General features: G+C 41.5%; 3 protein-coding genes and 1 long non-coding RNA gene across 5 annotated transcripts in view; 3 read left to right on the top strand and 1 right to left on the bottom strand.

Moving 5' to 3' along the window:
- The window catches only part of mtfr2 (mitochondrial fission regulator 2), a 3,622-nt gene extending 282 nt beyond the window's left edge, over positions 1-3,340 (top strand). The window contains exons 2-8 of one of the 2 annotated variants that reach the window (XM_079290506.1): positions 362-555; positions 794-898; positions 1,217-1,341; positions 1,796-1,992; positions 2,099-2,396; positions 2,576-2,759; positions 2,844-3,340. In XM_079290506.1, coding sequence (XP_079146632.1) covers positions 484-555; positions 794-898; positions 1,217-1,341; positions 1,796-1,992; positions 2,099-2,396; positions 2,576-2,759; positions 2,844-2,888 — 1,026 coding nt within the window. In that variant the 5' untranslated portion in view covers positions 362-483 and the 3' untranslated portion in view covers positions 2,889-3,340. Of the gene's footprint in view, positions 1-361; positions 556-793; positions 899-1,216; positions 1,342-1,795; positions 1,993-2,098; positions 2,397-2,575; positions 2,760-2,843 lie in introns of those variants that run through there. The other variant, XM_079290507.1, reaches the window with a different exon arrangement.
- Positions 3,341-4,092: 752 nt separating this feature from the next.
- On the bottom strand, positions 4,093-6,809 carry LOC306793614. Its single transcript, XR_013772890.1, has 5 exons — positions 6,714-6,809; positions 6,076-6,156; positions 5,529-5,563; positions 5,263-5,373; positions 4,093-4,900 (listed from the first exon to the last, which is right to left on the bottom strand). It is a non-coding gene; the product is annotated as an uncharacterized lncRNA (long non-coding RNA).
- A 14,153-nt stretch (positions 6,810-20,962) lies between these two features.
- Positions 20,963-21,650, top strand: LOC306793555 (E3 ubiquitin-protein ligase pellino homolog 1-like; the record flags this gene model as incomplete). The annotated part of the gene is made up of 1 exon (XM_079291208.1): positions 20,963-21,650. The coding sequence occupies one exon, from the start codon at positions 20,963-20,965 to the stop codon at positions 21,437-21,439; it is 477 nt and encodes a 158-aa protein (XP_079147334.1). The 3' UTR covers positions 21,440-21,650.
- A 28,458-nt stretch (positions 21,651-50,108) lies between these two features.
- Positions 50,109-58,181, top strand: LOC306793177 (3',5'-cyclic-AMP phosphodiesterase 7B-like; the record flags this gene model as incomplete). The annotated part of the gene is made up of 12 exons (XM_079290662.1): positions 50,109-50,427; positions 53,433-53,522; positions 53,707-53,867; positions 53,974-54,037; positions 54,205-54,300; positions 54,820-54,920; positions 55,790-55,921; positions 56,012-56,103; positions 56,438-56,582; positions 56,723-56,819; positions 57,747-57,827; positions 57,946-58,181. The coding sequence occupies 12 exons, from the start codon at positions 50,109-50,111 to the stop codon at positions 58,179-58,181; spliced, it is 1,614 nt and encodes a 537-aa protein (XP_079146788.1).
- Between the last annotated feature and the right edge of the window lie 13,908 nt (positions 58,182-72,089).

The following is a 72,089-nucleotide window of genomic DNA, read 5'->3' as shown; positions in this document are numbered from 1 at the left end:
GTGCTGATCCAATACGATTTTTTTCCGCCAAGTCGGCATGCAACGGTAGACTCGTTGATTTAAAGTTTGTAGTATGACATCCTAAAAAAGGGTTCATTTGAATTCTCTCAGCCATTCTGTTTTATAATCTGTCCATCATAAACGTGCACATTTGTTTTTGGTAGGTTTTTCTTTACTGGCTTTTCAAGATTAACCTATTTCAGTCTAGATCAGGCAACTTTAATGTGCAGGTAACAGTTAAGTTAATTTGTATAGCACCTAAGGGTTTAAATAGGAGCCAAATATACATTTAGATATTAAATGTTGTTTTCAGGGATTCACGTACTGACTTTGCTGCGTTGTCTGTTTTGTCTCCTTTCAGGTGTAAAGTATGTGACTTGGTGCCGTCCACTCTGCATTGGCCTCTTACCAAGTTAGTCAGCAGGAAGAGGATCTTTGCAGTCATCAGCTGGTGCATTTAAAAACAAAAACAAAGTCCTTCCAATGTCTTTCGTAGAGGATGTTCTGGATGTGCTGCGCGTCGTCCTGGAGTACTTTGGAATGGCTCCAGACATGGTGAGTCCAACGACACTCTGTTAAAGTGATGTCATCTCGGGATATCGTGGGGCTTATTATTTGTTTTTAATCAGTGCCAAGTATCAGCAGCAGTGTCACCTTGCTCCCTAAAAGTTAACTGACTGAGCGAAGGTGGAAGAGTAGCAATTTTCAACCAAGATTGTTTTTGTGCGTGTGCGTGTGCGTGTGCGTGTGCGTGCGTGTGTGTGTGTGTGTGTGTGTGTCGTCTTGCGTGTAGCTGGTTCCAGTGTGGGATAGTCAGCTGTGCGGCCAGTATCGCAGCATTGTGCGGATGATTGGGACCAACCTCCTTCTGACGCCTACACCACGCGTCCACTTTCAGGTACCGTCCTACTTTCTAACAGACTGAAGATGATCTGGAATCATACATTTGTCTTCACCTCTTCAACTTCAACACATCCACACAGTGGAACTATGGGCTTTTTGTTAAGACTTGCTAATAAAGAAATGTTTGTGACCTGATTTTAAATCTAAAGTGCTTGTTTGTTTTCACATGACAAACACACACCAAAGACATTCACTCATTTTACAGTGGTGCACCTTCCTTCCAAGTTTTAAACCAACTAACTTCTTTGATTTGTTTTGTCATGTAGTCGGGGTCAAAGTGTGTAAACCTTCGTTATCCACGTTTGGTCCTTAGGTCCCTCTGCTCGGCTATGGGCCCAACGGTTACGTCGACATCCCTGTGGAGACACCGGCCATCCCCTCGTTCGCTGACGTCATGTGGGTGTTTGAGGACGAGGGGGAGAGCTTTGCCAAGACCCGGTAAGGACACAAATGGACACAATACAAACACACGGTCAGGTTGATTTTGGCCACTGCAAGTTTACAGAAAACAAAACCATGTTGGCTGTTCATCAGGCAAAATATTTTGTCCTTTTTTATATTGGCAAAATGGTGGATTTCATAAACTGTAATGAGTACACTGTAGCGCTAGAACGAAGAGAGATGCTTTTCTCAATGAGTACACTGTTCTTCGTGGAGTACAGAGAAAAACCGTCTTACACACAATATAATTTGATGGTTTACTAAAATGGGGCGAAATGTCGCTTATAGTGTTCCAAAGTATCTAAACTATCTCCTTCACTTGCATGCAATTCACCTTCGAATTGCATTACCTGCATGGATTTATGGATGTAGGAGCTTTGAAAACGCACTCTTTTAGTTTGTTTCGGGTGTGAAAATATTTAACATTGAAACTGCTATATGGTCTCAATAGGAACCGTTTACCTCCGAAGAAGGGAGATACTGTAAATCGGGACATGATGAGATTCCCAGGACCGGCCAAGAATAGAGCCCAGAGGGGAGGCAGATCAGCTGATTCAGACGCTCTGCAGAAGATCACAGCGCTGGAGTGCGAGCTGCTCAAACTACGAGCTCAGATAGCCATGATCGTTACGGCCGCTCCAGCCTCAGGTGCACACGCTTTGTGTCTTGTCTCGACATCTTTTCGCGAAATACACAAATATGTCAAGTCAAGCGAGTTTAACAACCATTCCGTGCTCTTTCAATGTTTCGTTAGGTCGGTCGAATACCCCGGGCTCGCCTTTGATGTCTTCTATCCTTCCCCGAGCTCTCACCTCCACACCTCGCTGTGCTGCTCCACGACCACCACCACCTCCTCCTCCTCCTCCTCCTTCCTGCCTTGGCTCCCTCGCTGAGACTCCGTCTGTGTTAGAGCTGATCCGCCAGCGCAGGACGAACGACGGCAACCTTGACAAGGCTCAGCGCAAGCCCCAGGACTCGCAAGCAAAAGGGTTCCCATCCATGCTGGACGTTCTCAAGGACTTAAATCAAGTGAAATTGCGCTCAGTGGAGAGGTAGGCATTGGGAATGAAAGGAGAGTGGTGTGTCAGAATTTCTTTTTTGTTTTGTTTTTTTGAGTTTTGCGCTCGGCATGCTCACGTTCTCACAGTCTTGGAAAGGGAGGAGTGAGCGGAGGGGTGTTGGTTGGCAGTTAGATGCCACCAAGTCACATTTTTCATTCTTTCTTCTGTAGGTCACCGGGGGGAAGACCGGTCGGAAGGAGGCGCAGGAAGGGAGGCGCACCGTCGCTTAACGACCCAGCGGCTCTCATCGCTGAAGCGCTAAAGAGAAAGTTCGCCCAGCATCGCCACAACAGCTCCTCTGACAAAGAGAACTCACGAGAACTCTCACCGTTCGGCAGTCCAGAAACACCCATGGTTTGTTTTCCCCAGAGACACACACACACACACACACCTCAGACTCGCACACCTCTGTCAGCTAATCTGATGCCTCCGTTTCAGGTTCCTCTCCATAGCAGACGCAGTCAGGGGCGCCTCCACCTCTGAGTCCGCTGATCTGACCACAAAATGTCAAAAGTCAGACACCCCGTCAGCCAATGACCGCTCCCACAGATGTGCCTCTCAAGACGAACTACCACTGCAGCTGCTGACTTGCGTTTCATTTTTACTTTTGTTTGTCTTTTCTTTTGTTCTTGTAAGAGTGTTTGTCTCACGATGAACAAAGTGCTTGTGTCTGTGACGCGTCTCATTGTTGGGAGGCTTGAATGTGTGTTTGTGTTTTCAGCGATTACTGTGAACAAGGAATTTGGTCCAGTTTTATTTTTGTACAGCGGAGTCTTATGTTTCCAGTGTTATTCATACATTGATGAGATCTTTTTAAATGTAATAATGTATTAAAAGCAGGTGTGCACTGTAGCTTGTAGCCATCCTGCTTAAAGTCACTTTGTGAGGCCTTATAGTTCTTCCCTCAACCAAGTGAAATGAGCATTGAGATTCATGCAGCTCTCTTTTATGCAACTGCTGTTTCAGGTTTTATTGTATATTAAAGTGTTAATGTGCACTGATCCATTTTGTTGCCGTTCTTCTTTTCGTGTTTGCCACCAATTCACTATATTTCCAAATCCAGTTTGTATTTGTAGCTATTTTGAATATTGCTGTGATTAGATCACCGTGACCTCACAAAACATGTTTTTGGCCATAACCTCAAGACAGTGCCACACAAATGTCTAATGTGAGGACATTTTGGACAGACGTGGATGTGAACTTGACCGTTTGGTGACGGCTCACAACGAATGGTAAATGTAGTTTAACCGTGACGGCTGCCTTTGCGTCTCGCTTCAAATGAGCTGCTGCCGTTCACTGCGTGCAACAAGGTAAGTCAATGTCTTCTGACTCGGAGAGAAGATGACCGTAAATAACTTTTATTATATAGAAACATAGTTTATATTTATTTAATAACTCAAGTTTATATTACTAGCAGTTATGTATCATTCTCTACTCGACTGTGGATGACATAGTGAGCAAGAATAGGTGTTAACATAATCCGGAGAAAGTCATTTATGTCATTGTGTAAACATGTATATCTATAAAAATAAGTATCCCATCTTGCGAACCATTATTTCTCTTACTCTCAAGTTACTCGAACACCGGAGCTGCCGCTGAACACTTTGAATGAAAAGGTGAGTACTGCATAACTTAATAATCTGCACTGGTACATCATTTTTATCCTTTATTATTTCACAAAGCACAACCAATTATTTGAAAAGACTACGGTAGGTTTATCAAAGAGTTTGCTGTTGTGTCCTGAAACTAATGCTATGGCAAGGCAGGTTTATTTGTACAGCACATTTCAACAATTCAAAGTGCTTCACTTAAAAGCATCAAAACATAAGGCAAAAGAAAATCCGATTTAATCAAGTCATTAAAACATGAATAAAAGTTGCAGTGCAGTTTAAGAAATGGAATACACTAGTAAAATGCAGGGAATTGATTAATATTCTTAAATTTGGTTCAATTAAAGACGGCAGCAAACAAGTCTTCAATCTTTATTTAAAGGCGCTGAGTGTCTCAGCAGACCTGCAGCTTTCAACGAACATCATTTTACACAAATGCCTGATACAATAAGGTGATGACGTTTTAGACATGGTTTTAAACTGCAACTGGTTGGCAGAGCATATAACTTAACATCTCTGTTGATCCAAATAAATAATAATAATGTTATGTCACAGACTACTTATAATATATATAAATAATGAAACATACGTATATAGTATACATGTTCACATTTTGGTTCGCCGAAGAAGAAAAGCTGCCTCAAATTGGGATCTTAGAATATTCACATTCTCACATCAGTCACACTGTGTGTAAAAAGAAGTTCATATTTTAAATGGCCAAATGCAGCCTTTCCAGAGCTGCTAGCATGGCTATAAACCCTGAATGTTGGTATATTACAAAGAACCTGATCGTCATCAAGGCATTGAATATACTTTTCAGCTTCATCTCTGAATTGTAGGTGTCTGTGTCGTCCTCCTCCTCTTCCTCCTCCGGTGAGAATGAGACTGTGAGAAAAAGAAAAGTGGAGTGGACTTTAGACCATTAAATGTTATAATGCTATTCGGTTATATTTAGCTTTATTAAGATGTAAACACACCTGCGAGCTTGAGTCATAAAATATATTTAAACATACAAGCAATTAGATCTGCCCTTATTGCCAATGAAATAATAAAAGATTATCTGATTAAATAAAGCTTAATGTAATTAAATTAATGAATATACGGTACTCATTGAAGGGCCGAGTCTTACAAAACATTTGAACCACAATTCAGAACACACAAACACACTCTGAGCTGCAGCTTAACGTCCTTTGCTCTCCTTTTGAAGATGACAATATTTTGGGGAAAGGTCTGTCAAGGAAATTTACTTTGATTGAGAGGAGATCCACGATCCTTTGAATCAGTTTGAGTCCGGACGATCCCACTCCATGGGAGTTTCCTCATCCTCATGATGGGGGAATTGGAAAGGTCTCACAGAACTACAACACAACAGTTGCACAGAGAGACGGAAATAAATGAGATAGATTAGTGGCATATTAGTGGATTGTTCCCCCACAAACATAAATTCAGGATGACATTAAAGTGAGACATCGCTGTGTAAAGTATAGTGGATATGTCTTTAAACTACATTAACCTGTTTGGTCCATGTCCAGCACCAAAAGCAGCCCCCTAGACATGCAAGGAGAAAAAAATAATACATAAATCTAACTCCAGCAAAAATATATTTATCGGTTAAGAAAAATGTCCCTTTAAAGGTAAGTAAGTAAAATGTATTCATAAAGTGCTTTTCACAGACATTAGTCACAAAGTGCTTAACAGGAGTGGAATTATAAGCATAACACAAAGTGTCCTCCCGATTGCCATACACCTTTTGTCCTCTGGGGTCAAAAATGACCCTGCCTGGTTTGACTGTTATTTAAAGCATAAAGTATAAATTGTCAATCAATTCTGTTTTGCACATTTAGTCTTACTTCAGTCCAACCCATTACCACAAATTTCCCTTCGTTTTGGAATTTAGGACCAATAGACCTTGTTTTGCCGAATCTACGCTAGCTGCTAATGTTGCTACCACACACAACTCTGATTCATTCAGTTCACGACTCCTTCTGCTACTTTTTGCGCAACACTAGTCCTCCCAAATCCAAAACATGTCACTTCAAACTAAATAGTATGAACCTTACCTGTTGATAAGAATATGTTTCATCATCGTAGACAATTTCACCTGGAAATCCCTCTGCGTTATCTACACATTCGATAGATATCTGCAATGTCATCAAAAAAAGTATCGTAAGATTCCCATAGAGACCATTTCCACTTTAACAGCAAATTGCATGATTTAATGCTGGATTCCTAGCAGCATAATGCTAGCATCACCAATGTTTTAAACTTACTGAGAGTCCATTTACAATCGCCATCGTAACGCTGCGGGTTTGTCACTGATCAGTATTTCTATGTTGCATGCTGTTACATGCTGGCGCCAGACCACGTCAGTGTTCAACAGTGTATGAATTCATGTACAACAATGGGGAGGATCCTTTTTTATTACAGAAGGAAAATCTGTTATTCCAAACTAAAATATGATTCATTTAGAAAATACCACTCGCAGTGAAAAACATCGGTACCTCTCTCCCTCCTATAAAGAAATATCAAAATTACTTTTTACACAGCCCTAGTCCTCCAAAATCCCAAATTAAGACTATTTGGACTTCTCTTTCGAACAATTTGTTCACAAGAGTTCTAACAGGGAGTTAGACCTCTGTCGGACTACATACTATATATTTCTTTGTCTGTAAATATTTTTTGCCAAAACAGAACATACCTTTTATTTGAGATCCTTACAAAATCTTGATCAGAAATTTCTTCCGTTCATGCTTTGGTCCTCTGTGTGAGATAAGTACCGTCTCGTGGTCATGATTCAAACCATAGGAACATCCCTTCCAAAATAAAGGACATGGAATTGTAACGTCATTACAATTCCTTTCACTTCTGCAAATACTTCTGTTTTTCAAAATCAAAATAAATTCAAGGTCAGCAAATCTCTGTTTCAGTTGCCAAGAATCCTTCTACAGTGGCCATGAGAGCTTCACTGCTAAAATCTAAATTCATAGCAATTCTATCGATTCCTCGCGGCTCTCAACATAGCAACGGCTAAACGGTGTTTAACGGCGGGCGCTACGCTTCTTAGATGACTGCTTATCAGCCGTAACGACGTCAACAGCTGTATGAGCGCAGTGTGGAGGCCAGGAGCTAACCAGTGGGGCACGCTCACCTGCACTAACATGCACTAAAGGCAAGCACAGCCAGCCCGGCTTGGTAAACAAAGCAAAGAGAAGCTCCGATTACAACACACACACACACAGAGGGAGAGCAACCTCATCATCTGCTCAGGAAGACATTACTCCTCGATATCTTTATAAATGCTCCCAAGTATTGTAGAGAACCTCCAAGAAAACAGAGTCACGTGACGAGAACATCTTCACCAATTTGACAACACGTGTGCTGCATTTAGAAAAAAAAGCTGCAAAGTGAGAAAGCACAACCAGATACAGAGATGCTGCGTCGCGTTCAGGCACCTAAAACTACTTGGTCAAGGCAAAAAAAAAAGATTGCCTTTCATGGAAATCACACATGTTGACTGTTAGTAGGAGACGTGATTTGATTTAGGGTCCTTTGTTAAAGTCACACTCTTTGTCCACAGTGAACTTCAGCAGGGTACAACCTTGAGAACTGGAGGCAAAAGCTTTGTATCTAAACTAGTACAAGTTACTGTGACTCAACACTTTGTGTTCAAATGTAGTTCAAATTTACCAAATGCCTTTATGTTCATAGGATAATTATCAATCACGCTTTTTCTCCAAGATATGAGTCAGACAAATATGGTGATCAGCTGACTGTGTTAGTGTCTAAAAGCTCAGCTGGTTGCAGATTCCTCCTTTTGTGTTACAGAAAGTCTAAAAATGGGAAGGCGGCCATTTTGTGGGATGGACTATTTCAAGTTTCAAGAAATGTGTTGTAATTTGACCCGCCATATTGCCTGTAACTGAGTGCAAACATGTTTCACATCAAGTGTTGTGAAATATATGTGCTGCATAAGTTACTGAGGAAGTTTCACAATTGTGGTGGCTCTTGTTGCTGAAAGTGGGAGTGTTTCTGAGCAGCAGAGTCCCTTTTTTACTGACAAATTCAGAAAATTAGACAAGCAGTCAGTGCCTCCACACCAACCACAGGATATGTGTTGTCCCGATCTCTGAATAACATCCATTCAAATATCATGACACAATTTCATTCAATCGACCGTAGAAGCCTAGAAGACATTATTCAACATCTGAAGTCATCCTCCTGCTGCTTGGATATTCTACAAACACACTTTTTCAAAAATATTTCAAACTGCATGAGCACTGATCTCTTACATATTGTAAACACATCCCTTCTCTCAGGTTCTCTCAGGACCGGTCTACTTTCTGTTCCCAGAGTCAGAACTAAACATGGAGAAGCAGCGTTCAGTTTTTCTGCTCCACATATCTGGAACAAAGTCCCAGAAAGCTGCAGGTCTGCTGAGACCCTCAGCTCATTTAAATCAAGATTGAAGACTTTTCTGTTTGCTGCTGCCTTTAATTGAACCACATTCAATTCATATATTAATCAATTTCCTGCATTTCTGCATTTTACTACTGTATTTTATTTCTTACACTGTTCTTAATTGCTGTTAAATCTCCTTTTCTTTTGCCTTATGTTTTGATGCTTTTAATGGTTTTAAAAGGACTGCACAATATATCGCCATTTCCTCCGGGACCGAGTTCGTGCAAGGCGTACACTATAAAACGCAGATCGGCAGAGATCTTTTCCAGACGTGGTTTGTGTGCGAGTAATTGCAGAATTGCGGCAGTGTATGGTTGATTGCGTGCAGCGTAATGTCTCAGGGAGACATCGATTATTGTTTCAATGTATGTTTTAAATCTCCTTTACTTTTTACTGCTGAATTTAATTTCTTACACTGTTTCTTTAATTGTTTTTAAATCTCCTTTTCTTTTGCCTTATGTTTTGATGCTTTTAATGGTTTTATGTGAAGCACTTTGAATTACCTTGTTGTTGAAATGTGCTATACAAATAAACTTGCCTTGCCTTTAGAAAACCTCTAACTTTACAGCAGCAGGGGTCTGACAGTCTGCTCCACTCAGTCCTGGTTCTGGTTCTCCTGTGCCTCTTGGTAAAAAGGAAGAAACCCTTGCTTGCTCGGTTAATGTGGGTAATTTATGATTTATAGTTATCTCTATTTAAAAAACAACACTTGTGAAAACAATAAAAGTACCTCTCTCCCTCCATAAAAAACATCACATCAGAACTTTTTGTGCAGCACTACTCCCGAATTTCCCTTATTGAAGTTCCAACAGAAAGTTACACCTCTTGAGGACTACTCAAACATACGAAACATCACCATGTCGGACAACATACTATATATCTCTTTCTTGAAATCATAACATACCTCTTTTCATGAGATCCGTCAACAAAATGTTGATGAGATGTTCCCTCTTTGCATGTTGGTCCACTTAGGTCCTCTATTTCAACTGAGCGAGAACACAGATAAGTAACATCCCATGGTTATGATTCATACCATCTAAACTCCAAACCCTAAATAGAGGATAAGTCATTGTGTGGGATGGAAATAATGGAATGTTCTTCCGCCCAATGTTTTTACACAAGCAGTTTCAGGTCAGCCAAAGCTGGTGTCATTGTTAACTCTACCACCTTCATTTTGACAAACCAGGATATAATTAAAGACTGTTCGCTCTGTCGTTACTTTCGTTTGTTTGCACCGTTAGCGCTATTAGCACCGTTAGCTGCTAGGATTCATTCATTCAAAGGTTACATTGTACCGGATTCAGCATGATCAAAATAAGGGAGGTAAACGTGATTACACTGTGCATAATTAGAGGATTTTCCATTACACTAACCAAGCTACACTTTAACCAAAAAGATATTGCTTACAATTAACGACAAAGCGAGAGACAAGTTGCCATAATAGGCTACAAATCAACAAAAAGCTATTAACAAATTGTTGTGTCAACTTACCACAGATCATTGATGTAGTTTGTCCACTTTGGATGGAGATAAAAGGCCCGAAGACTGGGCGAAAGCAACGACAGGACCGACAGGAGGAAGTGACAGGACCCTGTCTGCTCTCTTGGTTTCATTCGACAGAATCGTGGTTTTTATTTTTCCGTTTGTTCATTTGTTGACGTTGCTGTTTTATTTTTATTTATTTATTTTTTTTGTCTCACCTTTCTTGAGTTTTTTCACCAATTCAATGAAAAACTTTGTTGCCAGTGATGACCTCTGGATCTTTCAACAGACACCAGGATAGGCTGGGAGGTGGATCATTGTCATAAAACTGTCGGAGAGCATGGTTTCGCTCCATTTTGGTGATTGTTTCATAGCCAGGGGTCTCATTTATAACCGTTGCATTATGTGTTTGAGTAAAATCGCTGCAGTGAACACAACTTTATTTATTAATTTATGGTTTATTCCATAGTGACAGATCCAGCATGTACACAGACAAACTAACAGCTATCTGCTTTATATTGAACATTTATGGTTGAATGTGGGCGTGTAGAGGGCGGGATGTGAGGCTGAACCAGCTGCGCACATTTACAGGTAGATTTGGGATTTATAAAAGGAAATCGCTGGCAGGTGTACGCAAGGTTTTAACAAAATCCGACATTGAAACAACAGGTGGCACAGCGTTCACAGCTGTGTGTCTATAGAGTATTTTACAACAGCTTTGAATGTGACTCAGCCAATCTTAATCAAGGACTGGAACTATCTGTTTTATGACTATAATTTGAGTGGTTTGCCCTACGTTAAAAAAAAAAAGGATCTCGATAGGTATGTCAAGTATCGCAGACAAAATGTATTATTGAGCTTTAACAGAAGCATCTTTACATGGAGTATTATTGGTTTAACAGACAGGCACTTTAACTTACATTCATCGTGCAGAGCTTTGTACACTACATTCAAAGGTAAGGTACTGTACATTGTCCGTTACAATGAAGAGGCTTTGTAATTGGCCTTTAACCCTTTTACATGTGTTAACCAGCCATGATTCAAAAAGACCGTTTGAGTCACCTGAATAAATGCATACAAACCTCGACATCAGTCCATGTTCCAGTTTAGGGATTGTGCTGGGTTTAATTATCCAGATCACACAGTAAACCCGTTGCTTCGGAGAGGCGTCTAAGTCATACTGTATTTGGAATCTAGATTGTGCCTTTAAATGATAGTGTGGCATTGCTACCAAATGTCACGTTCGATGTTCTATAATAAGAATAATCGTATTATTAGTGTCAGTCAGTAGGTGCAGAGGTGCTTTTTCTAAGTAGCCTCATATTATATAAAGATATAGATTGTCTTAATAATGAAATATTTATAATAAATGCTGTCTTGTGGCCACCAGGTGGCACTATCTGTACCAACACCCAATAATTCTAGCCTGACGTTATTTCCAACATTCTGATTAATTATTTATTTTGCTTATGATTTTCAATACAATACCTACATTTTAGTACTCGTACCAAAGAAATTAATATTTTCAGTACCCCTGATCATATGTATATAGTGGTTTTCATCTAAAACTATTCATTTTATTTATGAAATGAGTTGCCAATGCATGCAGCCAAATATCTTAATATCTTAACAATGCAGGTCTGATAATAGCCTCTGATGTTAGTCAAGAAACTGCATTTAACTATGGGAATACATTTTGTATTTAGTATGTTAAGGGGAACATACAACTGTAACTGTAACAACTATAACTGACTTTGCAACCACGTTGTAAGAGCCATTTTGTATTCTTAACAGTTTTTGTATTTTATGTTTATTGCAAAAGTATGCGTGTTATGCTCTTTAGAATGTTTACCATATAACAGAGTTAAGATAATTGGTCATGTTGTAAAATGTGCTTCAAATGTGTGTTTGCCCTTTGAAGTTAAAAGGCTCCTCTCTTCTGTCCTGCTGTTGGATGTTTATTGATTGACTCCTTTAAGTGAGTTCAGTGTAAGTTAGGCTTTGATGGAGCAACAATTTTTCTGACCGCAGATTCTAGATTTCAGATTATAGAACGCAGATTATAGACTTTTTAGTTATAGCCAGTGTTTTAGTATTCCAGTTATTACCGAAGGAAATTGTTTTGTTTACTTTTTACATGGAATAAAGCTACTTTTAACTACGAGCTACGAGCCTCTTCTTTGGACAGCTAGCAAGAAAAGTATAGCCTGCAAGAGCACGTAAATTGGACATATTGTCTACGCGAGTCAGAACCCTTTACATCCTGTAAGAAGTGGCCAAGAAGGACGGTAAAATAAGCTGCCACTACACACGTATTTAAATGACATTTATAAATGACAAGCAATACAAAAACTAGAATAAAATCAGACAAAATACAAACGGTATAGAACTGAAACACAGCTAAACTGCAGTACGTGATTCTTCACATAAAAAGAAGAAGCTGTGAAGCACGTTAACTGTTGTCTGTTGTCTGTGAATGTGCGTTTGTCTGCGGGTCCGGTGAGAACATGATGCCGTCTGATCTGGAGCTGAACCACGTGATCAACAACCTGCAGGAGCTGTGTCCCGTGGGCCTCAACACGCTGGCCTTCCCCAGCCTCCGCCGCAAAGACGTGGTGGACGAGAGGCAGCCCTGGGCCTACCTGCGCTGCGGCCACGTGCACGGCTACCACGGCTGGGGGGGGCGCCGCGACCCCGAGGTGGAGGCGGAGTGTCAGGAGAGAGAGTGCCCCATGTGCCGGACGCGGGGCCCCTACAAGCCGCTGTGGCTGGGCTGCGAGGCGGGCTTCTACGTGGACGCGGAGCCCCCCACCCACGCCTTCGTCCCCTGCGGTCACGTCTGCTCGGAGAAGACGACGGCGTACTGGAGTCAGATCCCGCTGCCGCACGGCACGCACACCTTCCACGCCGCCTGCCCGTTCTGCATCGAGCCGCTGGGCGGAGAGTCCGGCTGCATCAGACTCCTCTTCCAAAGCCCGCTGGACTAGAAACCACCCAGACTGTCTCAAGCCTTAAAACAGCATTAGGGTGGACAGAACTAGATGCTTTGAGGGTTTTTTCACAACTTCATTTTTTCTAACTTAATTTAACTTAATTTTGAGCACTATAAATGAAATGTGTTGCTCTTTTTATGAATATCATAAATGTCTCAGGCAGTGTTTGTCCCTGTACACCGCTGCCAGATGTTTGATTTGCCTTACACTTTTTATATTTTGTATTTATTCCTTTTCCTCTTCAGTAACGTGAGTCAATTCTGTGAATCGATGCAGAATCAGCTGATCACTGTCTCACCAGTTTGCTTTGAGTCCAGTGTTTCAGCGGCTCGCTGTGATCCACTTCCTGTTTTTAAAGGCAGAATTTGTATGCAGGGACTTCTCATGATCCATAACATATTTCTGTATTTGATCCTTTTCTCTGAAATCAAGTGACCTTCCTCTGTCACGCTGTTGCCTCTTTGAATGCAGAATAACTGTATTTTATTGTCTTAATACAAGGTTTGATCATGACTTTACAAAAATATATTCTTTGGGAAACATTGTAAGCTGCTGTCGGTTACTTGAAACAAACACATACAACCTGAATGTCTTTTCTAAACAAAATACAAACGTGCATCAGGAATGACAATAAAGCAGCATTATTCAGTTGTTGCATAAAGAATAAACACTGACAACACTTCATGTTAGATGTTGCAGGCTTAAAGCTATACTAGATGATAGAATATATATTTGTAATGACAGAAGGCCCACTATAGCATTAAATCAATCCACTATTTAGTATCTGAAGATTTTTAGTTATAGCTAGTTAGTTAGTTAGCAGACTACTTTACTCATGGTACCTGCAAGAGACGAGAAAACAAAATGTGTCCTCTATAATAAGAATAATCGTATTATTAGTGTCAGTCAGTAGGTGCAGAGGTGCTTTTTCTAAGTAGCCTCATATTATATAAAGATATAGATTGTCTTAATAATGAAATATTTATAATAAATGCTGTCTTGTGGCCACCAGGTGGCACTATCTGTACCAACACCCAATAATTCTAGCCTGACGTTATTTCCAACATTCTGATTAATTATTTATTTTGCTTATGATTTTCAATACAATACCTACATTTTAGTACTCGTACCAAAGAAATTAATATTTTCAGTACCCCTGATCATATGTATATAGTGGTTTTCATCTAAAACTATTCATTTTATTTATGAAATGAGTTGCCAATGCATGCAGCCAAATATCTTAATATCTTAACAATGCAGGTCTGATAATAGCCTCTGATGTTAGTCAAGAAACTGCATTTAACTATGGGAATACATTTTGTATTTAGTATGTTAAGGGGAACATACAACTGTAACTGTAACAACTATAACTGACTTTGCAACCACGTTGTAAGAGCCATTTTGTATTCTTAACAGTTTTTGTATTTTATGTTTATTGCAAAAGTATGCGTGTTATGCTCTTTAGAATGTTTACCATATAACAGAGTTAAGATAATTGGTCATGTTGTAAAATGTGCTTCAAATGTGTGTTTGCCCTTTGAAGTTAAAAGGCTCCTCTCTTCTGTCCTGCTGTTGGATGTTTATTGATTGACTCCTTTAAGTGAGTTCAGTGTAAGTTAGGCTTTGATGGAGCAACAATTTTTCTGACCGCAGATTCTAGATTTCAGATTATAGAACGCAGATTATAGACTTTTTAGTTATAGCCAGTGTTTTAGTATTCCAGTTATTACCGAAGGAAATTGTTTTGTTTACTTTTTACATGGAATAAAGCTACTTTTAACTACGAGCTACGAGCCTCTTCTTTGGACAGCTAGCAAGAAAAGTATAGCCTGCAAGAGCACGTAAATTGGACATATTGTCTACGCGAGTCAGAACCCTTTACATCCTGTAAGAAGTGGCCAAGAAGGACGGTAAAATAAGCTGCCACTACACACGTATTTAAATGACATTTATAAATGACAAGCAATACAAAAAGTTCAAAGTTCAAAGTTCAAAGTTCACTTTATTGTCAAAGTTTCCACATGTGTTATGCATACAGAAAATTCGAAATGCCGTTTCTTGCAGTCCCACAGTGTACATATAACATATAATAGAATAAAATAGAATAAAATAGGAAAAAAAAAGAAAAAGTTAAGAACATAAGGGCCTAGTTAAAGGATTAACAAGTAGCAGCAGAGAATAAAAAGTGACTGGTGCTGGATGAGGGAAGGGTGTGTGAGGGGGGTTTATGTTCGTAGCAGCAGAGAATAAAATTAAAATAAATTAAAAAAAAAAGTGACTGGTGCTGGATGAGGGAAGGGGTGTGAGGGGGAGTAGATGTCCTGGTAATGGAACTACCAGGACTAGAATAAACTAGAATAAACTAGAATAAAATCAGACAAAATACAAACGGTATAGAACTGAAACACAGCTAAACTGCAGTACGTGATTCTTCACATAAAAAGAAGAAGCTGTGAAGCACGTTAACTGTTGTCTGTTGTCTGTGAATGTGCGTTTGTCTGCGGGTCCGGTGAGAACATGATGCCGTCTGATCTGGAGCTGAACCACGTGATCAACAACCTGCAGGAGCTGCTGCGCACCGCCTCCGACGTCAGCCACGACCGCTCACTTTCTGCCCGCGTCCTCCCTCTTCAGCTTTGTGGCTGGTCGGATGACAAACACAATGTTGTATTGATAATTCATAAAACATTTTAGGACACAATATGAGATGGTACGGTGGGTTTCTGTTGAGTTACGGGCTTTGGGTTCCGTCCACCGAACGGTATGGTCCTCCCCCGGGAGAGGGCGGGCGTCCCATCCCAGCTGATACTCACGGTGCCTGAACAAGACCAGAACAAAAAATGTGTCCATTATAATCAAATTCACGATTGCTAAAACTTTGATTTTAAAGTATTTTCATAACTTACTTTCCACCAACGTGAGTTTTTTTCATTTCTTCCATTTCTGGTCGGATGACAAAAACGATAATATGAATTGGCTAACGGCTAACGTCAGCTAACGTAATGATGGCCTGCCTCGGTCGGCGCTAGCTGCTATTGGCCTGTCTCGAACGATTCCGTCGTGACGCCCTTTCCGGTCATTACGCTGTAATTTTCTTCGGCGATCGCCAACCATACGTAAATAATATTAATTCATACATATCAAATAATCTATGTGTCAAATTTCATGAATATATATGGACGTTTATATGTCTAAATACTATAGGAAAGTGACTTTGATGAGAGAAAGCAGAAAGAACGCTCGGGCGACGCTAAAACAGCTCAAACGGAAATTAAGGAGCTTTTATTGCATCATTTGGAGTTGTTGAAGCATGATATCTTATTGTGAAGGAGGGAACTACGGTCCCGGATGTGTTGACAGCATTGATGGTCATTTTTGCGACCCTCGAACAAGCGAATATCCCCGAAAAACCAGCAGCAGCCAGTGTTTACAACGTGTTTGTACGGATTAGGCCAAGAGCAGTGCACGGCTAATTCACCGGTGTTAGCATCGTTTTAACGACTCTGGTAAAGGCAAAGCTAACTGTAATAATTACAACAATATTTCGTTTGAAAGGTACGAAGTTTAACTTCAGTTTAACACCATTAAATCAACTGAAAACATTACACGATCATTTTTATCAACATTGTAAGTGAATTGTATTGAAACATTAGCTAAAAACTGTCCGGTTTGGGGTACAACTCCGTTAACTAAGCTAAAAGCGACTAAAACCTTCGATTTATTAAGGTTTTCAGGGTAAATACATGCTATTCTTGCCGGTACAACGCTACGGGACAATGTATGCTGTCTGTTGAGTCTGACATAAAGTTTTGATTGATGGATTAATTGACAGAATGATAATGTGTGTTTAAACTAGTCACCCACCTCTCACTCCGCTTCGTTATCTGACAGTTAACGGCAAATCTCAACGGCTGATTACAGATATAACGTTGCGTCACTGTGCGTTTGTGAAACGTCTGGGAAACATGCTGGCTTGACTTTTAGCATAGGGTTTAGCCTAGCATAGCATAACGACAGGAAGTAGGGGGAAACTGCTAGCCTAGCTTCATCGACATTGGAAGAAATAAAAAAAGGCTTCAAAGCTGTCTGTTTTTAAGGTGTAGGAGGAGGAGTTTTGGTTACTTTACTTGGACTTGTTGCAGCTTTTTGACTTGGAATGACTAGAAATCCGTAAAGACGAAACTCTTTATTTATGAATCAAGTCCTTATCTCCAGACACACAGCAGTCAATCACAGCGCACAAGCGGCAGAGCGCAGTGTGTTTGTCAGTGCAGACGACAAACGATAGATTATCACGTCAACATTTAAAGACTTCAAAGACGCGATTAACACACCGAGTGATCCTTTTACTTGAATCACTTTATTGGCCAAGCATGTGTGCACACGAGGAATTTGACTCTGACCTTTTATTTTCCACATACACAGAAATAGACAAAATGAAATACTTACATTTTATAACGTTCATTTGAAAGTAATGAATACACATTTTAAAGAGCGTTTATTATTTCTGGGAACATTCAGGGCACACAGGGGGCTTGTTTAGGACCTGGACTTGACTTGTTGAACAAGAAATCCTTGTTCAACACTCGTTGGTCTTGACTAAGGGTTTCTTTTCCAGGACTTGGGGCTTTGTCCCACCTCTGGCAGACAGTGTTTATTGTTTGGGTTCAGCATAATTCAGCCCAAACTCAGTGAAATGTGTCGAGGGACTCCACCACAGCAAAGAATGCAGCTGACTTCCTGACTGAAGGCCATTCAGTGCGGACACAAGAGAGCGCCTGTGGTTCAGGGAGGCTGGCTGCTGCGGCTTCAGACCTTTTGTTTGCTTTTGTATTATTGTGTCCAGAAGTGAAATAAAGCTGTCTGGAACCCTCGGCCGTCACACCGTATCATCGCCGAAGCATAAATATCAATTTCCATTCAAATCAGTTCTAATTATAGAACGCAGATTATAGACTTTTTAGTTATAGCCAGTGTTTTAGTATTCCAGTTATTACCGAAGGAAATTGTTTTGTTTACTTTTTACATGGAATAAAGCTACTTTTAACTACGAGCTACGAGCCTCTTCTTTGGACAGCTAGCAAGAAAAGTATAGCCTGCAAGAGCACGTAAATTGGACATATTGTCTACGCGAGTCAGAACCCTTTACATCCTGTAAGAAGTGGCCAAGAAGGACGGTAAAATAAGCTGCCACTACACACGTATTTAAATGACATTTATAAATGACAAGCAATACAAAAACTAGAATAAAATCAGACAAAATACAAACGGTATAGAACTGAAACACAGCTAAACTGCAGTACGTGATTCTTCACATAAAAAGAAGAAGCTGTGAAGCACGTTAACTGTTGTCTGTTGTCTGTGAATGTGCGTTTGTCTGCGGGTCCGGTGAGAACATGATGCCGTCTGATCTGGAGCTGAACCACGTGATCAACAACCTGCAGGAGCTGTGTCCCGTGGGCCTCAACACGCTGGCCTTCCCCAGCCTCCGCCGCAAAGACGTGGTGGACGAGAGGCAGCCCTGGGCCTACCTGCGCTGCGGCCACGTGCACGGCTACCACGGCTGGGGGGGGCGCCGCGACCCCGAGGTGGAGGCGGAGTGTCAGGAGAGAGAGTGCCCCATGTGCCGGACGCGGGGCCCCTACAAGCCGCTGTGGCTGGGCTGCGAGGCGGGCTTCTACGTGGACGCGGAGCCCCCCACCCACGCCTTCGTCCCCTGCGGTCACGTCTGCTCGGAGAAGACGACGGCGTACTGGAGTCAGATCCCGCTGCCGCACGGCACGCACACCTTCCACGCCGCCTGCCCGTTCTGCATCGAGCCGCTGGGCGGAGAGTCCGGCTGCATCAGACTCCTCTTCCAAAGCCCGCTGGACTAGAAACCACCCAGACTGTCTCAAGCCTTAAAACAGCATTAGGGTGGACAGAACTAGATGCTTTGAGGGTTTTTTCACAACTTCATTTTTTCTAACTTAATTTAACTTAATTTTGAGCACTATAAATGAAATGTGTTGCTCTTTTTATGAATATCATAAATGTCTCAGGCAGTGTTTGTCCCTGTACACCGCTGCCAGATGTTTGATTTGCCTTACACTTTTTATATTTTGTATTTATTCCTTTTCCTCTTCAGTAACGTGAATCAATTCTGTGAATCGATGCAGAATCAGCTGATCACTGTCTCACCAGTTTGCTTTGAGTCCAGTGTTTCAGCGGCTCGCTGTGATCCACTTCCTGTTTTTAAAGGCAGAATTTGTATGCAGGGACTTCTCATGATCCATAACATATTTCTGTATTTGATCCTTTTCTCTGAAATCAAGTGACCTTCCTCTGTCACGCTGTTGCCTCTTTGAATGCAGAATAACTGTATTTTATTGTCTTAATACAAGGTTTGATCATGACTTTACAAAAATATATTCTTTGGGAAACATTGTAAGCTGCTGTCGGTTACTTGAAACAAACACATACAACCTGAATGTCTTTTCTAAACAAAATACAAACGTGCATCAGGAATGACAATAAAGCAGCATTATTCAGTTGTTGCATAAAGAATAAACACTGACAACACTTCATGTTAGATGTTGCAGGCTTAAAGCTATACTAGATGATAGAATATATATTTGTAATGACAGAAGGCCCACTATAGCATTAAATCAATCCACTATTTAGTATCTGAAGATTTTTAGTTATAGCTAGTTAGTTAGTTAGCAGACTACTTTACTCATGGTACCTGCAAGAGACGAGAAAACAAAATGTGTCCTCTATAATAAGAATAATCGTATTATTAGTGTCAGTCAGTAGGTGCAGAGGTGCTTTTTCTAAGTAGCCTCATATTATATAAAGATATAGATTGTCTTAATAATGAAATATTTATAATAAATGCTGTCTTGTGGCCACCAGGTGGCACTATCTGTACCAACACCCAATAATTCTAGCCTGACGTTATTTCCAACATTCTGATTAATTATTTATTTTGCTTATGATTTTCAATACAATACCTACATTTTAGTACTCGTACCAAAGAAATTAATATTTTCAGTACCCCTGATCATATGTATATAGTGGTTTTCATCTAAAACTATTCATTTTATTTATGAAATGAGTTGCCAATGCATGCAGCCAAATTTCTTAATATCTTAACAATGCAGGTCTGATAATAGCCTCTGATGTTAGTCAAGAAACTGCATTTAACTATGGGAATACATTTTGTATTTAGTATGTTAAGGGGAACATACAACTGTAACTGTAACAACTATAACTGACTTTGCAACCACGTTGTAAGAGCCATTTTGTATTCTTAACAGTTTTTGTATTTTATGTTTATTGCAAAAGTATGCGTGTTATGCTCTTTAGAATGTTTACCATATAACAGAGTTAAGATAATTGGTCATGTTGTAAAATGTGCTTCAAATGTGTGTTTGCCCTTTGAAGTTAAAAGGCTCCTCTCTTCTGTCCTGCTGTTGGATGTTTATTGATTGACTCCTTTAAGTGAGTTCAGTGTAAGTTAGGCTTTGATGGAGCAACAATTTTTCTGACCGCAGATTCTAGATTTCAGATTATAGAACGCAGATTATAGACTTTTTAGTTATAGCCAGTGTTTTAGTATTCCAGTTATTACCGAAGGAAATTGTTTTGTTTACTTTTTACATGGAATAAAGCTACTTTTAACTACGAGCTACGAGCCTCTTCTTTGGACAGCTAGCAAGAAAAGTATAGCCTGCAAGAGCACGTAAATTGGACATATTGTCTACGCGAGTCAGAACCCTTTACATCCTGTAAGAAGTGGCCAAGAAGGACGGTAAAATAAGCTGCCACTACACACGTATTTAAATGACATTTATAAATGACAAGCAATACAAAAACTAGAATAAAATCAGACAAAATACAAACGGTATAGAACTGAAACACAGCTAAACTGCAGTACGTGATTCTTCACATAAAAAGAAGAAGCTGTGAAGCACGTTAACTGTTGTCTGTTGTCTGTGAATGTGCGTTTGTCTGCGGGTCCGGTGAGAACATGATGCCGTCTGATCTGGAGCTGAACCACGTGATCAACAACCTGCAGGAGCTGTGTCCCGTGGGCCTCAACACGCTGGCCTTCCCCAGCCTCCGCCGCAAAGACGTGGTGGACGAGAGGCAGCCCTGGGCCTACCTGCGCTGCGGCCACGTGCACGGCTACCACGGCTGGGGGGGGCGCCGCGACCCCGAGGTGGAGGCGGAGTGTCAGGAGAGAGAGTGCCCCATGTGCCGGACGCGGGGCCCCTACAAGCCGCTGTGGCTGGGCTGCGAGGCGGGCTTCTACGTGGACGCGGAGCCCCCCACCCACGCCTTCGTCCCCTGCGGTCACGTCTGCTCGGAGAAGACGACGGCGTACTGGAGTCAGATCCCGCTGCCGCACGGCACGCACACCTTCCACGCCGCCTGCCCGTTCTGCATCGAGCCGCTGGGCGGAGAGTCCGGCTGCATCAGACTCCTCTTCCAAAGCCCGCTGGACTAGAAACCACCCAGACTGTCTCAAGCCTTAAAACAGCATTAGGGTGGACAGAACTAGATGCTTTGAGGGTTTTTTCACAACTTCATTTTTTCTAACTTAATTTAACTTAATTTTGACCACTATAAATGAAATGTGTTGCTCTTTTTATGAATATCATAAATGTCTCAGGCAGTGTTTGTCCCTGTACACCGCTGCCAGATGTTTGATTTGCCTTACACTTTTTATATTTTGTATTTATTCCTTTTCCTCTTCAGTAACGTGAGTCAATTCTGTGAATCGATGCAGAATCAGCTGATCACTGTCTCACCAGTTTGCTTTGAGTCCAGTGTTTCAGCGGCTCGCTGTGATCCACTTCCTGTTTTTAAAGGCAGAATTTGTATGCAGGGACTTCTCATGATCCATAACATATTTCTGTATTTGATCCTTTTCTCTGAAATCAAGTGACCTTCCTCTGTCACGCTGTTGCCTCTTTGAATGCAGAATAACTGTATTTTATTGTCTTAATACAAGGTTTGATCATGACTTTACAAAAATATATTCTTTGGGAAACATTGTAAGCTGCTGTCGGTTACTTGAAACAAACACATACAACCTGAATGTCTTTTCTAAACAAAATACAAACGTGCATCAGGAATGACAATAAAGCAGCATTATTCAGTTGTTGCATAAAGAATAAACACTGACAACACTTCATGTTAGATGTTGCAGGCTTAAAGCTATACTAGATGATAGAATATATATTTGTAATGACAGAAGGCCCACTATAGCATTAAATCAATCCACTATTTAGTATCTGAAGATTTTTAGTTATAGCTAGTTAGTTAGTTAGCAGACTACTTTACTCATGGTACCTGCAAGAGACGAGAAAACAAAATGTGTCCTCTATAATAAGAATAATCGTATTATTAGTGTCAGTCAGTAGGTGCAGAGGTGCTTTTTCTAAGTAGCCTCATATTATATAAAGATATAGATTGTCTTAATAATGAAATATTTATAATAAATGCTGTCTTGTGGCCACCAGGTGGCACTATCTGTACCAACACCCAATAATTCTAGCCTGACGTTATTTCCAACATTCTGATTAATTATTTATTTTGCTTATGATTTTCAATACAATACCTACATTTTAGTACTCGTACCAAAGAAATTAATATTTTCAGTACCCCTGATCATATGTATATAGTGGTTTTCATCTAAAACTATTCATTTTATTTATGAAATGAGTTGCCAATGCATGCAGCCAAATATCTTAATATCTTAACAATGCAGGTCTGATAATAGCCTCTGATGTTAGTCAAGAAACTGCATTTAACTATGGGAATACATTTTGTATTTAGTATGTTAAGGGGAACATACAACTGTAACTGTAACAACTATAACTGACTTTGCAACCACGTTGTAAGAGCCATTTTGTATTCTTAACAGTTTTTGTATTTTATGTTTATTGCAAAAGTATGCGTGTTATGCTCTTTAGAATGTTTACCATATAACAGAGTTAAGATAATTGGTCATGTTGTAAAATGTGCTTCAAATGTGTGTTTGCCCTTTGAAGTTAAAAGGCTCCTCTCTTCTGTCCTGCTGTTGGATGTTTATTGATTGACTCCTTTAAGTGAGTTCAGTGTAAGTTAGGCTTTGATGGAGCAACAATTTTTCTGACCGCAGATTCTAGATTTCAGATTATAGAACGCAGATTATAGACTTTTTAGTTATAGCCAGTGTTTTAGTATTCCAGTTATTACCGAAGGAAATTGTTTTGTTTACTTTTTACATGGAATAAAGCTACTTTTAACTACGAGCTACGAGCCTCTTCTTTGGACAGCTAGCAAGAAAAGTATAGCCTGCAAGAGCACGTAAATTGCAATACAATACCTACATTTTAGTACTCGTACCAAAGAAATTAATATTTTCAGTACCCCTGATCATATGTATATAGTGGTTTTCATCTAAAACTATTCATTTTATTTATGAAATGAGTTGCCAATGCATGCAGCCAAATATCTTAATATCTTAACAATGCAGGTCTGATAATAGCCTCTGATGTTAGTCAAGAAACTGCATTTAACTATGGGAATACATTTTGTATTTAGTATGTTAAGGGGAACATACAACTGTAACTGTAACAACTATAACTGACTTTGCAACCACGTTGTAAGAGCCATTTTGTATTGTTAACAGTTTTTGTATTTTATGTTTATTGCAAAAGTATGCGTGTTATGCTCTTTAGAATGTTTACCATATAACAGAGTTAAGATAATTGGTCATGTTGTAAAATGTGCTTCAAATGTGTGTTTGCCCTTTGAAGTTAAAAGGCTCCTCTCTTCTGTCCTGCTGTTGGATGTTTATTGATTGACTCCTTTAAGTGAGTTCAGTGTAAGTTAGGCTTTGATGGAGCAACAATTTTTCTGACCGCAGATTCTAGATTTCAGATTATAGAACGCAGATTATAGACTTTTTAGTTATAGCCAGTGTTTTAGTATTCCAGTTATTACCGAAGGAAATTGTTTTGTTTACTTTTTACATGGAATAAAGCTACTTTTAACTACGAGCTACGAGCCTCTTCTTTGGACAGCTAGCAAGAAAAGTATAGCCTGCAAGAGCACGTAAATTGGACATATTGTCTACGCGAGTCAGAACCCTTTACATCCTGTAAGAAGTGGCCAAGAAGGACGGTAAAATAAGCTGCCACTACACACGTATTTAAATGACATTTATAAATGAAAAGCAATACAAAAACAGACAGAATAAAATCAGACAAAATAAAACGGTATAGAACTGAAACACAGCTGATCGCACCGCCTCTGACGTCAGCCACGACCGCTCACTTTCTGACTAGGGGTCCTCCCTCTTCAGCTTTGTGGCTGGTCGGATGACAAACACAATGTTGTATTGATAATTCATAAAACATTTTAGGACACAATATGAGATGGTACGGTGGGTTTCTGTTGAGTTACGGGCTTTGGGTTCCATCCACCGAACGGTACGGTCCTCCCCCGGGAGAGGGTGGGCGTCCCATCCCTCCTTATACTCACTGTACCTGAAAGACACGAGAATGCAAATTAGTCATATAACACCAATATTACATGAATATACACCTATTGTATTCATATTAGTTTGTTTCTGTATGCTCTGGTTCATGCTCTTAGATGTGTAAAAAAGGAGATGCACTTATGACTTCTTGTGACTACTTCTCTTGAATACTTATGTTGAATAGACTTATTGTAAGTCTGCTAAATGACTGCAATGTAATAAAATGAAATATGAATTTAATTCAGAACTGTTTATTTTCATGACTATAACTCACTTTTTGACGGGGTCCTCCCTCTTCAGCTTTGTGGCTGGTCGGATGAGAAACACAATGTTGTATTGATAATTCATAAAACATTTTAGGACACAATATGAGATGGTGGGTTTCTGTTGAGTTACGGGCTTTGGGTTCCATCCACCGAACGGTACGGTCCTCCCCCGGGAGAGAGTGGGCGTCCCATCCCTCCTTATACTCACTGTACCTGAACAAGACCAGAACAAAAAATGTGTCCATTATAATCAAATTCACGATTGCTAAAACTTTGATTTTAAAGTATTTTCATAACTTACTTTGCAACAACGTCTGTTTTTTTTATTTCTTCCATTTCTGGTCGGATGACAAAAACGATAATATGAATAGGGACATCAGATCCAGAGTGGATCCGTGTAGAATATCAGCGTACACAAGACCTGGCGCGGTAACTCTGCTGCTGTGAATTTATTTTTCGGGCTAGAACAAAACGGTTTGTATCTATGGAAAGGTTATAAAATGTAGATTAATAATATCAAAACATCTGTATTCATTGCTTGCATACATTGTGACGAACTAGCCCGAGAAGGCGAGTAACGAGGGTTCCACCGCCGCCTCGCTGCACGGCACGGAGTTTCCGGCAATGACGCGACTTGCACAAAACCATTTACGGTTGTTACCGAACCTTATTTGGAACAGCCGAGAGTAGTCACGATTGAAGCAGACGATCGCAGCTCCATGCAGGTGGGTCAACGAGATTTCTAAGTACACGAGAAGTTTGTTGACTTTCAGTTTTGAGCTTTCAGTTAGCAAAATCATGCGTCTATCATCACTTTCAGAAAATCGATTTCACTGTATCTTGTAGCAAAAAGTACATAGAATCTGTTGGTAAGTAACAGAAATCCCTATAAATTGATTAATCGGCTGTAAATGAATGTTTTTCTGACCCACCCTTCCCGCCGCAAACGCCGGCTGCCTTGGGCGATGCCATTAAAGCCATAACCCCTTTCTGTGACGTCACGCGCTCAGTGTGAGACATGGCGGACGAGTCCATGTGTGCTCCAGCAGGGTTGGGAAGTCAAATTAAACCAGATACGGCCTTTTTTAACTTGGCTATCTCTGGATCACATTTCAAGTTGATCAAACTCAATAAAAAAGATATAGAACCAAATTAAATTCTCCTAGCCGTGAAATATATGCCTTATACCTATTGGGAATCGATTCATAGATTTCGATGAAGTGAAATGAGAGGGATTTTAGTGGATTTGGAAGGCGACGTTTAATATTTTAATCAGACCTGCACTAGGCTGCAGTGCAACTGGTATTTGAAATTGATGCCTCTGTGACAAGTTGGTGTTAATTATCGTTCCTAGATACTAAGAATGAACTGAGTTTGAGTAGATAAATATTTAAAAATGGTGATGGAGCCATATATCTTCAATATCAACGCAGCATCAATGCTGTCAACACATCCGGGACCGTAGTTCTGTCCTTCACAATAAGATATCACGCTTCAACAACTCCAAATGATGCAATAAAAGCTCCTTAATTTCCGTTCGAGCTGTTTAAGCGTCGCCCGAGCGTTCTTTCTGCTTTCTCTCATCAAAGTCACTTTCCTATAATATTTAGACATATAAACGTCCATATATATTCATGAAATTTGACACATAGATTATTTGATATGTATGAATTAATATTATTTACGTTTGGTTGGCGATCGCAGAAGAAAATGACAGCGTAATGACCGGAAAGGGCGTCACGACGGAATCATTCGAGACAGGTCAAGAGCAGCTAGCGCCGACCGAGGCAGGCCATCGTTACGTTACATGATCTTTGTATTATTTTATTCAGACAAGGCATAGCTATCTAAATAACAGAACCAAACAACTGAAAGATGGATATAAGATTTTGACCTGATGTAGCTAATATGAATTGGCTAACGGCTAACGTCAGCTAACTAAGCTAAAAGCGACTAAAACCTTCGATTTATTAAGGTTTTCAGGGTAAATACATGCTATTCTTGCCGGTACAACGCTACGGGACAATGTATGCTGTCTGTTGAGTCTGACATAAAGTTTTGATTGATGGATTAATTGACAGAATGATAATGTGTGTTTAAACAAGTCACTCACCTCTCACTCCGCTTCGTTATCTGACAGTTAACGGTAAAATCTCAACGGCTGATTACAGATATAACGTTGCGTCACATCTCGAAGCGCCGGAGAGGGGGCGTGGTTTATCGTCCTATGTCAGCAGAAACAGACGTTGCTTCACGTGACGATACAGAGTAAAGGACGTCTCGTGTATCTTAAATTATCACATATGTGCATAATAAAATATTTTTTTAATGTATTCTGTGTGTGTAAATTTTCCCAAAATGGTAGTGTCATATGATATGGCAGGTTGTGTGATAATGTTATTATGTCACTTTAGGAAAATGGCATGGGCTTAAGCAGGCAGAGGACAGTGAAAGTGCTTGTGGAACTAGGAAGAGGGGACTGAATATGCTTGTGTAACTTGGACAGTGATGTACAGGACAGGGGACATTTTATTCATTTTTATTCAGAAATAACAGTTTCTCAACAGTTTTTGGTTTTAAACTATTCCTTTTTTTTTGACACAACCTCTCCAGCCTTTGAAAACACCTTGTAGGGATAACATAATTAGGATCCAGTTTGGACACAAATGCCCTGAATCCAACATCATCCACAATACTGAAGGGCTGGGTGTCCTTCACTGTCATGGAGACGAGGGCTTCATCCAGCTCTTGTTTTCTAGTGGCTGGTTAAAAGAGAATAAATACAGTGTCTGTTATCTGTCTTTATTTGCACAATAAACAAAAGTGAACAGGGAAAAATTGTGATGGTCCATTTGTAATATTGTAATGACACACATATATATATATATATATATGTGTGTATGTATATATATATATATATATATATATATATATATATATATATATATATATATCTCTCTCTCTCGTTCACTTTAACTACATTTCGTGTCGCTCTTTGAAAGCCTCTGTGCAGTTTTTTATTTTTTCAAGCAGCAGGTCAGTGGCCTTTAACATGATGAGACACATCCACGCACCAACAAATAAAGATAACACCGTTCAAATGTCACGCGTGATGGAAATGCAACACAGCGGGGTGCTGCAGCGAGACACGCTGCTTCATCTTTAATACTTTACTTCTGCTGCAAGACCTTCATGGTGCCGCAGAGAAATCAGATTTTGCAATCATGTTTTACGGTAATATACACAGTGGTGGAACTAAAAGTAGTCACACTTCCAAAAGTGTGAGCATCAAAAAGTGAAAGTAGTCATCATGCAGAATGTTATTTAGAAGTTGCATATATTATATTACTGGACTATGATTAGTGATGCATGTGTTCATGACTTTATTGGTGCAGCTCGTAAAAATGGGGATAATTTGAAATACTTAATATATTGCAAATCCTCATTACATGATCTTTAAAGGAACCCCTCTGTTTGTTTGTTTGTTTTTAATCAAAAGTGGTCAACATGTAAACACAGAACTTTTGAAAGAACTTTCCTCCTCACCTGTGACGTTCGTGTGGATGTGTATACATTATCTCATGGCACTTTGAGAAGAAGATGCACCTGAGAATAAGTCATTGCACCGTGATAATACATCAGTGTTGTGTAGATGATTCCCCACAATTATCAAAGCTCCTGCAAGATGGTGAAGGTTCAGCGTTTCTTCTAAATGGTTACGGTTACGCACTAACCTCCGATGGCTAAGATTAGAACCTGCCTTAACCTCGTCTATTTTATCAGAACACTTAATTGTTTTTTGTCATATAGAAATGTAAATTATTATGACTGATGCAACCATGTAGGAAGCATGACAGTAATTGAAATGTGTGTTCTCTCTGTGTTTTCAGTGGTGATTTCTACGAGGGGGGGGGTTTCTCTCCTAGAATGGACCCGGCACACATTGGAGGGGACATGTCGCCTTTGTATGTGCCCAGAAAACGAAGGTCTGTGCAGTCACAACCCAAAAGTGGAGTCCCATGTCCAGGTAAAAAAAGAAAGAAAAGCAGGTTACAGATGATCGTTGTGAAAACCTTTCACTGCGTCTGTTTCTCTGATTTCTGAATCAAGTTAAATGTTCCCTCCCAACAGTTGTTCAGCGACTGCCAGAAAGAACCTGTGACTTAAATTCAGTCGGATATCCCAAGGTGAGAATGACGCAATAAGTACCCAGCATGCACCCTGTTACATGCAATCATGTCTGATTTAAGCAAACCGTCCAGATGTTCTGAGGAAACGTCCATTTCCATCTGCTAATACTTCCGACGGTGTTAACTGTGTGTGCACTGCTGGATCTCTTCTTCACATTTCTGTACTTGAATGTTTCAGAATGACGAAGCTGAAGCCCAAGACTCTGTAAAGATGAAGAGGACTTGCGGTAGAAAGAGGTAAGAGACACGTCGACTTGTTGCTTTGCAGATTGTAGATTTGCATGACGGATACTGACGTTCAAGTGTAACGTCATGTATTATTATTTATTATATTTATTGACAATATTTAATCCAACAAGCTTGTGGTGATGAATAAAAGGTAATTATTTAGCTTTGTATGCAACGGCTCATTCTAAGGTAACAAAGACACAATTAAACACTAAAGAAAACATACTTTTGATGAATAATTATATTCCATTTCTGTCAATAAATCCCCCTAAATGCAACACACTGGCCCTTTAAATAACTTTTTATTGTCATTCCTAAAATAATAAGTGTTGATGGGTTGGTTTTTTTTCATCAGGTACGAGGACCTCCAGAGTGTTTCCATAGGAACAGTAGATTACCCAACCACCAGCTGCTCAGTGATGTCATCGGGTGGCCTGACCAATGGGGCGGACCCCGGGTCCATGGCTCCGGCCACTGCAAGGCTGCCACCGAGACTGGTGGGAAAGGATGTGTGGCCTCAAGGCCCCGAGGCCAGCAGGGAGCCACCCCAGCCTCAGGACCACAGCTGGAACTCCAGCAGGGACCGGGGCCCCGACGCCTGGGCCCCGGGTCGGGACCGACCGCAGGAGCAGGTCTGGAACTCCGGCAGGGACCGAGCGGGACACTCCGGTCAAGAACAGACGTGGATCCCGGGCAGGGACAGGGCCCACAGCGGACCGGACCAGGCCTGGATGACGGGCCGGGACCGGGGCCCCGAGCAAGGGTGGGCGGCCGACAGAGACCGAGGCCAGGATCAGGTGTGGAACGCGGGCAGGGATCCGGGGAGAGACGGGCCCTCCTCGGGGCCGGAGCAGGCGTGGGGAACTGGCCGAAGCCAAGACCAGGGCTGGAGCAACGCCAGCAGAGACAGAGGGCACGTCTGGAGACCCGGTACATACTGGAACACGTTTCAGCAGCACCTTAAAACCAGCTGCAACTCAGGATGAGAATAATATAAAGTTAACACCAGATTATGGGATCCAGCGAATGTGAAGGCTGAGTGGCCTGTTCTCATCCCGTCTGTGTGTCCATAAATAGTATGTAGTTGTACTGCCCAAACTAAATATATGAGCGTTTTTCCTTTGTTCTCACATGCATTTATAATGTGTTGGTACATGTAGAGTATTTTGGTCTTTATGTGACTTTGTTGTTTACGTTTTTATTTTTGAAGACTTGAACATGAAGAAAGTCCTCCGAGTGGAGCTGGAGCGAGGACCAGCTGTTCATAACTTCTCCAGCCATAGTTACAGAACGGTAAATCCTTCCTGCAGATTAAGTCGCCATGAAGACAAATATTTACGGTCGATCCTCAACTCCTCTGCACGCTTTTTAATCCCCGTGTTTAATTCCAACCCAGAAACGTCTCGTGAACGGCTGCTTATGCTGAAGTTATGCAGGAAAAAAAGAAAACCCAAACTGGTAACGCTACACCTCTTCTCCCATTCTCATTTGTCAAATCTGTGTTTTTCCAAAAGTCAGACGCTTCTCGTGGGTCCAAAGGTGCCAGGTGGTCCGGAGAGCTTCCGTCCCAGTGGATGAGGCCGGGGAGACGGACAGAGACCAAGTTAAGGTGGTCAATGTCTTCTGCCCTTTGCCTGGTTGGTGCTCCGGTTGTAGCTTTCCCCTCCCCTCTACCGACAGAATTAGATCGACCACGGGGACAGACGGGCGACGGACTTCATCCCACCAGCCAGGGTTGCTGCTGGGGTCACGTGATCACAGTGTGGACGTTTGTTTCACACTGCTAAACGATCAATCGTATTGTTTATTTGTTGTTGATGGGTCTGAAGAGAGAAGGACTCCCTGTTTGTTGTCTTGGCAAATTAAAACAACTTCCCACCACATTACTCTCAGCCAATGGGTGTGCGATGGACAAGTTCCAGGGCCCATAACATGTAAGTCTGTATACAATAGCCACCAAGATATGAATGATTTATCCGCCATACCTCGAGAGCACATGCAGTATATTAATGTTTAAAATATTGATGCTTCTTGCCGTTGGTACCCAACACAATTTTCACAAATCAGGGAAAGCAATCAAATTGAAAATGATGTATATCAACTTAACTTTGCATTGCAGGACTGAAAGAGGGTCCCCAGGGAGACGCAGTGAGGTGGAGGTACTCATGATATTAAAAAGCGATCACACGCAACACATCATAAACCTCTAGCCCACTCATAGCTCCGCGTGCTGAATGGTTTTTAACCCTCACATTCAGTCAACACTTGGAAATATCACCTCCCTTTCACTCGGACACAGTAAATATTTTCACCACGTCTTTTATTGCTGTGAATCCTCATCCTGAAGATGGAAAGCCTTTCATCGGTCGACATGACTGGCGAGCGTTTAAACATCACGTGACATGTCATCGTTTGGTAATTTAATTTAGTCTCGCGTACAGGTGCAGCGCTCTCTATGGTGAGAAATCTTAAAACCAGGTCAAATGAGATGAGAAAATAAGGCATTGAGCGAGAGTGGGTGTGTTTCATTTGCCAAACATGATTTAACTCGGCACACTTGAGCTCTTTGACACCTCACGTAAACATGTATTCATTAAAAACTCTAAATAACAAAGAGCTTCTGTTGTAAAGAAAGCTAAACCTGCAGCCTTGTTTTCAAAATCACCATGTAAAACATTGCATTTTGCAACACTTTCTCTTTCAAACACATTTAAAGCTGGACATGCATGTTAATATTCCCAAAGATACTCTGCATCAAAGTCAAACGTTTGCTGTAACTTCAATTAAAAATGTGCTGATGTTGAGTGTAGTGTATCAAGTCTTATATTGGTGCATCCAAAGGGATGTAATAATAACGACAGAATAAAAGAAAATTGCTACATCCTGAATTTTCACAGTCACTGTGTTGCAAGGAGCGAACAACAGTGTGCCGCGTGTTACATTTCCGCAGTGTTTAGCAGCCATGCTGCCTTGTTATTGCTCTTGTTCGTATTCTGCACACATTCGTGGACAGTTGTTCTTTCTCCGGTGGTGACATGTGCTCTGGTTTCTGGTCGACTTCCTCTAGGTGTGAAGGGAAGCCTTCTGTAACCCGTGATTCAAGTGTGTGACATACGAAAAGCAATCATATGATAAGACAGATGCTTATGGTTTCACAAAGCTCTTTTTGCCCAGATACAGCCCGAGCGTGTGTGTGTGCGTGTGTGTGTGTGTGCGTGTGTGTGTGTGTGTAGCGGTGTGGGTGGGGGGTGGGAACTTGTTTACAGCTCACACACGCTGCTTTGAGTCCTTTCGACAGGGGAAGAAAGACAGCGAACCAGAACTTGGCAGAGTGAAAGTGCAGCACACTAGCGGTGAGTTTTCAGGGATAAAAATACTGCCGGTGAGCAGCCTCGAGCTCAGCGGTGAGACTAGAGGTACAACAGCCTTTGGGCTTTGAAGCATCACTATCAGTGGCAATCAGCCCAGTGTGCTGAAGTAGGCTAAACCAAATCTCCATAATATGCAAATGCCCGGTAAATCTTCGGATTAAACTTTCTGGAAAGTGAAGTTGCCTATACCATATAGAAGTCATGTGTTTTTTTTGTTGAAGGTATATGTGGTTTCGCACGTGTCTTGTTGTTTCCAGAATCCTCTTTGAATAAAGCTATCCCACAGCATGCACATCTTCACAGCCCGCATAAGGCTGAGGAGCGGATAAAAACACATAAGCTTGAACCACCGACCATAAAACAGAATATAATAGGTTTCTGGAAGGAAAAAAGGGTTTGTGTGAAGTCAGGGAGACCTTAAATGAGCAGATCCTCAGGGTGAGGAGCTCAGCGAGGGACCCTGTGCCAACCAGCCCTGCAGCCTGGCAGCTCTCTGCTTGATTGGTCTCAGTGGGCAAATGGGTTGGAGGGCAGAAAGCCTATCGACCTGCACGTGCATTCACACGGGCGGCAAAGACATGAAGGCCATACACATGCTGACACATGAGCACGCATGGAGTGATGCACACAAATGCTTTAACGACATAAAAAACGCCAGTTTAAACAGTGGCGAAAAGAAAGGACAGCCATAACCCAAAGGCATACACGCACACCCACACATTACAACACGTACCACCCACATCCAACATGACACCCACATGACACCCACACGCATTGAAAGAGTCTCACGCGTCACAGCTACGAGCACAGCACGGGGGGGCGCTGGGTTCACATTGCCTGCATGCTCAGCGCCTCAGGACTATAATCCACTCCTTGGCCCGGGCCACTTCACACCTCGATGAACACTGTGGACTCCCGCTGAGTTTGGAAGGGACTCAATGACCACCTATTTACAGGACATTCTCACATAAACACCAAAGACCTACACACCTGCTACCAAACCAAATAACTCCCCCGGTTCTCCTCGCGGCTTCTGCCGTCCCACCTCTTTGTCTCGCAGGTGTCCGCTCCGCGAGTCAAAAGGTGAGCAAATAGAGAAACGGGGACAAGTCATCTCTAGCCATTAGTCAGAGAAGTGATGTCAACAAAACTTTGACCTCAGAGGTCACCGCTGGAAGAATGTGGACTTAATGACCATCAGGGGAAAGATAAATATTCTAGACATCATGAAACAGACGGAAGGTGGGGCAAGGGTTTCTATAAGGAGGTTGGGGGGGGGGGGAGCGGACCTGTAAGATCAAAGCATACCACGTCAACCGTTGGCACAGCAAGCTTTTCAGGGTGGGGACTTCGGTAAGTAGGGTGGGATGCTTGGACAGGAGTGGGAGTCATCAGAGCTTTTATAACACGTTATCCCTCATGAAAGGGCAGCCGCTACAAATAACTCCTGTTCAACCTCAGAATGTCTTCAGGGTAGAATAAAGTCATTCATTAAGGTTTTTAAACATGACAAACCACATTTTATGCAACATCAGATCACTTGTGTTATAAATCCTCTTGTGGACAGAAACAGAACTGCAACCACTGGAACCAATACAAATGCTGCTTAACTACTTAAATAAATGATAATTCATGAACTTTTACTTAACATTTAGTTTATAGGAGTTTTACAAATACTCTTACATCATCAGTATAGGATACTATACTTCCTGCACCGCTGCACTTATTGCTCGACGATAATTCAACATGCATGTTCTGTTCATGTTCGAGTTTTTGTTCACCTGTCATTCCAGCTATAACACAATTAAAGTTCCTCTCAGGACCTCGGTATAGAATCAACAAAACATCAGACAAAGCATAACTGTGCAGTGTGATATTGCTTGAATGTTTTCCATTCAATCGTCACGTTATACACCCACGACGATGACAGGATAACTGGTATAACAGTGAATCATATTATTAGCTCCTTTGCTGCCATAACATATCTGATACTTCTCCCTCAACACCTCACACTCCCTGGAGAAGAGACATTCTACGTGCCTCAAAACCAGCCGTGTGCCCCGAATTTATGTTTCTAAATGCTGGCACAGCTCGATGCAGGGTGGTGGCACCCAGCGAGGGCACAAGTAGAAGAGGAGGGGGGTTTGAAGGTGAGGATTTAGGAGTTTCGGGGCAAGAGGAGTCTCAAAACGTCTTGTGTTAATGATCACAGAGAGCCCAGCGAACAGGGAAACCATTGTATCTGCTAAAGCTTACCAGTGCTGAGCCTGCGCCTGCTACTGTCTGAATGTATACAAATCCGGGCTTGACGGGCACCTGTTGTGGATTCTTGCCCTTGACACTGCTCCGGTGTGCTGGATGGGGTGTTGTTTGGTCTTGTTCTGACCCAGACTTGAACTCCCTCACAGCTGTCACTGCGCCACACAGCTATTCCAAACTCCTCTGGGCACAGAAACATAGTACTGGATGCTTCACGGAGGGAAAGGAATGACTGAGTGACTTAAAGATGACGCTCTAAAAATCAATGCATTTTACATGAAGATGACCCTTTTTTTAAGAACATGTTTCTTCCTATTCTGTTGAGAAGCCTGCATGTTTATTAACTACTATATCGCATTTCATTTACAAGTTACTTTTTGGGGACAGTTTATACCATTGGTCAAAAGTAACAAAGTACATTTACTCTTACTCATTTTTTAAGTACTGGTACTTTTCTTAAGTGTTTCCATTTTATGCTGCTTTCTTAATTCTGACAGCTGTAGTTACTGCTTACTCTGCAGAGTTACTTTCACTCACAAACCAAATCATACGACCAGTTAAAGGTGCATTACACGAGATTGGAAGCATTTCCATTGCCTCTCAGCGGCTCTCATTATGGCAACGGCTGAGACGGCGGCTTGCAGGCTTACAGTGCTAACAGCTAGAATCATCTATATCTTTACTTTGCAAATTGTTGTTTGATTCTTTATTAATCGTCTGAATTTGAAGTTACACTACCCAAAAGTATATATAAAATGGTTAAATTAGCTCGACCTCTATGAGCTACAACATTTAATTGCTGGTTACACATTGCATACACATGCAATTCAACAATATGGTATATGATAATAGATAGAAAGGACATTGTGGTAATGATACTTCCCTCCCTTCAATAAGATACAAATGTAGGACATCAACTTGTAATGTATTACTATTAAACTATCAAATCGTGACTGTTATTTCAGTGAAGGATTTGAACAGTAGGATACTTGTGTCTTCATACACTCAGTTGTACATCACAGCTGGTGGTTCTGTTGCAATGAGGCTAGAAACGTAAACAAAAGGGAGCCTTGCCTGCCAAATTTCAAAGTACAGCCTCGAATGGCTTGTATTCATACAAGAATATTCCCACAACAAAAACAAAACTTCGCAGTATTAACGCCAGGTTTAGTATCAATCTGGAACTTAGTCAGTCAATTTTATTTAGCTTTCCTCATTTTCTTTCTTTTCGCTTTGGATACCTTATGTCTTACCCTGTATTCTTGCTGTACATTCTGTTTCCTGAATAAAGTTTTATGAAAATATTTGTGACACACACACACACACACATTTATTGTTATTTCCAATCCATCCATTCAATTATTTCTGAATCTACCTATGAAGTATAAAGGCAAGTAAGGCTTTTACAGTCGGATTACAAGTCCTTTCCTTTTTGTTTAGCTTGTAGCGCCATCTGCTGTTCAGGTCGTGTAATTACATCGTTATAACACCGAAAACAGTGAAGTGAAGACGCCAGAAAATAGGGACAACATTGTCGAAGGTAAGCTATAAATGAACGACCACATTTCAAATGAAATGCACACACAGTGTCGTATTCTTTCAAGGCAGGTTTAAATGAGCATGTAAAGTAATTATTGTGTTTATTAAAGTTCTTTCTGACTAAAAACTTAGTTACACGACGTATTTTTGCGACAAGCAAGGTTTGGAAATTCCCCAGTCCAAAACTTTTTTATGACACTCACAAAAAGTGCCATAAAACATCATTTTTTACAACTTTTTTTTGTGCAGGGGAAGGTCCGAGGCAGTCAGCCGCCATATTCCCAGTTTATGAGGTCCATGAAATAAGGAAGTGGGCCCACCTCACGGGAGACTTGCATATGTGAGGGAGTGGCCACCTGCTCAGTGTGAGAGTCAAGCTGTCAGGCCCGGACTGTCCGCGAGGAATAACACCTTCTGTCAGGCTTTTATTCTTCGAGGAATCAAACCACAACCAGGTAAGACGCACCACGAATAGACGCGTAGTTTTATTCCAGCGGAGGGATTTACAACATCTGCCGTGGAGCGGTATTACAACTAACAGTGCTATGTGCCCACATTCATAGAGGTTAACGAAATAAACATATAGACCTGCATTCATACCTTTCCATGACCCTAAACCTTCAGGTTGCTTGTGGCTGTCAACATATTTTTTCTTTTTATCTTTGGGGGGACCATGTAATATGTCAAACCTGCCTTTGAAGCTTGTATAATTGCATTTTGTTCAAGGCAATGATATTGATTACAATGGCTTAATGTGAAGAACTAGCTGCCATTTTCTCCCATAGAGAGAGAGAGAGGGAGAGGGAGAGGGAGGGAGAGCGAGAGAGCTTCATGTTCCTTATCAAAGCAAGTCTGTGCAGGTGAAGAAGCAGCCAGCCACATTCCAGTGCCTGGGGTCATGACGGTGCAGTGAGCAGACCCTCAGCACAGCACTGTTCAGAGTGCAGGCCTGTCTGCCTGTGTTGACAAGCGCCTGTACCAGGAAACCAGGCTTCACTCTACCTGCTGCTCTCACTCTGTCTTCATCCGTTCACACTGTTTAATTCAGGGCTTTGTCGATGTGTGTAACGGTTATGCAAGCGTCAGTTTCTTCTCTCAAAAACACCCTGTCTTTCTTTCCCCTTTTCTCAAATTACCTTTTGGAAAAGAAAATACGGTCTGATACAAAAACAAACAAACCGTAGGGAGCATGGGTGGAATGTGATTGAATGTGATTTCTGAGCATTTGCCACTGACAGTTTTCTTAGAATGCCCACAAGCACTATCTGATAACACTTCTTGATGGAATGGAGATTAATTCAGTCAGGTGAGCAAGTCATGACAGATTCTGGTAAAGGCAGTGTGTCTTCCATTGTTTACTTATAGAGACACTCAAATGATCCTGTGTAGGAACTATACAGCCCAACCCATACTGAATTATTGGATATAAAAATAATTCAACAACAATATCTGCCTACAGTACTCATAAACAAGCAAGCAGAGAGAGAGACAGAGACAGAGACAGAGAGAACAACACAACACCGTGTGGCTGGAAAGCTAGAACAACTAGAGAGCTGTTAAAAGACACTCACAGGAGAAAGGACTTCCTGGCCATCGGGGATTTTAGTTCGGGGCCTTTGTTGTTGACGAGACTGTCCTTGTAGACTTCCGATACCGACTTCCGATACCTGAGTGAGCTCAGTGATGATTTCACACAAGATGAAATCCAGTGATCGCATTAAGAACAGAAGAGCCCGGTGCTTGGCATCATTTCAACATTCGCCTTTTTCGTTATCTTACTTTACGAAATACAAAAACCTTCTTTTATTTTTTGCAAAATAAGCCAAGTATCTTAAAATACAAGCAAATGTACAAGAGCTTGGGATAAAACAGTAAAATATTAACAAAATGATGATTTAAATCCATTAATATCTGATTAAAGAGCATTTGACAGCAATTTTGCAATTCTGTCTGAACATTTGTAGCAACCTGCGATGTATATCTGTCACTAGGCTGACTCACTGTTTCTTTCACGTGAGCCAAGGAATGTATTTGTACATCCACAGCGCCACGTACTTAAAATCCATGGATGGATGTTTTTCCCCCCCGAGAATGAATCCTAAACTTCCCCCTCCTCCATCCCCCCTTGTCAGGCCTCCCACACCCAGGTGATGGTGCAACATGCCGGCCACGCTGCACGCTTCATCTTCTCCCTCTTTCCCTTTCTCACCAAACGCACACACACACACACACACACACACACACACACACACACACACACACACACACAGCGCTGCTGGTGGAATTCATGGCCTCAGGCTAACAAAACACAACCTCGTCCAACAGCGGGGAACTAACACAGCTCAGCTCCGCCTCGCAGCAGACTGACAGCACGGAGCTCTCCATTTATGAGAAAACACGTTATGGCGCTTTTCTGACGGACGCTATTGTGAGGTGGGTCACTGATCTGCTCTCACTCTGTTTGCTGAGTCAACATGCCATCAGATGTTTGATTGACAGGGCAGAATATTAGCGTGATGACTGGAGAGACTCATGTTTTGGGGGCTTAAGGTGGGAGCAGCTCTGGATGTATCTCCCTGATTTCTTTATTTGATGCATCAGTTGGTTGCTGCCCTTCTCTTTGCTACATGTAAGCTGAAGTTCAGTCAAAGTGTGTGCAGGCGTTCATCAGTATTAGTTGACCATTTCCAGGTGTGTAGTTGTGATTGCGTCTGTGTGCTCAGGTTTTTATGATGTGTAGTATGCGTCCGTCATCATGTTTGTTTAAAGCTAAGAGGTCAGAGAAGGATCTCTGGCTGGGGGGCATTTTTTTGAGGTGTTCATGTCTCAAAGAAATAGACATTTTGGAAAAATGCTCATCTAATCTAAGAGTTCGATAAGAAGATTTGATACTACTCTCAATTCTGCCTGTCGGGTAAATATGGAGCTGGAGCTAGCAGCCTGTTAGCATAGCTTAGCACAAAGACTGGAAACAAGGGGAAACAGCTATAGCCTGGCTATGTCCAAAGGGAACTAAATAAATCCACCTAGCAGTCCCTTTATAGCAAACAAGCCGGAGTGTGAAGCAGGAAGTCACTGCGCTCGGCCCAGAGAAACCCCCCTTTGTACGTATTAAACAAACAAAGATACAGCTTATTCGATTTTGAGCTTTAGAGGGAGTAGGCAGATAAATATGAGGAATGAGTCCTAAAACCTTCCGCTTCCGGTGTCTCAAAGTCAATGTTTTTGTGTTTTCAATGTTGGTTTCTTTCAATGGCAAAGTGGTGGTAACGCGAAGTCATACGACAAACGTTTTACTTTGCATTTACGCTTGAAAAATCATAAAAGTGGTTTTCATTTGTGAAGGTTATGCTGAACAACACATGTAAGTAGTGCTTATTTTCTGCAATAATACAAAATCCCATTGGCTTTTTGCGGAGGGGAACCAATGCGAAGCCAATTTCTGGGTTTAGCCGAGAAAAAAATACATAAAGCCCGCAGCACTCTATTGTTACCTTTTAGGCAGAGCTGGCTGTTTCCAGTCTATACGCTCTAGCTTAACATTAAACAGACAGATATGATGTTCAATTCTTCTCAAAATGTCAAATGATTCCTTCAAGAAGGGCAGACGAGCTACTTCCCTGCAACACTGAGATGTTTTTCCACCTCAGACTCTTGCGAGTAGGACAAATCAACACAGGTTGCATAACGGCCCACAGCTAAGAAGTTACTCCACGAGTCGGTTAGTCATCATGCTGTTTGGTTTCGGACAGATTTAGGCGTTGTTTCGCTTTACGACACCGTCCTTGTCAGTCTGTAAACGGGTGGTTTTAACTTTAAACACTGCATATTCATTTTTGGAGTTTTCTTTGTGGATGAACGGTATACAAGGCTCCACACTGTCACCATTTTTTCCTACATGAATCACTCAAGCCCTCACTTGCAATCACAGTCGGGAAGGAATGTAATCAGCAGATCTCAGAATCAAATGATGTGAGTCATGGACACCACATGGCACAAGATCACAGCATGAATGTGAATGGTAGCATAGTAGTACTATGATGAAACAAGTCACAGAACAAGGTGTACTCTTTTTGTCAAAGAGAAAAACAGCACCTTATTATGTGAAACAGATTTGACTCTTCCTTGTTTCTAATTTGTCTACTTCAGGGTTGAAGATTGCAACCAGTTGAAGGACCCCTAACGCTTCACGACTCATTTAAAATCTGAATTGAACTTTTCTTTCCTTCGTCTAAAGGTTGATGATATGATGGTGCCGACCCACTCGTGAGAATGTATGAGGTGATGTCCGGTGACACCCTGTCCTGGAAGGTGGCCAGTCCGAGACAAAGCGTCACAAGCAGCTCCGAATCGCAATCCACTGGAGACGGAGGGCCAGTCAAGATCCTCAAAGTGTGCTTCTGCACCAACAACAACGTGGGCAAGAACTTCAAGCTGGTTAAATGTGACAGCTCCTGGCAAATTAGGGTGAGAGTAATCCCAAAAAAAAACATGGGGAAGGGAGGTAACGTGTCCGAAGACTGTGATGAAGATGGGAATGGTGTTTATCTGAGATGCTTTAGATCAGGGGTTCTTAACCTTTTTGACCTCGGGGCCCAACTTTTCAAGTACAAAGTGTCCCGGGGCCCACTCTGACTATATGCATCAAAAGTGTCAGACAACCTGTAGGTCATACAGAAACAGAGCAGTGGACCTTTGGAGTCAGTAAAAATTTAAGATTTTTGTCCGCATAAAATAAAAAAGTATGTTTCAGTATAAATAACTGCCTGTGGCTGTATCTGTACAGGTAAAGGACAGTATAGGGCTGTAACTACACTATCAGTGAACAACTGCCTCAAATTTGAAGAAGATTGGACAAAGTATGACCATTCTACAGAGTTTCTCCATGAAGAGATCCAGGCGGAGCTCTAAAAGGACATTTGGAGACCCAAATGGACACATGGTAACCACGTGATATTCTGACACACTAAAGGTGTTTCTCCCTTTATATTGTGATTTTATATTATTTTCCTTTTATTATTAGCCTTTGCAAATTGCAAAAACTATGTATATATGGTGGAAGACATGGTGTGTGAGTAGCGGACTTGCTGTGCTTAATGGCTGCGACCGAGTGCACGAACGAGAATGAGAATAGCTCAGTTACGCAAACGTTGGTTGACGGCTTACGGAAGAGGAGGATAAGGTTTGTACTATAAGTACTAGTGTTTTCTGAAGGCAGGAGCTCCATGGTAACATCCGCTAGCACGTTGTCGGGTCTGTAATGTGTCTTTTTCCGTCGAAATGCTGCAAGATACGACTTGCAGCGGTTATGGCGACTTTGAACAGTGTGTGTGTGGGCTCCTTTTGTGGAGAAACTATAAGAAATGAAAGAAAATCGATGATTTCTTTGCAAAGATGAGGATTTTGGGCATGCTGGGATACCAAACACGGACATGTTTTGTGACGTATTTGCGCAGACAAGCCGTAGGAACGGAAGGGGAGGGGATCGAGGATGCCGGTGTTGAACAGGCGAAACCCTTGTTAAATAAATGAGATGATAGAATGTGATGATCACAAAGACATTTATTATCATGTGTATGTAAACCTGCATACACAACAAGAAGCCCAACAGACGTTCCCACGAGCGTTGGATGTTTCGTCGCTACGTGTCTCTTTATTTCTGAAGGCTTCAGAGCTTCGTTTGATAGCATTAGCTCACATTCCACACACTGAGCCCTCGGCTCTGCCTCGTTGCCTCCGTTCACAAAGCCGTACTTAAGAAAGTCAGGGTTGTACTTGCGCACACATTTAGACTTTTGGGGGGTATGGCACCACTGTCGTCTTCATTTTTTCTTTTAATAACTTATCCATAACTTTCGCTACAGGCTAGCGGCTAGCTGAGTGTCTTCTTCTGCTTATTGCAGCTTGTTAAACAACTGACTGACGCATTACCGCCACCAGGTGGTGGGAAGCTGTATTGTAACTGAGCGTCTCATGGATAACAGTGATATCTCTGGTGTCTTCAATTGATAACCTATGCGGTCCCGCGGCCCTCGCGGCCCACAGGTGCAAAACTGAAAGTTTTTCGCGGCCCTCTAGGTGGCGCTCGCGGCCCAATCATGGGCCGCGACCCTATGGTTAAGAATCACTGCTCTATAATAAGAATAATCGTATTATTAGTGTCAGTCAGTAGGTGCAGAGGTGCTTTTTCTAAGTAGCCTCATATTATATAAAGATATAGATTGTCTTAATAATGAAATATTTATAATAAATGCTGTCTTGTGGCCACCAGGTGGCACTATCTGTACCAACACCCAATAATTCTAGCCTGACGTTATTTCCAACATTCTGATTAATTATTTATTTTGCTTATGATTTTCAATACAATACCTACATTTTAGTACTCGTACCAAAGAAATTAATATTTTCAGTACCCCTGATCATATGTATATAGTGGTTTTCATCTAAAACTATTCATTTTATTTATGAAATGAGTTGCCAATGCATGCAGCCAAATATCTTAATATCTTAACAATGCAGGTCTGATAATAGCCTCTGATGTTAGTCAAGAAACTGCATTTAACTATGGGAATACATTTTGTATTTAGTATGTTAAGGGGAACATACAACTGTAACTGTAACAACTATAACTGACTTTGCAACCACGTTGTAAGAGCCATTTTGTATTCTTAACAGTTTTTGTATTTTATGTTTATTGCAAAAGTATGCGTGTTATGCTCTTTAGAATGTTTACCATATAACAGAGTTAAGATAATTGGTCATGTTGTAAAATGTGCTTCAAATGTGTGTTTGCCCTTTGAAGTTAAAAGGCTCCTCTCTTCTGTCCTGCTGTTGGATGTTTATTGATTGACTCCTTTAAGTGAGTTCAGTGTAAGTTAGGCTTTGATGGAGCAACAAACCCTATGGTTAAGAATCACTGTTCTAGAGGTCTGCCAGCAGCTTTACATCCTCTTGAGTGTGAGCAGGAAACTTTGTTGCCAAAGCTGCTTGACTGTCCATGGTGCAGACTTACTGAAATGTAAACAGATTTAGGCTACAACCATGAAGCTGTGCATAGTGTTTATGTTGGATGTTCACAAATTATACAAGGTAATCCCATACAACCTTTTTTAAATATATTGTCAAAGATTTAGTGTAGTTCAGGGTAATGCTTAAAGCAATAGCTTGTCAGTTTGAGAGAATAAGCAAATTCCTATCTTGCCAAGAATTGAATTAATGAAATAATGCCACTCGTGTGTCTGTACATTAGATACAAAGCCAAACAGCAAAGCCTTAAATAACGTTATATTCCTGACTATCTCTTAGCCAGTAACCTCCTGGAGTTACTAAAATCTAAGTTGCACTTTGCCAGTTTATGTTGATGGCTGCAGACGCCTCCAGTCGTCTTCTTCAGTCTCTTCCTCCGGAAGACTGTGGGAAACACAACAGAGAAGTTTAGAAGGACTTAATACCGCTGATCTTATAATCACTGGTATTACAATCATCACAGTAATATTTAGCCTTATGAAAACAAACACCGTGGATATTAACTGTCCAGTAACAAATACATGCAAAAATAAAGGCTACCAGTAAATGTTTAAAAGAGGCTGACTAAAGACAATGTAACATAATACTGAAACAACTTTTCCACCAACAACTTCTTTATTTTTTACCTGGCTGGGGAATTACTCTCTGTCCAAATCAGATCCAAATCCTGTGCGGCAGGGTCCTCATTCTCATAGTGGGCAACTTGGAAAGGTCGCACAGAACTACAGAACAACAGTTGCACAAAGAGATTAGTAAATTAGATAGTTTTGTCGTATTAACAGATATGGATGAGAGTATTATTAAAGTAACTGAGTCCACACATGGCATCTACAAAAGTGTACAAGTTAGTTAACATAGACATATTCCAGGTGTTGTGGTCTGTTACAGATGTTTGCGGAGTTGCCAATGATGACAAACCAACAGATATCTCGGATAACTTTGACCTAAATTTGAACATCCACGTCAATTAAAAAATCTGCCTCAAATGATTATCAGTTTTTTCTTTCATGAAGCATTTTTTGCATTATGAAACTGAACATATATGCTTCTTATGAACAGTCCAACCTCAAGTCAAAATGACGACACTGAGAGGCAGCATTCAGTTTCTATGAAGCTCGTATCTGGAATAAACTCCCAGAAAACATGAGATCTGCTCCAAGACCACTACATTTTATGAAGTTAAATTTGGGACTATTTATTCATATCTGGCGCTGCACTGGCGCTGCATCGCAATGTTGATGTTACTGTTTGAGCTCATTCTAACCTTTCACTTTGTTTCAACCCTTTTAAATCACGTGTGTGTGTGTGTTGTATTGTATCTTATTGTGCCTTGTGTTTCCTTTATATATTGTCTTAAATTCCTCCATGTATATGATTTGCCTTATCTAACCTGTAAGGGCCTAGTCCATCACCAGAAGCAGTCCACTCTACAACGGTATCCTGTTCAGAAGAAATAGCAAATGTTCGATCGCCATAGACGACCACACCGGGAACTCCGTCGGCATTGTCCACACACTCGATGGAAATCTGCAATGCCAACAAAAATGTATTATAAAAATGAAATGCATCATATAATTCCCATATTACAATACTGACACTTTAACCGCAAAGTTGTGACCTATGAACGGAACAGAGAGCATGGAGTCGGCAAAAGCCACCAGAGGAGCTAAGCTCGGACTAGCATATTTATTAAGGTGTTCCGCTACAAACACACTTGATTATGATTCACCTCCAAATGCAAGTAGCGACTTTCCAAACTGCAGAACTTCGACATACTTTACCAAATACTTGTATTTCAGCCGAAAATGTTTAAACTTACATGTGTTAATTCTATGACGGAAGCCATTGTTCCTTCTCCATGCATTACCTTCGGTTTCGTTCGACCACGTCACTCATGCTTATTGAATATGATATTATGCTAATTAATGTACAGCAATGTTGAGACTATCAAAATGCTATTTAAATAATAACATTAAATCTTTTCCCTTGATTATTTCTCATAACAGTTTTTCAATTGTGTCAGACTTTTTTTATTTCAAAGAAGAATCTCTTATCAATTTATCTTATCAACTAACTTTGTTTTTTTTTGTTTTTTAAATAAGTTCCACTGTAAAAAATATATAAGTACATCTCGCCCTCAATTAAAAAAATACCAAAACTAATAACTCCAAATTTCCAACTACGTATTCCATATATGCTGATGACACATGATTCAACATGTGTTCCCAAACAAAGAACATTAAATTGTTTATTATGCCCCAAAAACCTAAAGAAAAAACATACCTCTTTTCTTGAGACAACACGGGTTATTGAGTTTTCCTCTCTTTTTCTTGGTGCAACATCTCAGCTGTGAGAAAGAAAAAAACAGATCGTCCATGCTCGTTGGGTGGATTATATATATATCTGTTCAACATCTTTTAGAGCCATCTTCTGAATTATACCATCTAAGATCAACGAGAGCTCCTTGCTCATGGTGATCAACAAAAATGAAATGAAATCTGCATTTTCCTCTTTACATACCACAGTTGCACTGGTGATCGTGTTTCAGTTCTCAAAGGAAACTTTACTCTGCAAAGAAATACTTACCGCAAACCACACACTCATAGTTGGAGGAAGCGTGTAGGCTGCTGTGTTGCTGCAGCTTTGACACCTTTTGCAAGGTGAAGCAACTCCACTCTGCTTCTGCCTCTGCTGCTTATAATAATCACTTATTAGGAACACGAAATAAAAATAGGATTTATTATATATAATTATATGAAATTGAATTGCGAGTATTTTCTATAAATGTAACTGCAGGGTTCTATTGTAGTATAAACATGAGAAGTTGATACTAAGCTAATTTGTTTCTACATAAAATTCAATGTGTTTTTTCAAACCAGTCAGTGTGAGAAATGTCAACTTCACAAATCGACCAATTTAGTTCATATTGAGTAAAATGGCGATATTTTTATGGAAAACAAGAAAAACTAAGAAAAGTCGATTTTATTTTTGTATTCCAAAATGACAAATATGCCTCAAAGGGATTTCTCTGCAGCATACACTTGTTACTGCAGGAAGTCAGGGGACTGTGCATCAACTGCAGTGCAGGAAGTTACGTGCAGTATGTTCAGTGTGTGATTGGTGGTTAAGCTGTCATAGATTCAGTTAGAGCTCAGACAACAGACAACTACACCCAACACTGACACCCATTACAGATGTTTGAAAATTGATGTTGAAATTAAAACTGAACCCAGTGACATAATATCTCACATACAAGTAAACCCAAAGGACTCTCCACAAAACAGTTCTCATACCCACTAAATGCAATACTAGTTTATTGTTATTATTGTATTTACATTCATATTATTTGAAGGGCACCATGGACAATATTAAACACAAAAATCATCATTTGATTAGTATTGTCCCAGAGTTAGCTTAATGGTGCAGCATAATGAAGAATTTAAAAAGTGACACATTTATTGAAACTGCTCAATTTAAACCCTCATCAACATACAGTGTATGTTCAGTGTGTTTATACTGTAGCATAACGTATGCTTTAACATACTTCTATTCCAGCAGGTGTCACTATTTCCTATTAATACGACATTGCCATTGTTTAATTGACAGTATTTTTACATCTATGTTACTTTTTTATTTTTTTGAAACAAGTAATGATTTCAGTCAAGTTGCATGTTTTCAGTGTCTGGACTTTCAGTATTCATATGTTGCCAAAATGTGAATGTAAGCAGTTCTTTGTTCCTACTTGTGGGTTTTAATATGTGCAAACTATGCATGGTGGTTCAGTGGGTTTTTTCCCAGACAATGAAAAAAAACCCATAAATTATTCTTAAGTAATATTCATTGAAAGTAATGATGGGCTGTTTGCTGTCATAATGTCAAATAAAACTGTACCAGTGTGCTCCCATATAGTGTTTTTCATGTTTAAACCAACCCGAGTCATAAAAGCTTGCTGCAGTTTTGCAGTCAAGGCACCCTGTGTTTTTTTTATATTTTACAGCTAATTCCACAAAGGTACAAACATTCTGTAGAAAAAAGCAAATAATGAAAAACAAGTGTTAGTCACAGCCATGGTTGCACTTTATGGTTCCTGAGATCCTTACTTACCACATGATGATGGGTAATGTTTGCTATTAACTTAATGTCAGGCACAATTTTGTAACCGACAGACGTACTAAAATAGAAGTATTTTCTAAAAACAAAACAAAAGCACATGACTTGAACAACAAACACACGTTTGATAGAAGATGGCCATAAAAATGCCTTAAGACCCCCGACCACGAGGACCGACCATGTGATTAATGTGCATGACTTTTCGCACAGTTCCTATTTATCAGCTGCAGGTTCATTGATGCTCTCAGATAGCAGTGTATATTTTGGGGTAATATTAATCTCTCTCCCTCTTCCTCCCTGCCACAGAGGTGTGGATTTTTATTACTTTGTTTTCTTAAATTGAACAGGTCCAGCTCTGTTATTTTATTATATTGTATATAGTGTGCATTTTCCATACCCAATATTTTATTTTATTGTGTAACCCTGTTTGCTGCTGCCACAGACAAATTTCCCCTTGGGGATGAATAAACTACATTTCTATTCTATTCTAAACATGCTTCTATACATTTGGTAACCGCGCTTCAGTGACCTTTGGCACTGTGTAATCTCTCTGCTGTGTATGCTCTCCGCTGTCCAGTCCTTTTGTTGAATAAAAGTGGGGCCTCAATACAGTTTCACTCCAGGCGTGTTTTTAAAGTAGTGTCTGGACTGGAGACTGTAAAATGTAGCCGTTTATCATAATCACAGACCTTGAAATGTAGCTAAAGCTATTCTTTTTTTCCCCCCAATATTGGTGTGAAGATTGTTTAAAAGTTCCCTGAAGAAATGCTGAAGTGTCAGCCTCAAAACTCCCACTGACCTTGTCGGCTCTCTGATATCTTTCCCTCATTCTGAGAATGAGAATCTTACCTCCTTTTGTTTGATAACGGCTTTGTTCACATGTTGTGATTTATTAAAGTCCCATACAGACAGACAGTACGATATATTTTCCGGTGGCACCGTTGCTCTCCTTCATACTGGTAAAGGCCGTTTCCCACTCTTGATGACTGTGGGGCTGATTAGAATTACGATTTGGCCGCACTACGAACAAGCCAACCACACCGTTTTAAATTAATGTCCACTTCTATTTCGGTACATGACACACTTTTGCTCCTATGGGATTTGAGGGGATTGCTTAGTGACGTCATCTGTTGATCAAAGCGACAACACAACAACAATACATTGAGTACATAACCATGGTACATTTTCACTGAATAACCACGCTGTACATCGTGTCCCCTCTGCTTCTCACAGTTTCTCACATCTGTCTTTTATCTTAGCGCTCTTAGTCTCATGATTCCTTGCAATTGGCTTCTTGCCTATGAAATGTGATGTTCAAGGCTGTGTATCTGTCTGCGCCTGTGTGTGTGTGTGTGTGTGTGTGTGTGTGTGTGTGTGTGTGTGTGTGTGTGTGTGTGTGTGTGACTTGTAAGGACAAGAGGGACAGAGTGTTTTCAGTCCCAAACAAATGTTCAGTTCATCCGAGTTAAAACTGGTTTAGACTCCGCAGACCACAATTAGTGAGGGGATAAGTATAAGTATGACTTTAAGGCTTCACTTGGAATTGATACACAGTGGACATCCTGTTTGGATGAGTTCTGGATACAGTTGGTGATCATACAGTGGCGCTTGCTTTGATTCAGAACACATTTGTTTTATTTACCTTTTAAGCAGAATAAGTTTAATATACTGTTAGAATCTGCTCCCGCGACATTATGTTACTTATTCAGTGTACCTGGCAACAAGATTACCTGGAAACACAATTAGTGCTGAAACAATGAATGGATTCATTTATCAATTAAGAATCTATGGAATCATATACAATTCTAATTGCTGTCTTTTCTCTACTATCTATACCATTGTAACTTAAGCATCTACAGGTTTTGGACAAAACAATCACTATAAACGGGACATTTTGATGGCCGTCTTTTTCATTATTTTCTGACATTTTATAGATCAAACAATTAGACAAATAATTGAAATAGATAATTATTGCAAGCCCCACACACACAATCAAAATTAACAATTTTGCTCTGCACACAATTTTGATGCACCTCTTCTCTGTAAATGCAAAGTCTGTTCAGATTTTGATGATATTTGTTGCAGAGATACGTGTGTGTGTGTGTGTGTGTGGGGGGGGGGAAGGCATGACTCTGTCCGTTCCCCACTGACCTGATCGTGAGCTCGTGTCCGTGAACACAAAGCCCCCGCGGTCGTTCACACGCATCCTATTGGTCTGCCGTCGCTGGAGCAGCGTCTGCAGCGGAGTGTGCAAGCGAGCTCCGGGCGGAACGAGGGGGAGGAGCTTCTGGATTCCACAACAACACCGGCGCGAGTGAGACAGTAGAGAGGAGAGAGAATGCGCCAGAAGGAGAGCGCAGACAGTCAGCGGCCGGCCCTGGGAGAAAGGCGATAGAGACGGATTCACACTTCTTCTTTTTCCTGCTTCCTTCTCTTGCACTTTTTTTTTATCACTCCACTCCCACAGTTTTGTCTGTCCCGTCCTGTTCTGCTGATTCAGTGTCTCTCTGCAGCGTTTATTCTTCTTCTTCTGTCTCTGCGTGTCCTCACCTGGCAGCGAGCTCCTCTCTACCTCCCCTTCATGAGCCCCCCCCCCCCCCTTTGATCTCTCATTTCGTTGCACCTCATTCTACATCTATTGCCTCTTGGCGTGAGGATGCCGGTGATGGAGGGGCTCTGGGGTCCAGATCTCAGGATGCGGGACGCCGGTCTCGGCGTTGGGGTCGAAGCCGGCGTCTGTCCGGATGAGGCTCCTCACTCGCCGGTCTGGGGTCCTCTCAGGACGCCTCCTATTACCTGTGGGGGCTTGTCGCTGGCCCTGGAGCTTCCCGCTCTCATACGGCAGCTCAGGGCGGCGTGGAGGGCTCGCAGGGGAGGCCCCCGGGGGCCCGAGAGAAGCACTTGGGTGGAGTCAGACAAGGAGGAGGTAGAGGAGGTGAAACAGGACATAGAGGACAGGAGCGCTCACCTGGAAGGTAACTTGCACACAGTACATGTTACATGTACAGTAAAAGGTTTGGGAATGAGATTTCTCATCAATGTTTAATGTGTAATGTGTGTTTTCCTTCTTCGTCTGACCCATTAACTGTGTGTGCTGCGGGAAAACACATCCATGTGTTTTCCAGATAGTGTGGGTGTGACATTAGATTGTTTCCTTTATGATGTGACTTGTGTCTAATTCATTGTTTATTTTTGTATTCAAAATAGTGGTCATGTTATTTGGCAGGTCACTTTCATGAATAAGATATTTTTGCATTTGAATGTTTGACTTTTGATTCCATGCCTGGGGTGCAAGCTTTCATTTTTGACAGGTGCGTGGGACATGTCTATGTCTTTGGCTGGCGGGCCTCTGGCCGTATGTTTACTCTCGCGTGTTTTGAAGTGACGTGACGCGAGATGAGGTTAAGAGCAGTTCCGACGCCGAGTAGACGATGAAATGAGAGATTTTGGCCGTAAAGCCGAAGTGTCTCACCATCTGCGGAGCCGTGCTGATGACACTGACGTGACGTCATCAATCAGGCCGAGTCCGTCTGTCCGGAGTGCAACACCGGCGACGCAAAACAACATTGTCTACAGTTTAATGTGAATTAAACTGATTTAATACGTTTACTAGGCCTACTTTAAGCAGTTGACAACAACGATATTGAACAACGTACATATACATCTTTAATGTTCTTTTGCAGAGTTGTGATGAAGTGATGATTCATACTGTGGGGAATTACCTGTTGACAACAACTGACTCATGAGGTGGAAAACTGACAAATGTACGCTGTTCGCTGCGTGTGACTTTCCCTTTGCATCGCGATGACCTCGTCCACTCGATGCCTGCTTCCAGAGAGCGAGAGCGCATGTGTGTGATTTCATCGCATGCAACACGTGTCGAGACACTGCGATAACTTGTCAGCGGTGAGAGTGAGTCAGTCTGCCATTTCCAAAGATGTAAAGTGCTGAAAAAGAGCAGTATTAATAAGTACATTTAGGTAGAAGAAGCATTGCCTGCAGGAAAAACGGTTTATTCATCGAAAATACATTTATTTAAATGTATTATGAATTCCCCTTTTTTGACATTAAAAAACATTGAAGTTGAGGATTTAAAACTGTGTAAAATACATTTGATGAAGATAATTCACTTGATGTGATACACTCGAAGTTTTGCTGTTCATATTTTGTTTAGCAGTCAAAAATAAACCGTTAAAATATAACTGAAATTATTAGTCCAACCGATATGGGATTAATCGGCAACTATTTAGTTTATCAGTCAATTATCCTTTCATTTCTTAAAGCAGAAGTTGCAAAATGTCACTGGCTGGATTTGGTCTCTTTTCTATAAATTTAAGTCTTGAACAACATTTAAAGTTTAGGCTGCTGTTTGGACAGAAAACTAAAATTTGAATATGTCAACATGGGCTTTACGCTTTGCCACTGTCCTTTTTTTAAACAATTTTCTGACATTTGATGGACCAAACAACGGATCAGTTTGTCGAGAAAATGCCTTTCTGGTGTTCTTTAAAAACTAAAGAATGCAATCTGTTTTTATTGACATCGAAAAGTGTGTGATGAGCAAGAATACATCTGTTAACAAATGTGTCTTCACACATTCAAAACATGGATTTTTTTTACATGTGAATTAAAAAAATAATCGTGCCAATCTTTCACGCATTACTGTCACTGTCGTCGTTTTGCCACAAACGCACAGAAAGTGTCGGCACAGCCAGTGAGTTAAGTGTGTGTGGAGATTCCAGCCAGCTGTGTGGATGTAACTATCTCTCCAGATAAAGAAGAAGCAGCAGCTGCAGGAAACATCACCTAATCTGTTTGTTTTCAAATGCATGTGGCAGCGATGTGTCTGACTTTCTCTTTCTGTGAAGGAAAACAGCCCTGAAGCACCATTTGTGCCGTAAACACCCACAGATTCAGCGAAGCCAAGTAAACATATTCGTATCGGTGTCCCGTATGCCAGTGTGTGGGCTGTGTGCCAAGCGTGCGATGTTGCTTTCACATTTGGAATCAGGGATTTAACCTCATTTGCAAGTGTGTGTGTGTGTGTATATGTTGATGTACGGGCACACGATGAGACACATGCACTGCCGTCGACAAACACCCTTTCCAACTGATTCAGACAATGACCTATTTACCACACAGAGAGCTAAAGGAAGAGAAAGAGGAGAGGAGTTGGTGGAGTGACGAGAGGATGGATCAATTGTCTTGTTGAACACAAAGCAATGAAGGATGATGGGAAGGTTGAGGGGGTAGCATCGGAGAGAGAGGGAAGGATGTGGAGACAGAAGCCAGAGGTGGAAAGACACGGATGGAGTGACACATGAAATTGAAGTATGGAGAAAGAATTTGAGCGAAGGGAGACAGCAGAGGGTGGTGTGTGTTTGTCTGTGTTGGAGGAGGACAGGGGGGGTTTCCCAGATGATGCATTTCCCACTAGCACACAGGATTTAAAAAAAAGCAAAGAGGCTTTCCCCCTGTTGTCCTTTTCCCGCTCAAACGACTCTTCTGCCTCACCTGAACAGGCTGAGTCACTTCAAGCCCTAACTAATAGCTGCTAACTAGCCCTAACTAATAAAATCCAGAATAACTTGTGTGCGCGGAACGTACGCAGCCACTGCACCACAACAGCTGCACAGTGGCGTGAAATCCCTTCTCCTCGGGCAAACCCGGACCAGATGCATGAGGTCCTGATGGTTCGGCGATGTCAAAGGTCACTTTGTTTCAGAGAGGCAGGTTTTAAGAGCGATATAAATCTGTTTTATGGGGCTGCACATAGATGTCGACACCAGGGAACGCTTTGCTCCGTTGTCTTCTCATCCCCTCGCTGTCTGTTCGACTTATCATTCAGCCATCCACCTCTTGCTTGCTTTCTTCCTCTTCTACATCCTCAGGTATGGTCTCTACAATCACCTCGCTTATCGCCAAATGTTTACATTTCTTCATCCAGCTTTCTCTTCTCCCATCCTCTGTCTGTATGCAGCTGATGGCAGACTGAACACCGGTCATGCCGGCGTGCTGCTTGGCGAGCGACGAGGCTCCTACCCGCTGATTGACCTACGAATCCTCAAAAGTAAGTTCAAAACGACCACACAGTTGAATCAACTCCTCTGTGAAACTGTGTCAACAAAAACTGTACATTTTAATCTTCATGAAAGGAGGATTTAGTGCTGGCATTACTGTTACATCCAATACTTTTAAGATGCTTATCTGTTCTGCTCTGTTTTAATGTAAACCATTTATACTGGCAGTTCCAGCCAGTGCCCAGCAGGGAGAGCTGGAGGCCGGCAGGAGGAAGGTGAAGCGTCAGCTGAGCTTTCAGAGATACTGCCACGCCTCCAGGCTGCTCAGGGGTTTGGTGCCTCACACCCAAGGGTCACTACATCTACTGGACGACGATTACCTGGGACAAGCTGCTGTAAGAACACACACACACACACACTCACAGCCCAACACAATACAGGGAGGTACCCTGTATCTCCAGCTCTCTGTATTGTTCTGAAAACGTCTGTTTTTCTTCACAGCACATGCTTTCAAAAGTAGGCTCATGGAACTTTGACATTTTCCTCTTCGATCGTCTTACAAATGGTGAGATGACTTTTTGTTCAGGTTGTTGCCCCTCACCAATTCAACTGTTTCATGTCAGCGTAATCCTTTTTGTTACAATTTCATTTTCAGACGATATTTCAAATGTCATTTTCAGAGTAAATGCACTAAAAACCTATTTTGTTCTTGAATTCATCTGTGTGCTGCAGGTGACAGCCTGGTGACTCTGATGTGCCATCTCTTCAGTGTCTTCGGGCTTGTTCACCACTTCCAGCTGGACGTGATCAAGCTGCACAGGTTTCTCGGTAAGCTGCAAGCATCAGTGATCACACTCACCCACCTGTCCCGCTTTGTTCTCCAGTAAGAAGAGATGTTAATATTTGTCTGTTTGTTGACTATCAACAACTTTAAGTTTAGCTTGAGTCCGTAAAAACCCAGCTGCCTTTTGGGGCGGGGCTTAATTTATAGGAAATTCCAGACAGATGCAGCAGAGCAACAAGGAGCTGTTTGTTGTCATGGGAACTTAAGTGCAATATAAGAAGACAGCCCAAAGTAACGTGATTCATCTCCACTCGTCGTTAGACAATGGAAATTGAGAGCGAATACCTTTTTATGTTGGTCAAAATGTTCACGTGCCGCTGTGAATCAAAACATCAAGTTAAAACCTGTAAACTGATTTATACTTATTGGCTCTGCTCTGACAATCAAATTACAGCATTTACATCACAGTTTCAAGAGTGTTGCTTAAATGGCGTTAAAATCTGATTAAAAACGCGAGAGTTGAGATCATGCAACGAGGTTTTAACCTTGTTCTGTCTTGCCAGGCATGGTGCAGGAGGACTACCACTCCCAGAATCCCTATCACAATGCTCTTCATGCTGCTGATGTCACTCAAGCCATGTACTGCTACCTGAAGCAGCCCAAGGTAATGAATAACACTGTATTCACACACACACACTACCAGGCCTGAGCCTCTCCTGACATATTCTATTAGCTTCTCCTCCTGCGGGATAATTCCTCCTCACTTCGGCTCAACGGCACGTATCCATCCTCAGCCCGGAGAAATCCCTGAAGCCCTCTGACCAGATTAAGAGTCTCTGCATCTTTCCTTTTATACAAGAATTGATTTCCTTTGTTGCTCTGCAAAGCCCTTTGTAATGCGCCTATTTTGCTAAAAGCACTGAGATTAGTAAATTGAATGCAGCATAGCTCACACGACGGTGTGTAGCACACACTCGCAATGTGAGATGTCAGGCCGGCTGCTTCTCCGATCAACACGCCATGTTGTCCGTTTACCGACCATTAAGCATTTATCGTCACACACTTATGGCTGTTATAAATTACAATCCATAAAACTGTAAAATGTACCTCTTGTACCAATTTATTTATTTAGTGTTTGGTATTTATACAATGATTATACTATGTAAATTATACAACACTTAAATCACAAAAGGGACAGTAAAACATAAACTGTATTTTTAAAAGTAAATTAGAAGAGTACAATATTAGGACAAGTATTTTATTTAGCTCAGCACCCCAGAGCAAATTTGAGGATGCAAAGTCCTCATCTGATAGTCTCTGCAGAAATCGTTGCTCTTTTCTATAACATATGTCCCCCAAGGATTAAAAGAGCTCAAGTCCTACACTGCTCACCAATATGGATGAGCCACAACAACACAAAGAAGCACTGTCCTAATACCTGAGGGCTTCAACTATCAATCATCATCGACAAACTGACAAGGTGACATTATTGAGGAACGATCATTTCCCCTGCCGGCCATTTGCGTGTTCTAGCTGGCAGAGCAGCTGAATCCCCTGGACGTGTTTCTGGGTCTGACGGCAGCAGCCGCCCACGACGTGGACCATCCTGGAGTCAACCAGGCCTTCCTCATTAAGACCAGACACCACCTGGCGGCCCTCTACCAGGTACACACGGGTGTCAGGGTGTGGGTGGACATGTGCGGAAGGTTTCGGATGTGCAGTCGCTGACTGAGTCTGTATGAAACTCATTTACAGAACACATCTGTGCTGGAGAGTCACCACTGGAGATCCACTGTGGGCATGCTGCGAGAGTCGGGACTGCTGTCCCACCTGCCTGCTGACGTGTCGTAAGACCTTTTACAGAAGCGCCTAATTTATACAAATATTTTTATTAGGATTCCATATGTCAGCGCTTTGTAGTGGGCAGACTATGAAATCAACACATCTTTAGCATGTCTGCATGGCCGTGGAGGGCAGTTGGTGTTAAGGCAAGGCCTGTTACATTACAAGAAAGAAGATCGATATACAGCACAGGAAGGGACATCGGAGGTGTCCTGAATACAAGTGGGCTGGAAGTCCAACAACAGTAGTCACTGGTGTCTGACTCACATTCCCACAGTGTGCAAAAGCCTTGTTGTTGTTGGCTCAGTGGTGCCCCCCCCCCCCCCCCTCTTTCTGCAGGCAGGACATGGAGCAGCAGCTGGGCTCTCTCATCCTGGCTACAGACATCAGCAGGCAGAATGAGTTCCTGTCCACCTTCAGAGAACATCTGGATAACCAGGACCTGGACCTTCAGCTCGCCTCACACAGGCACTTTATACTGCATGTATACTGCACACCCACCTGACAACAGTACAGCCATGCATGTCAAACAAAGAGTCTTACGACAATGTATACCTAAGTTTGACAGTACAGCTGGAGTAGCTGCACACGTGTGTCTGAATCAGTTTCTCTCTTTGCCTTCAGATTGCTCTGAAGTGTGCAGACGTCTGTAATCCATGTCGCGTTTGGGAGCTGAGCAAACAGTGGAGTGAGAGAGTGTGTGAGGAATTCTACAGGCAGGGTGAGTAAAGTATGAAAACATGCATGTGGCACTTCAATGCTGCAAATAGACACCTGGCAGTGGAGGTGATTCAAAGTCTTATTTCAGGTCAGATTTATATTTAAGAGCAAATGCCACTGCAAAGAAAGACATACATGTAAAAATGATCATAAATCATAAATGTACAATAACTTAATAATAGTGACCACTAAAGGTTAGGGTTAATATTCTGAGAAAAATACTTTAGCAGACTTTTGGCATCCATGTGTGTTCGGTTTTGAAGCACTCTTGTATTATTAGACACAGAGTTGGATATATCTGGAAAAATTGGAGCTTCTAAGTTGTGATTCAGACACGGCTGTAAATCTTCCCAGGGATGGTTTTTTTCACGGTAATTGTATTAATATCTGAAAATTAGAGATGCACCGATCGATTGGCCACTCGACATGTCTTGTACTCAGACTGTAATGTCACAGCCGATCACACACAACATGTTGTCGGTGTGTGCGGAGGTTCTTCAGCGTGAGTGAAGAAGACATAAAGCTCGCAATTTGTAACACCTGCAAGTCCAAAATGTACCGTGGAGGAACAACCTTGAAGACAAGGTTTTGACAGCAAGAAGATCCTGTACATTTCGGTGAAAATGTAAGTTATTTAATCGTCAATGTTTTCACATGAACATAAAATTGAATTTAAATTTTCAATGGAAGAAAAGTCACAGAAATGTCTGTGTATGCTGTCAACTATAGTTCTTAGAAAGGAAAAAAAAAAAAAATCTGCCTCTAAAAAGAAAATTGCAATCGGTGCATCTCTGATGATTATGAGTAATACACTTGTGTTTCCTACCGTTTTGACATTCATCAAAGTGTTAAGATATTGCCCGACTGATTTGATGATCGTTTCTTTTTAATTCGTGTGGATTCTGAATTTTGTCCGTCAACCTGACAGGTGACCTGGAGAGAAAGTTCGACATGGAGATTAGTCCTCTGTGTAACCAGCAGGCCGACTCTGCCCCAGCGATTCAGATCGGTGAGTACTAGAGTGCACGCACCAAGAACTGTGAGCTGTGTCATCACTCAGACGTCCCTCAACTGCTGAGGAGATGACCCCCCTTTTTTGTTTTGTGTTTTTTTTTTTTTCCTCTCAGGGTTCATCTCCTACATCGTGGAGCCTCTGTTTGAGGAGTGGCACCGCTTCACCAAGCCCAGCCCGCTCAGCCGGACCATGATGGGTCACCTGCACAAGAGCAAGGCCGGCTGGAGCCGCCTGCTATACGCACACACACCCTCAGACATGCAAACACACCCACACACCGAGGAGCCCGAGCCTGGAGGAGGAGGAGGAGGAGGAGGAGGAGGAGGAGAGGGGGAAGACATCCCTTAATCTTCCTCTTGTTTCTTGAGGCGTTTGATCTCCCTTAATAAAGGGAGGAGAGGAGTGTCCTCCAGGAGTGTCCTCCAGCACATTTTACTCCCACCGCTGGTTGTTTCACAGGCTCTGAAAGTAGGAGCACTGGATGGGAGTCTGGCTTCACTTCATGATACACAGCTCCCTCTGCTGGAGCGGAGGACTGTAGCACTGCAAGGGGGTGGGGGGGGGGAGAGGGAGACCACAGCGAGAGACTGATGTTTGGGCAGCGGATGGATAATCTTGCCTTGCTCTTTTCCCCGGTGATATCTGCTTCAAAGTATCTGGTCTGGGAAATGCAGGGATTGCAAACGGCTGGACTGCGCTGGGAACGATGACATACAAATCTATGAAAGAAAAGGAGAAATATATCTCCTACACTATGCTTTTTAAACTTTCAGACAATACACACTCTATTAAGCTCTTTTCACTTTTCCTCATTTTGTAAAGCTTGCACTTCTATTGGATGCTCTTTCATACAAGCGTCTCACTTGTCTACTTTTCACCGAAGAGCATTTTTAACTCACTAAGTTGGTATGTCACGGTACTGCAAACTCTACAATGTACTCTGTTTTTTCTGTGTCACGGTGAACGGACCGACACAATAAGAGTCTCTGAGTGGCTTGATGTCAGCTGGATGCTTTGTTGGACAAACCTGGAGCCAATTTTCCAAAGTGTTTTGTGTTTTGTGTCATGTTATTAACAGTATCATCTGTACAAACTGTGATCTACAACCTCAGCACTTCACATGCCAAAAAAATCTCAGCAATGTATTAACCTTTTTACTGGAAACACAACACATGGTGTTACCTCAGTAACAGCTCAACGGGAGCATTTATCTGTCTGACAACCTCACTTTACAAGCTCGTATACAACAAAGCCTTAACAGCAACTCGGCCTGTCTGTGAAACGCATTGTGTAATGGCCGTTTTTACCATTTTCTGGACAAGCTTTCTTACACCGACAGTTGTTTTTCTTCAGCCACCAACATACTGAAATACTCTCCTCAGTACTGTACCCACTTGCTTCCTGTTTGATCTTTTACACAGTTTCAGGCTTCGATTGGGTGCCGATGGTCCTGTTCTGACGCAGCGACTCACTGCTCTGTCACCAGCTGTGGCTTTTATATTATTTTTTAATGCATTTGCTGCAGGCACTGTGTGCACTGCATCTTATGTCACGCACGGACTTGGGTCAGTTCGTAATTGCAAATGTCTTTAATTCAGAATTGAATTCAAAATACCCTTCTGTGAGTCTCAAGACAATCCTTCATTATATATATAGATATACAATTCATCCTAAAATAGTACTTATACATATATCATCTCAAAGTGCTAGTTGGTGTAGGATGTACCGAACAGCATTTTTTCTCTTCTTTTTTTCACCACTTAGCTCTGTGTCTGTACAGTTATGGTTGTCACGTTTTAAGATTCTCGCCCCCGGCATGGTCGAGCCCCACGTCTTCCCTGAGCTAAAGAGGAAATAACTTGAGCTTTATGATCCTAACAACCCAGCCAACACACAGTATATTCTACATACAATATAATCTATGAGGTTATCACCGATATATTGACAAGTTATGGTCATAAAAAGTGTAAAAACAATTATATAACTATCATTTCTTTGGCAGTTTTAAAGCCTCTTCTATCTGCAATAAAGTTGGCTGTTGCGAGTTGTAACATTCATAACAATCTATAGCTCTGCTAATTATAAGTAAAGTATTAATGTCTTCACTGTAGCACTCTATGGGCTTTGCTGAGACTCCCACTATATGTAAGACACTGCGGCGCATACTGTTGTCACTGCTTTTGGTGCTGAATCACCCGACCATCTCACCGGCCTCGAGTACCAGCGGTTGCTAAGAATGAGCTCAGAACTATCTCTGTGTATACTACCGAAAATGGAAGTATTTTATAACTTGTAAGTCACACATTACTGCCGCACTGTAGACCTATACTGCAGTATTGTGTTTCAATACCTCTCAGAAACTGATACAGGGTCACTGGGCCGCACTGGTTTACAAATATCTGCTGTATGTAAATAACTTCAATGAATTACTTAACTTCAATGAATAACTTGCAAAGTTTGTCTCATCAAATCTGTGAATTTACTGTCATTTTCAAAAGAGATTAGTATAATAAATACACACACACACAGTACATCAGCTTCTATGATAAGATTGGACACGAGAATGGACATATTTGAACAGAAATACCAATACGTTGGTAAACTAGCATGTTGTCTTTGAATTGGACGTGTACAGATATAGCTTCTGATAGCAGCAGACGGCTACAGTACATGCTAGCTACCTTAACACGAATCTCTTATGGTAAACTAATCTTATCGTCAACAAGTATCATGTACTTTTTTAATGAAAGCCTTCCATGATGAATTCCAAGATGAATTATTAGAGATGTTTGCCATCTGGCTTTTTGACTGTACATTTCTGTTCCAACCTCTGAGCACTGTGAGCAATAAAATAAATGTTTTTCAATCAGCATCCACTGCATGAGGTATCCCATGTGTGTGTGTGTGTGTGCGTGTGTGTGTGTGTGTGTGTGTGTTATAATTTACTGAATTTAGAACGATGCAGGGGGCCACCAGCTCAATTGACAAAGAAAATGTTGGACCACTAGATGGCAGTAAGATCATTTCAGTGGCTCTGTGCACCAGAGGAAAAAGCTCGTTATGGTATGGGGACACATTATGGGTGCCTCTCCCTGCTGCTTTGTTTACAGTATAAATACAATAGTAGCTGGGGGCCAGGAGCTCATGTGTAAACAGAAAACTATGAAGAAGTAAGACAGGCTGAGAAGAAGCAGCATAAATTTCTCACCTGTTTGAAAACAGACTTAGAGAACGCAGAAGGGATGTGAAGCGGGGGGAAAAAGTAAGATAAAGGAAAATAAATGTCAACAGGATTAATGCGGATTTAGTATTCTAAAGAGAAGAATAAAGACATGTCAAGCTAATGTAAAGACAAGGTTGGCAAAAAAGGGAAAGCACGTAGAACAAGAGACCCTGATAGTGTAGTGAGCAGAGCAGTGGCACTGACACGGCATGTGTTCCCCCTCCTCATTTGCATATCTCTGATTTGCAATGCAAAGGAGGCTTGTAGATTGTGACAGAGTCCACTTGTGATTGGCCACCTATTAAATCTCATTACACTGTGCCGGTGGACTTTTCTAGACTTTGTTGTTGCGAATGCTACAACTCAACTCCTTCCACTGCTCTGGGACTTTGCGAGCTCTGCTTTACATAGATGAGAGTACACGCACACACACACACACACACACACACACGCACACACACACACACACACGCACACACAACCCCAGGATTCATCCAGCATGTGTCACTGTAAATATTGACAGTGCAAACAGAGCCCCCTCTTGTGCCCCTTAAATGACAGCCAGCCAACCACTCCCTTTGTAAAAACACCCACCCGATCATGCCGATAACCATCTACCTCCAAATGCAAAACTGGAAAAGGCACTTTTCTTTTTTTGGCCATTATTTTGGAATACATCTTTATTTGTTAAACCTAAAAAAAAAAAAAAGAGGAGGTAATCACATCTTAGTTGGACGTGTCCAGTAAACTCTGAGACGTCCACTGGTGTCAGACAAAGAGTAAAGGCTGTGTGTGTGTAGAAAGTGAAAAATGAAACCTGTGGTGTATATGTGCTATGTCTGTCTCACCTTGTCTGGCTACTGTACTGAAAGGGTTAATCCCTTGCTGCTAGTCAGTATCCCTGCTGTACGCACTGTGTCATAGTCTTTGCATTGTCCTTCTTTCTTTACATCTTTGAAAAATGTAAGCACGTGTTTCTGTTATTCTGTCCACCCCCTGTGCTTTGGCAGAAAGAAGAAGTCGAGCACGTGAGACACAAATACGAGATACATTTCTCACTCTCCCTCTCTTAACCCATCTGTCACTTACATCTAGTACGTGCGGTACATGTCATGATGTAGCCCTCCACAGCGGCGGTGTGGGAGTGGGACGCTCCCTTGAGATACCAAGGTGTCCTCGGGTTTGCTCTGTAGTCACCATACTGCAAAAACAAAAACAAAAAAGATCTTAAATGTTGCCTTAATCCGGAGCACACTAGAGATGTCCCTTTTTCTTTGTTGCTCCTGTCCTTTTGAGAGTGTGCACTTCCTTATCCCTAAATACTCTGCAACAGATCTGTCACTAACAAGCAATAACAGGTTTTTAATATTAAATTCATTTCTAAATCACAATGATTTCAAAGATGCGTCTACCTCACTGCGTTACCCTTTATCCCCAATTGCACATTGTGTACTCATAATTGCTTTCTGAATTAGAAAGTTGCACGGACCTACTTACTGGCACGAAGCAATAACTCACATCATGATATGATCTTCAAAGCTCTACTTTTACAGCTTTCAAATTGCAGTATACACTTCATTCCATATGCACACTGTGCACAAGCCTTGGCAGGATCTAGTTCAGCTTGAACTGCAAACTCCCTCAAGCTAAATTATCTAATTCCTCTTGCAGGTTACCTGTTCTTCTTGTTTGATAATTGATAAAAACTTTGAAGCTGCGTAGGGGGAAATTGAAGGCGAATAAAGAAACCATGTGTTGCTTTTGATTAAAGATGAAATCTCAAATTATTTGTACTTTTTTCTATTGATAAAAGCCACGCATTTAGATCTGTACACTGATGTCAGGCTAAAATTCATTGCAAACTGGATTTTGGCGGGTTTACACTCCACTACAGCCATACATGTGAGTGCCTCTGCGCAGCAGGTGGTTTCCAAGCAGCTCTGTGTCGCGGAATGACTAAAGCGTACACTTAGGGGAAATAAAGGGTTAATTTGTCATGCAGCATTGAGATCTTTGACATGCAACACCCACACATTCACAGACACACTGCAAACAAATATGTACATGATCAATATCCAGCAGCAAATCCTGTTTGCACCTGTGTGTGTGTGTGTGTGTGCAGATCACATCTTTCTTTCTTAACCCCTATCCCTCTGCTGTAACTCTGATACACAACCCTCAGGTACTTAAGAAGCACACCTGCCACATTTCACCTGCTCCATTTCTATGTCATTAGTGTTCATATTGTCACTGAGTGGTGATTTTGTGTTTTTTGGGGGGGTTAATGCGTGCGTTTGTTGGTTGATTTTGGCAATTTACATACTGCAGTTATGTGCTGCCGCGTGTGGGCAGATGAGAGAGCTTTTAGCATCCGAAAAGTACATGATGTACACTGGGCTTTTTCTGTTTTCTGACCATTTGACACACGTGTCATGAACAGATCATTATGAAAGTGGCTTGTTCCGAGGGCCTGGTTAGGTGTTCATGTCCAAAGAGAAGCTGCAGCAACCTGCAGTGACTTGCTCAGTATCATACGCAATGACAAGTGCTTTTTTCCAATTTCTCACCACATATTTGAGTGGGTTGTCTCTGGTTTCTTTTCTTTTCCTTATATTCATTTTATTCGAATCCGTACCCTGGTCGTGATCTTTGACCTTTACAGTACAACCACACACATCTACAGAGGGGCTTGAGAACATTGCTTGAACTGACGCACGATATGTCTAGTTAAAGGACCGCTTCAGTGGTTTATTATTGCACTTCTATCAAATCAAAGCAGCCATTCTGGCTTTTTCTTCCTGGTATCAAGCTCCAACAATGCTGGATCCCACAGTTCCCATGATGCAACAGAATAGTGAATTCCATTATGATGGCATCGTAAAGGTTATTAATCAGGTTTTTGTCTTTGGAAAGCTCCCACCAAGATATTATTGAATTGTATTCACATGTATTCATAGTGTTGCCTGTGGCCAAAATTATTATAATAAAGGCCTTTTGGTGTTTGTATTTTCCATATGTTCACTGTATACATGAAGCCACATCTCCACTGGTCTGTGCAATTCCTCTCCAGGCCTGCTGAGCAGCTTTCTTTAAGTCACGTCTCCGCTTGTTATTTCTTGTAAAAGCCAACCTGTTGGGCCTGTTCCTTTGGCTCAGCAACATTAGTCAAATCATATTGTTATCACAGCTCAGGAATATTGTTGCTGCTGTAAACAAGGCGTTTAGTCTTGGATTAAACCAGCCGTACCAGTGTGTGTATTCAGTCTGTGTGTGATCTGTTTGTGGTTTGCGCGGCCATTTTTTAGGGTAGCGTTGCGTTGGTACTCCTAAACAGAGAAATGCAAAATCAAGAAACTTTCCTTCCAGAGAAACTTAAATTAACCTTTGAGCTAAAGACTTGTGTTTCTTGGTTTTGCAGAGAGTTGTGTTCATGTTTGCATCATAAGAATCAAACAACAGGATATACTCTCAACAACAGCAGAAGCAAAGTGTCGTGACTCATGTGGAGCCTGTGGAAGATCCTATTGAATCCAAAAAATAGTAAAATTAGCTTCAGCAGCATTCTAATTTAAGGAACAATTGGCCACAGGGCAGACTCTCACATTTACATGTCCAAATGTCACGCAGTCAATTCAAAGAGGCTCAATTTATCAGGACAGGACAGTGAGCTTTGGTTAGGGTTCAACTGTTTTTTTATTGTTAAAAGTGACTGTATTCTTACATTGGTTTTATGGTATAAAACTGAATACAATTATTCATCATAATTCATAAATAATGAATTGAAATGGTTTATTTCTTGATCTATAAAGAGTTTGAAGGGAAAGCTAGAAGTACAGGATAAATTAAAATAGTTAGCGTACAGTAGTGATGATACTGATTGTGCTTATTATAGTACTAAATAAACAATTACAAATAGTTCGCTGAATAACAGGCCGTGAGCTACAAATCACAGATACATGTTTGACATAGACAGAGGTTATTTAGAAACAGCTGAAACAGCTGAAAGTAATAGCGGAATACTGAACACTAACAATAACCCAGTTAAGTAAAAAACAAAACAACAACAACATGCAACCTGAAAACCAGTGAAACAGGGAACTCTCCGAGCCCCCGACCCTGAAACCAGGATCTCGGTCTTGTTTTTGGAAGCAAAGCCTGCGAAGCGCAGCAAGGTCGTGACCCCTCAATCATCAATTACCAGGAAACAAAGACAACATTTCTGCCTCTGTGAACAAAGTATCTGCAAGCAAAACAAATGACGGTGACACCACTTGTGTTTCAGGAATCGGCCCTGAGGCGGATTTTGGCGAGGTACATTAAAAAATACCAACACAGTCTTTTTTTCGCCAAAATCATTTAGAACACAGACGTGTGCGTAAGAAGCTGCGTGATTTGTCTTTGTAGCTGTTTGCGGCACGCATGTATGCAGGTGCAATGCACCCATTCAACCAAATCCAACAAATCAATTGTCCAACAATTGTGCGACAATTTCAAACTGTACAAGCAATCCCTTAATCCCACCTGACCCTTTTTTTTCCCCTTGGAAACGATTTGGGAGTCTCCCAGAAGAGGGGAATTCTGAGTGAGTTTGCTTTCCAAAGTTACACCCCTACTTTCCCATACGTCTCATTTGACTGGCAAATATCTATGCAAATCTGCTGTGCCAGTGAGTTAGAGAGTGTACCTGCAAGCTTCATCTTCTTGCATGCTCCATCTTGCCCCCTCAGGTCCCTCGTTGTCCAAAGGGCTAACAAGAGGGGCTTTTTGGTTTTTTTTGTAAAGTAAATATACCCAGGTGATAAATTATATTTTGCATACAAGATTGGATAAGACACGGGAATAACGTGAGCCTGTGTGTGAGTGTGAGTGTATGTGTTCATTGAGTGGTCCGCGTTGCGTCACAAAACAATGAGTGACACATGTACCTTCCTCTTTCTGGTTGCAAAACAACTCTCTTCTCGTTCTCTCTCCTCTCCTGCATCTGTGGTTGTGTGTGTGTGTGTGTGTGTGTGTGTGTGTGTGTGTGCATCTTTCTTCATTCATATGCAGCCTCTAGTAGTAACTAGCGCTGGCAGTGAAAACTGTGAGGAAGTTGTCACAAAGAGGGAAGTGTGTAGTAAAAAATATGTCAGGATATGTCAAGTATTGTTCACCTCATTGAAACAGAATTTCCCCTTTTCTCTTCTGTGCATGTGCCGTGTGTGTGTGTGTGCGTGCGTGTGTGTGTTTATTGCAGACAGAGGGATACACCCAGTGCTCCACTACTGATGTAACATACATATTAAATAACTTGATATTTTACTTTATTTCCTCCTGCATCAAACTTCCTCCAATTAAGTTCTCCACGAGGTGATTGTACTGTAAAATAAAGATGGTTTCCCCATCCTTTAAACCAAACTGCTTCCCCCTCAAACTTAAATCAATATGGTTTCACCTTTCACTTCCCAACCCCACACACACTCCCAAACTCTTAATCTGACCTTTTGCTGACCTGTAGATTACAAGAACGCAGGAACAGCGGCTGGCGCTTCAGAAAACGTTAAAAATGTGTGAATGTTTTAGCGGATACACAAATTGCCTCCTTACATATGGGAGTTAGATGTGTAACTGTGTTTACGACGACCATTTTGTCGCTTGCATCACCATGCGTGTTAGTCTTCACACGCGCTTATGCACACGTGTGTGTGTGTGTGTGTCCGAGTGACCCAGGAAGCTGTGCTGCGTCTCTCTGATACTCTTCCACCAGCTGATATCACTCACTTCCTGCCGTCTTCTCCTGTCCACTCGCTCTGCGTCCTCTCGCTCAGACTCAAGTCACAATTTGGTCAAACAACCCGGGGTTTTCATCTCCACACGACGAGGCACAAGGATGTTGTGACTGTTGTGTCATCTCAGCGTAAGTCTGTGACTGTCTTTTGTGCGCTTCATTCATTCTTCCCTTCCTCATCCCGGCTTACACAGGTCCAGGAGTTTGGACGCATGGCGTCTCGGCTTGCTTCTCTGTGGTTTGTTCTTCGATCGGCTCTCTGTCCTCATGTTATCACGGCTGATACATTGTGAAGCTAAAGAAATATACTGTACATTGAAATTGAGATTGAAAACATCTCAAAATAACAATCCGTCGACGGCTGATGTGTGTGGTTTGCTTTTGAATGGGTTCAAGCTAACACTGACTCTTTGAATGAGTAGGGCTCAACACGTCTGGAGGTTTTGCTCACAGTTTGTAAGGTTGACTCAGAGATCTGTACTTAAAAAATAAGTTCATGCGAGGCTTCTTCCTTGTTTTCAAGCAAATCATGTTTCCCTTTATCTTTCTGGGAAATGGGGAGAGGAGAAGAGGAATGAGGAAGTTAACAAGTTAGCAAGTTTGCCTCTATGACAGCAGGTTTTTTTTACACACACCTTCGAACGTGGCAAGAGAGACAAGTTTTAACTTATCATTATGAAGTAAATCTTGATTGCACAAAGATGACTAATGGCTTTAGAATAATGACACAATCCCTTATTGTGTCATTATCGGCCTCACTTTCACGATGCAGTACTGTCTGCCACCAGGATGCGATCCCGTTGGAAGATGAAGACTTGATTTATGGCAGAAAGAGAGTTCGCCCACCTTTGCGCAACCAAAACAGGAAGAGGATAGCACTTTTGTTTGCCCCTGAAGCTATCAAACCAAAGAGTTACCAAAAAGTATCATTCTAAGTTCTTTGCATTAACCTTTAGGGATGCACTGGTACCGATGTCGGAAGTTTGTTGCTGCATTAAAAAGGTTTCAACTTGAATTTTAATTCCTTTTTACGATTTCTTTTTTGTTAGGAGTTAGGAGAGCCATGATTAAATCAAGTTTGAACATATGCTCTGGACCTGGTCATAGTAAGAAATGTAACAATGACCCTGAAAAATATCGTTAATGCGTTTACTGTTTTTTTTTTTTTCAATTTCAGCCATTACTCCTTCGTTATTCTGCAATTTTATGAAAATGTATTCTATTTGCTGCGTTCCAAAATATCCTTTGAAAACCACCGTAACATGGATGTCTGCAATCATTTCAGCACAGCGAAACATCTGCCTCTCACTGTTGGCTTCCCTCCTTGAAGATAATTCTGTTTACTGAAAACCATGTGACTTCAGGAGAAGTCCTCTACTTGACTGGCGAGTTTGATAAGTAAGGTCTGCCAACAGATTATTGGCAATGCTGCTTTAAGTATGACAAAGGTCATCGTAAGATGCCTCTATATTGATAAAGAAAGAAGTTATGGTGAACACACTGCACTCAGGTATTAAACGGTGCTTTATTAAAGGACACCGGGTAGTCGGTCAAATTTAAATGTGCTGCTTGCTTAGAAATAAAACAGGAATAAAATTCTGCTGTGAGCGGAAATGAGGGGAAATGAAAGAAAATAATTGATGAATCATGGAAGGATTTCAACGAAAGGTGAGGTTGAAGTAGTACACAGGTGCTGTGTACAACCAAAACCCCATAATCCGGCTGAGCGAGAACAGGCGAGAGTTTCCTAACACCTCTGCGAGTCCTGACACGATGCCTGATTGTGACACAGAGCCCGGGATGGGATCGCGGAACAGGGAGTGAGACTTGACCCAGAAAAACGGGATTCCACTCTCGCTCCCTGCTCACAGGGCAACATACCTCTCCCAAGAGTTTCCCACGAGAAAAACCTCCGGCGTTTTAGTAGAAGTAAGAGGGAAAAAAAAGGACAGGAGAGACAGGGAGATAGATATAGAGATAGATACTGAATGGAGCAGCATGGGAAGACTAGGGGCTTGTTTCCGTGTATTACGGAGGTGGGTGGGATGAAGGTTCTGACAATAGACAGACACTCAGAGGGATTAAGTGTGAGCTTCATGAGAAAATACACTAGATGGGCATCAGCTGGCCATCTCTGGTCCACAAGGTTTCCATAACTGTCTAGTAAGTTGTGTTCAGCTTGGAGACACTTAATGCCCAGCGGTTTTATCAAGGTGTCAGGGTGAGAAGCCACTGAGTCAACGTGAGTGGTTAAATACACCCCTGTAGCTGTTTACCATGTGTACAACCACATACAGACACATTTATAAAAAATGCCCGGGTGTGGTTCACTCTCCTGGCAATGGCATCTCATTAAAGTACCGTACCTGGAATTGCCGATGTCTGCCGTCATCTTCCCTTATTCCTCCCAACGCCTCCATCCATCCTTCGCCGTCTTTGTTGGGAGGATGAAGTCATAGCTGCCAAACCTGTTCTTTGTCTTCATTTAGCAGCTGGATCTGGAGAGAGCTCTTTCCTTGGCCACCTCTTCCTGCTCTTTGAAGGAATATAAAAGGGAATTATTAGTCGCGAGAAGAACCCTAAGTCGTTTATGAGACCTAAAGCCCCTGTACTGACTGTGTACGCTACGTCATTAATACTGTTAGGGGAGAGTTCAAGCTGTTGTTGAAACACCTGCTCAGTCAAGATCCCCTCAAGCCAGTTTACTAACCGTGCCTGACCCCGACCTTTGACCTCCTGGAGGGAGCAACTGAAACAGGAACAATTCACAGCCTGGAAGACGATTTACTCTTATGTATTTAACTTCATGCATGTGCCATAATTTGCAATTTTATAATCATCAAGATGGAGTCTTTCAACATCTTTATTTACTTTTCAGTACTTTTATCTGTAACAATACATCATTCTTTAGAAGCTGCTCATATATTTTGGATGTAACTAGTAAAGCGGTCAAATAAATGCAGTGGAGTAAAAAAGTACAATCTATTTCCTTTTGAAATGTAGCGGAATAGAAATATAAAGTAGCACAAAATGGAAATACTGCAGTACTAAGGTAAATGTACTTAGGTACAGTCACCACTGCTTTGTTGTAAAAGAATATATCTTAAAATGGTGAAAATGTGTCTCTGAGCCAACAAGAAATTTTCCATCATAGCGCTGACTCACTCTTTGCATCTACTTTGCATAGTTTTGCATTCCACTGTGTTGCTTGCCAAGTTATCCATTCAGCTGTGTAGTTATAAAATATTGGGCTTTTTCTGCCTGTGCCTGAGAGTAAATCTCAAAGTGAGATGTTTATCTGGTGGTACCCTCTCCTCCCTCGGACTGACGGGTTGTGGTGAAGTCCCCACCACGTGTTTACAGTGTGGACCTGAGGCTCAGACTAAAGGATCTTGTATTTCTGCTGCTTCATCCCTTGTGCAAACACAAGCAAGAGAAGCTTTCAGGTGTTTGCACTGCTACATCCTGTTCCAGAGAATCCCCCCCCCCCCCCCAACAACCCCCCTCCCCCCCCACACACACACATCTAACCTTACCACAGCAGGTACAGTAAACTCTCCATAATGGTGAAGACAAAACCAAACCATTGTACAGTGTATCTGTTCAGCTACAAGGGCCAGATGTTGTCTCAGGGTCCGGCTCCTGCAGGGGGCTTGTGAACTTTACCTTTTGAGTAACTAGAAAACAAGCCATTTTGATTTGTGCTGTAGTGGTTTGTTGTTATTGAGGATGAAAAATAAATATGAATTTAAATAACTGCTTTTTATAAGTTATCTTTAGATTTGAAGCAGCCTGTGCTCGGTATGACTGTAGGAAGCCAAAATATCACGACGAGTCTGTTGGTCAATGTCACTTTTTGCAATAACTCCTTCATGTTTCCCCCATCTACTGCCTCTGACCTGCAACAACCAATAAACATGACATGTCTTCCTGAGATTCTCAGATGCAAAATGCTTCCAACACCAAACCTGCTGTCTCGTTCCACAGATATAACTCTCTGAAGAGTTGACAGGATTACTCATCCAGCGCTGACGGCTTGCTCTATATCTGTATATAACTGTGACACTTATTTGACATAATGTAGCAATGAAACAACCAAAGAAGCCTGCCAACTGTGCGAGAACATTTTATGTGTTCGCTGTGAGAAGTGTTTTGGCGAGCACCTTTGCGCTCATGATGATCAATAATCATTTTGTTTTTTTTGTTGTTGTTGAAATGCTGGAAATTAAAACGAGTCAAAATGAATATGTTGCAAAAAAAAGCACTACGCTGAAAACCGAGTCAGCAAATGAATGATGATATACATGAAGTGTTTGACTTAAACATCCACTGAAGAGGCGAAAAACCATGGCAGACGAAAACATCAGATCTGCCTTAATATTTTCACAACAGTGGATGGAAATACGCATCACAGTATTCTCACTTTTATCTGGAAAATTGATTGGAATCTGCAATAAATTTGGAGGAAAAATATACGTGCGAGAGACAGAAAAACACTCGTCCTGTTTGATATCATTACTTTTGAACTCACTGCTGTTGTCCAGCAATGACACAATTCTTCCCCTCTCATATACCAGGCGTCAAATTCAAAACATTGTGGCTGTAATGGTACAGTGTCAAGTCTGAATAAAGCTTTGACAAACAGTTATGTAACAGACACGTACTGTATGTCGAAGGCAAAATGCTTTAACAGATAGATGAAGCCTGCAAAGTAACATGTTCCTTGTCTGGGTGTTAAATTAATTTGTGCATGACAGCAATTCCTATAACAAAAGCAATAAAAAAAAAATAAGAAAGCAGGATTGTATCGGCAAATAAAATGGTCACGGGGTAAGAAACACTAACTTTTAAAGTATTTATGCTAACAAGGAAATACATGTTACCATTCAAGGATGAAGGATCATTTGTCACAATTATATCTGCAATAACAACTCCTTCGTGCCTCAACCCTATCATGTTTCTGATGAGGTATGACACTAATCTGTGCTGGTTCCACATGTTAGTGTTGTGTGTGTTTTAGTCATCACGGGCCGGTGTGCATGTTCAAACTTGTCCAGGACTCACGGAAAATACAACACGGTGTTTGTGGGTATTACAGAGAAGCAGATACAGAGAGAGGTGGAGAGAAGGAGGTACTCATCCATCTTAATGAGCACTTACTCGTGTTTACTGCTCCTTTTGTTTCATTTCTGATGTTTTGCCTTTATGTTTCTTTCTTATTCCTTTTACTCCACCTAGGCCTTCCTCCTTTGGTACCTGTTAGTCC

Source organism: Melanostigma gelatinosum, assembly GCF_949748355.1.
Source record: "Melanostigma gelatinosum genome assembly, chromosome: 19".
NCBI classification, from domain to species: Eukaryota; Metazoa; Chordata; class Actinopteri; order Perciformes; family Zoarcidae; genus Melanostigma; species Melanostigma gelatinosum.
This window is presented reverse-complemented; position numbering and strand designations above follow the sequence as displayed.